The 72,089-nt window shown below is 30.7% G+C and overlaps 1 protein-coding gene across 1 annotated transcript; it reads left to right on the top strand.

The window, feature by feature from the left end:
* The first annotated feature begins 55,055 nt into the window (after positions 1-55,055).
* LOC114181348 (xyloglucan endotransglucosylase/hydrolase protein A) lies at positions 55,056-56,626 on the top strand. Its single transcript, XM_028067773.2, has 4 exons — positions 55,056-55,285; positions 55,369-55,469; positions 55,573-55,766; positions 55,967-56,626. Exons 1-4 carry the CDS (start codon positions 55,099-55,101, stop codon positions 56,364-56,366), a joined length of 882 nt encoding a protein of 293 aa, XP_027923574.1. The 5' UTR covers positions 55,056-55,098; the 3' UTR covers positions 56,367-56,626.
* Positions 56,627-72,089: the final 15,463 nt, after the last annotated feature.

Here is a 72,089-nt window from a genome sequence, read left to right as displayed (position 1 = left end):
ACTCTTTTTAATTTGGTGTTTTGAACAACTGTTTTTTATAGCTTTAAGTGTAATAATGACACTTAAAGCATGATTTTATTAATCTGAATTTTATCATTGGAATAGATTATTTAAATTTCTTTAATAATTCGTTCATGTTTCAGAGAAAAAACAAATCAAGTGGATTGATGTCAAGTCTACACAACAAGAAAAACTGATATTACCGATGGATATTATTGACGGTCCAAATTTATCAGTAATGGTCAAAATTCATCACTAAACCAGAATTACCGACGGTCAAAAATCTATCGATAAAATTCTTGTCGATAAAATTTTACCGACATAAATCATGTTCCATCGATAATTATCGACGAAAAAATTTGTCGATAAAATCTGTTAATCATTACTGACGGAAAAATCCATCGGTTAATTCGTCGGTAATTACCTACCGAAAAATCTGTTGGTAATTATATCGGTAATTATCGACTGAAAAATCTGTCAGTAATTATCGAACGAAAAATTCGTTGATAACTATCAAAAAATTCGTCGGTAAAAAAATATAAATTATCAACAGATTTTTATATCGATAAATGAAATTTGTATTTCTGACAGATTTTTCTGTCAGTAATTAAAATATGAATTCATCGGTGAAATCAGTTAGTAATTCAAATTTATCGACTACAACAAATCTGTATGTAAAATTTCATCGGTAATTCCATTATTTTTTGTAGTGTCTTGTTGCTTCATATATAGATGGTTGTGAAGATGTTGCTAATGAGTATGAGTTAATGAGCCATGAAAGAGATTTTGAACTTTGTAATCGAATGGGTGCTGGTGCATTCTATTTGAAGAAATTGTTAAAATTGCCATGAACTCTACAGTGTTTTGGATTTGTTAGTTTTTAATGTTAGTGATATTGTACGAGGATATAATGACTTTATAAAAATTTTCATTACCATATGATTAAATGAATTTATGTGGACATTTATATCATTTTAATTTTTTTTAATGTTAAGAATTTAAATAATATATTATGTTTAATTTTTAATACTATTATATTTAAAATACTTTTATATTTTATTAATTTATATATTATTTAACTTTTTTAAAAAAATATTTATGTATTGGATGAAATAATTATTTTATTTTTAAAATATAAATTTAAAATTAAAATTAAATTTATAAAAAGTTAAGTTTCATTAAAAATGGATTTAGAAATGGATCTAGATTTTTAGTTGATCCAAATATTTGGATCTAGATTTTAGAATATCCAAATTGTTTTTTTCACAAAAAAGTGGATCTGGATTAAAATTTGATCCATATATTTAGATTCAAATTGGATATGGATCAGATATCTAAATATCCGATCTATGCCCACCTCTATGTGCTAACATTGGATAAAAGGAATTGTAATTAAAATTAATAAATGGTTTTCTCATTCAATAATTAAAAGAAAATCTTGATCATCTTTGACAAAAATAATACTCATCACTCAAACAATATCTATCCAAAAATCTAAAAAAAAACATTTCAACCATAAAAATTTAGCTAAAACACATCAAAAATAGGCTTACTAACATTAACTAAGAAATTTGTGACTAACATTGACTAAGGGATAACCTTGACCAACAATAATGAAAAAACAACGACACCAATGTCAACAAAAAATAACTCCTTTCTAATGCTACCCGCAAATTCCTAACTTATATCATTTGAAAAATAATTTCACTACATGCTATGAAAGAACCTAGTTAACATCGACCGAAAACTAACCTTGTTAATGATAGCCAAGGAAGCTCCCACTTATATCAACCAAGAAATAACATAGACCTATATTAGAAAAATAACTCTAGTTGATGTTGGCAAAATGAGTTATGGTTGACGTCAACGAAAAGTAAGCTTAGTTAACATTTTTCAAAATAAATTGTGTTTAACCCCAATTATGAAGTATTCTTAATGTTGAGAAAGAAAATCCTAACTAACCTTAGTTGAGAAGTAGTAATAGCTTGACAAAAATATAATTTAAACCACATCAAGTATGAAATAACCATGTCTTCAACTTAAAAGGAATTCATATCACCTTTAATTAGAAAAAACATAGGGAGTTGACAATCTCTCTCGAATCAAATCAATAATGACCTATCTAAGTCAAACTAAGAAGAAAGTACAAAGAAAAAAGATCTAAAGTAAGATAGAAACGAGAGAATGCGAATAATTTCAAATTCTTAACTACATTTTAAGAAAATTTTGAAATTATCTAATTTAAAGTAATCAAATTACTATTCTAAAATTTCAATTTTTAAAAGTTTTTCATTTAAATACTATATTATTTTTATTAGATATTTCTTTAATTTTTTCTTTAATACCTATTTTTAGAGAACTGTACATTTCAATTATTCTACCCTTATTAGAAACTATTTCAAACCAGGCTTTCTAACATAATATGGGTCTGAGAACTCTGCCACTTCATTAGAGTCGTATGATGAGTTGTTGTTGTTGTAAGCATCTACCATTACACCTACGTGAGCTTCTTCAATTTCAGAGTCAGATGAGTACATGTCTTCCATTGTAGCCATGACATTTTTGTTTGCTTTTTTTCATTTCTTTCTCTTTTTCTCTTTAGTTCAAGACATTATATTTTGTAATGTGTAGGTTTTTTACATTCGTAGAAAATAAATATAAACCCTCTCTAGGTTACACAAATATAAACCTCTCCAGGTACACGAGTACAAACCACTCTAGGTTATACCGAGTATCAACCTCCCCAAGCATCTTTCTTAATCTCTCGTGAAATAAAGAAATCTCAATAACAATGGATAATCGAAAAACACTCTCATAGTAGGAGTGTACAATACAACTCACAAGTTACAACAGTGAAGGATATACAATTTGTAAGCTCTCAACCCAATATAGTAATCACTAATGATATGACAATTTCTCAACATTTTGATCTTTTGCAAATAGCTTCATTGTTCTTTCATAATTTTTCTCGTAAGGCTTTGCATGCTTTATATAGTTGTTGCAATTGATAGTCATTGAGAATTCAAGACATTTGTTCATTGCAATCTTCTTCATATGTTATGACTTAATAAGTTCTTTAATTTTATTTTTAGCTTGAACCTTTAATGTCATTCTTCATTAATTCAATTCTAAATCAACTTATGCTCTACAAGATATCTTTTTTACTTTTATTATTGAGCTCAAGCTTGATTTGAATTTTGCGCTTTCTTCAACGTTCACAATTCTTGTTAAGGAAACTTTGTGCAACTTGATTTTGCATTTGAATCATTAGAGCAATAATACTATTCAATAAATCAAAACATTCACTGATCAGTCATATAACATATTTCCTTAGTGCTCATATTGCTTGACTGTTTGATTTTAAAAACTTGCTATTAACACCAAATAATTAATTCTTTGTTTCTACACATAGATCAATATATAAATTTGCATGATTAGTCAAAGATAATAAGACTATTAAAGCACTTTACAATTATTTTAACTGTTAAGGTCGTCTAACACCTTTGTCTTTTAATAGCTTAAGTTGTCTTGGGTCGTCTAACCCTTTGAGTCGTCTAACACCTTTGTTGACTAACACTTTGTATTTTTTAATGACTTATATTGTCTAGAGACTTCGGTCATCTAATGCTTTAAACCTAGTGAACACAAGATTTATATTTCTCCAACATACTGACTCATCTACTATTTAGACTCCTCTAATTCTAAGACTTTGTGTTCACATACACTAGACTTCCAACTTACATCAACATGCAATTCATTTGAAGATTAACAATTGAGAAAACACATTTGTAAGTACTGACCACATATATTGTCATTCAAACTACGTTGATCAAATATTCAACCTCACTATATTTGTTAAACATTCTCTTTTAGTCGTCTAACACATCTTCACTTCTAACTAGAGACTTAATTGTTTGGTAGAGTGATTGTCACTTTATCATCAAAACCTCATTGGTTACTAGGGTTGGCTTATTTCAACAATCTCCCCCTTTTTGATAATGACAAAACCAAACATTATATATTAGAGCAAATAATTAATCAATCCTATTATCATATCAAAATAGAATAGACCAAATTATGTCAAATTATCAATGGAGAAATTTATATCAAAGGTAAACAAAATCTCAATTATTTGAGTATAAACAAGAGATCATTATATTAGAGCAAATAAACACGAGATCATCACACAACAAAATATTAAAACCAATCAAATCATTATTCAAATTAAATGCAAAATGTGCCAAATAAATTGTTCTAATGAAATAAACCAAAGTTGACAGAAAATAAAGAAACCTTTTAAGATTTCAAAATTTAAAAAACCAAAACCACTAAAACTTAAAACTTAAAAAACAAGGACTGAAAAAATGTCATTTTATTCTTCTATTCATTTATTCCTTTGCTTCTCCCTTTTTTGTCAACATAAAAAGGAGATTGAAGGTGAAAGGTGTCATTATTGCTATAGGGAAGGCTTGGGTGAAGAAATGGGTATAATGGTAAAGGATAACAAACCTCACGAAACATTATTTTTTCATTATTGTTGACATGTGATAGGTTGCATGTTTAACTTGTTGATGAGTCATTATTTTCTCTTATTCTGTTGCCTTTTTGTGTTCGCCTTTATGGATGTTTAGTGCTTAATTGTCTATCTTTAGTGCATTTTCGTCCAGTGGGAGTAAATTGGATAAGATAATTAATTTTGTAACCTAGGATTGGTGGATTTTCATTAGAATCAAGGAATAAATACGTTTTGAAATCTGTTTAATTAAATTTTGCAATTACATTTTGTTAATTTTGTGTTTGAATTTGAATCTACCAAACCAACCCCCCACCCCCTTGTGTTGAATTGTATCTGGAAAGCTTGGGTTGAAAACAATGATCACTGGGAGACGACCTTGGGTTAACTCTTGACTACTACATTTATATGTTTTATTTGGTTGGATACGACGTCGATCACTTGTTCATGTTGTCTAGCTTCATATGAGTTGAGCACTAGAATAAGATTTTTTTCTTTCCTGATTTATGGTCATATCAAGCATTTTTTTCATGATAGATATCATTCTGGCAATTATTGGTGTGTCTGCCTTAGGTACTGATGAGTGCGTATTTTTACCCTCATTTAATGTTTAATTATGGGTATTTAATTGAATTAGTGTGCTTAAATATTGATTTAATTGGGATTTCCTATAATTGGGTTTATTGAGCATGAGATACAAAAACATGTTAAAAATAGCTTTTTAGTTGCATAAATGTTCTTTGGATATTTTGAGGTGTGTTAGTGCAGCTGCAGCTAAGTTGAGCTCATGAAGGTGTGGAAATAAATTGATTAAAGCTTCATGACAACTTAATCCAAGAATAAGAAATTATCAAAAGCACAAAATTTCAAGCCAAGCATTGCATGAAGACGGCAAGAAAAACTTGAAAAAGTGAGGAAGTTTGGCTAAACCGAGAAGAGAGGAACAAAAAAATTGGACCCTGCGGTTTTCTTTATCTTTATGATAGAAGATAATTTGGGAAAAATATATCTTTAGATATTTTATTTGATATTTTTAAATAATTATCTTATTTAATTATATCATAAAATATTAAAAGATATTAACTACCAATCTTTTTAAATATGACAAGATCTTCTGGAATATTTTTAGATCCATAACAAACAAATATATCTTGAAGATATTGGATTATTTAGAAGATAATTTGAGGAGATTGCAAAGGGTTGATTTGGAATATTAATACAAATATTAATTGGTGATAATTTATCATATATCTTTAAGTAATTAATTAATTTAATTATATTAGATATTGATATTATCAACCAATTATATTTGTCAAATAGTCTATATCTCTCCAAGTATTTTTAAATATTTATATTTATCTTTATTTCAAAAGATATTTGAGAGATTTTAGCAACAGAAAAGCTCAGCCCAATTCCTATATAAAGAGACCAAGGGAGAAGTAGAAAACAAGCTCGGCACGTCGGAATTTAGGAACCCTTAGGGGGACCTAATTTCTTTCTTCTCTCCATTCTTCTATTTTTATTTTGTATTCCATGGATTGCTAAACTTCTTGGGTTGATTCCATTGTAATTTCATTATGGATTTTGAGGTTAGAATGAAATAATTTCTTTGTTCTTTTTTATTATTGTTGAGGTTTTAATTCATCTATGTCTTTTATCTTTGAATCACATAAAAAGTAATGATTTTAAATCTATATGCATGTTGATCATATGAGTTCAAGGGTTTTTAAATTTAATTGAAACTTTACTTTGATTTTATTTAAAAACTTTCATGTGATTGAATGAGTTTTTACCAATAATTGAGACTTTACTTTGATTAAAGGTATTTACTCTAACTAAAATTAATTGAGACTTTACTTTGATTAATTAAGCTTTTTATTTGATGAGGAGATAAAAGACTAGACATGATTAGGCATAGTAAATTTGATTGAGACTGTACTTTGGTTGAATTTACTATGCATAATCTAAAAGTTCTCACTTTTAATTGAGACTATACTTTGGTTAAAAGTGAGAACGCCAACAAATTAATTGAGACTTTACATTGATTAATTTGTAAATCTATAATAATAATTAATCGAGCAATAATCTTTAGATAACCGATGATGAATCTATTTTGAAAAAATAATGGAATCAATCTATTTTCTTTACTATTGTTTATATCTTATTTTATCTTTTTATCTTTATCCCTCCTATTTTTATAATTTTATTTGACTAACACTTGTATAGTTTTATAAGAACTAATTTGTTAAAAATCAATTCCGTGTTCGTTAGGAGACGACTTTGGGTTACTTTACCTTTACTATTTTGTTGACTACTTTCTTAACAATACTGAAGTTGTTATAGATAAGTAGTATTAATTTGATCGTGTCAACGACAGCGTTATCAAACAAACCCCCCACCCCCCTTGTGTTGAATTGTATCTGGAAAGCTTGGGTTGAAAACAATGATCACTGCTAGACGACCTTGGGTTAACTCTTGACTACTACATTTATATGTTTTATTTGGTTGGATACGACGTCGATCACTTGTTCATGTTGTCTAGCTTCATATGAGTTGAGCACTAGAATAAGATTTTTTTCTTTCCTGATTTATGGTCATATCAAGCATTTTTTTCATGATAGATATCATTCTGGCAATTATTGGTGTGTCTGCCTTAGGTACATTTTGTATGACTAGTTTGTTGAGAAACTCCAGTGAATACAAAATCTATTTTAGTGGGGACTTGGGTTTGTCGATCAATGACACGAAGGATGGAGAGGTATCTTCACTTGAAGATGAAGTAGGTGGTGGCTTTCCACGTGTAAGACACTTTTGAGGTACATTACGTTTGACATAAGGACAATATTAGAAAATTTCCTCTTGTGAGAGGGGAAAACATTTTTATTAGATCTCAATTTTGCAAGATGATTCTAGGTTAAAAGGAAACGAGATGAGGGTTGTGGTTGTGGATGGACCAATGATAGGAACATATAGGTGTTGGTCAGATTTGGAAAAGATGTAGCATAGACATTTTAAGAAAAAATTTATAATTTGCAGCACTTAGTTTTCAAATCTTTGAAAAATGGGAAATAAGTGAAACTTTTGAAAATAAAATCATAATATTTTTAAAAGAAATAGATTTTCATAATCAAAAATATTTTCACAATTGATTTTCAAAATGAGGAAATATGGTATAAGAATTTTTTAAAAACGAAGCGGTAATTCTGAATTGAATAACTATTCAGTATCAATCATAATCTAATATGCATTTTATCTTAGTGTAGTGCGTGAAGTTATGAGAATGCCAATAAAAATCATTCAACCAATAAATGTGCATGTGAGCATATGCAACTTATATTTATCTAATACCTAAATTAATATTATGCATTTATATGCATCTATCAGACCAAATGCATCTGATATGCTAATATGTGTCTAACATGCTAAATGCGTCTAATTCACTAAGATGTGTCTAATAGACTAAGATGTTACTAATGCTCACTACATTGTATTAGTCAATCATTCATAAGAGTCATGCCTAGAAGGGTTTCAGATGATGAAATTGTTCTTCAATAAAAGGTTTTGTAAATATATCTACTAAATGATCATATGTTGAGACAAACTTTAAGTCAATAATCCCCTTTTGTACATAATCCCTAATGAAATGATGTTTAATTTGAATGTGTTTTGCTTAAGAATGCAAGACAAAATTCTTAGCTAAATTTGTAGCCACTAGTGCTTTTTCTTTCTACATTGCTTCTTGCATAGTCAGCATCATAGTATCCTTAAAATGTATGATTTTCTTGCTTTTTGTAGCAGAGACCAAGATTAGTACTACTTTTAAAATACCTAATCATTCCTTTGACAACACTTAAATGTACATCTCTTGGGTCTGACTGAAAATGACCACATAGACAAACCTTAAACATGATGTAAAGCCTAGATGTAGTGAGATATAACAATGCACCAATCATCCGCTTGTATGTAGTGTGATCTATTGATTTAGAATCCTTTTCTAATCCTAAGGATGTATTAGGATGCGTTGGAGTTTTCATCTCCTTTGCATCTTCCAAGTTAAACTTCTCAGGGAGTTTTGTACCATACTTGGTTTGATGAATGTATATATAATCCTTAGCTTGTTTTAATTACAAACCAAGGATAAAATATAACTCCCCGATCATACTCATCTTGAACTCACTTTTCATAAGCTTTGAGAACTCCTCACATATATTACCTTATTATACCCATCCCTAGTCCTTATGATCACCTATGTGCTTTCATAGCTTGGTTTCATTCCAACTATCATGCTTACAATTGTTTGGGCTTAATTTTACACACAATGTAAAGACATCAAAGGAAGGAATAATAGGAACATTAATAAAACAAACAGACGTTTTCTAAGGCAAAGAAAGTGAAACGAAAAGAGGAAATGAACGAACCCTAGGACTTGCGATAAGTAGTTAAGGACATTCAAATTCATAAGAAATAGAGCCAAACTAAACCCAAAAAACTACATTTATAATCCAACCTCATAAAAAATCAAAACCAAAACAAAATCGGAAACAATAAACCATCCTAGCAATCAATTAATGCAACCAAAAACAAATTCGAAACAAAACAAGTAAAAATATTACCTAAAAAAAGCTCAAACCTCCAAAATTGTGAAAAGCGTTTGAGATCCAAAAAGACCAGTGTCACGGTCGCACCTATTGCTACTACGAAAATGGTTTGCAAAATTAGGTTTCGAATACAAAAATAGCATTCTTAAAGAATCGGAGAAAGTACAGTGATGGATTACGACTTACGAATTCAAAAAATTGACCTAGGATTACACATTATACCTAGGAATGATGGATTGCGTAGCGATGCCCTTGATTATGGCACGTGAACCAAGGCAAGGTGAGTGGCGGAAGACATAGTCATCGACGGAAAGCACAATGAGTTGAGCTTGTTGCATGAAAAAATCAAACTGACTTTAATCGTGAGTGAGCTAAGACTTAGACTAATTTTTACAATTCTAGGTTAAAGTCAACTTTTAAAATCTTCATTTAAATTTCATTTCCCACCGCAAATATCCATTCTACCTATGAAAACTAGAAATGGCAAATAAACCCGTGCCCGTGGGTATCACCCGAACCCGTCCCCGTTTTGACGGGGAATCCCCGCTTTGACTGGGTATGGGTATGGGTATGGGTAATACCCGAAATTTTCAACTGGGGATGGGGATGGGGATGGGGATATATATATACCCGCCCAAATACCCGTCCCCGCTTAAATTACTAAACTATTTATAATTTATTAAATAATCTAAAAAATATATATAAATAAATAATATATTTACACATAAAATATAATATAATATAATATAGTATATATACATATAAATAAAATATACTTTTATATATATATATATATATATATATATATATATATATATATATATTTACACATATACATGTAATATAATATAATATAATATAATATAATATACATATAATATATATACATAATAATATAATATAATATATATAATATATACGTATAAAACAAATTAATCATTTAACTAGTGAGATCTTTTATAAACAAATTTATAACATTACAAATTTATAAAAATTTAAAAGAAATATATATATATATATATATATATATATATATATATATATAAAAGCATAAAATATCTACGCATATACATATAATATATATACATAATAATATAATATATATTATTATATTTATATTATTATATAATATAATATAATATATACTTAAAATAAATATATATCTATAAAAATATATATATATATATATATATATATATAAACATAAGATATCCACACATATAATATATATACATAGTAATAATAATATAATATATAATATAATATAATATATATAAATAATTATATATATATATATATATATATAAACATAAGATATCCACACATATAATATATATATATATATACATAGTAATATAATATATAATATAATATAATATAATATAATATATATATATATATAACATATTTCTCATTCTTTTTGTTTTTTGTTATACACTTTGTTTACTCTCTCAATTGTCTGGTTTGTTTTTCAAGATTTAATTTTGAAGGTAATTTTTCTTCTTCTTATTACATAATTTTTACTCTCTGTACATGGTTATGTTCAAATAGGTGTTCCTCAATTTCATTCTATGAAATAATTTTTAGGTTACACATTTGATTATCTTTATTTATTTATTTATTTTCATGAAAATGTTTGACTCTTATTTTGTAGCTCTTCTTTTTGTTACTTTGGTTATACACTTTTTTACTCTCTTTTAATTGTTTGGCTTGTTCTTTAAGGTTTAAGCAGATCTTCAAGGTACTTTTCCTTTTATCATAATCTTAATTATACATTTTTTTTTTCGTTATGTTATGTTCAAATGGATATTCTCAAATTTGGGTCACACATTTAATTATCTTTACTCCTTTATGATAATTTTATTTATTATTTATTTTTTGTTTCATGATAATGTTTAATTCTCAATTTTAAGTGCTCAATTGCATAAATCCTTAATTTAATTCAAGATCAAAAGATGAAGAATCTATGTTTAAATTTGAATTATTATTAATTTAATTTTGTTATTTGTGCTATTTCGTTTAAGTGGTATAATATAAATTTTTAATAGTATAAAAAATATTTGAAATATTTTTAAACTTGATTATTGGTTTTCCTTTTATATTTTGTTAAAAAAGAAATTAACCTTTTTACTTTGTTTGATTTTTTTTTGTTACGTATGTTAGTTTCTAGAGAAAATGAGCACAGGAGATCAAGATTTGCAGGTACCAAGTCCACCACAGTGTTCACAACAACCAACTCCCTTTCAAAGTTCCAATAATGACAGTCAATCTCCATTGAATCCATCTACTCAAATTTATTAATATTTTTTGTTAGTATTTTTTGTGAATTCTCATCTAATATTCTACATTTGGTGTTTGTAGGTGTTAAAAAATTAAAAGGAAAAGATGTTCTCATGAGTGAAAATGAATCTGATGAAGAAGGTACATTATATTCTAGTAATTAAAATTTTCAATTTCAATTATTATATCATATCTAATTTTTCATTTTTTTTCTATGTGTAGGTGGATCGAATGCAAATGAAACCACTGATCATTTGTAAAATTAATAAATATTTTGGTTATTATAAAATTTTAGTAATGTGTAATTTTTTAGCTTTTATATAATTATTTGAATTTTATTTAGTTGTTATTTGATACTTTAATTTGAGATTTATACTATTATAATATTTTTCTTAATATTTGACATCATGAAAATCAAAAAGAGTATGTTATTTTAATATTGAATATTTTGATAGTATCATGATTCCGTTGGTGTGATTTTTAAATTTTTTTTATAAAAAATATTTAATTGATATATGGAACAATAAAAAAATGGGTATGGGTATGGGTATAAGAAAATACCCGTTACCCGGTGGGGATGGGGATGGGTCAAAAGTTGTATACCCGTTGGGTTTGGGGATGGGAATGGGGATGAATTTTTATTATGGGGATAGGGATGGGATCATGATACCCGTACCCGCCCCGCCCCGTTGCCATCCCTAATGAAAACATATCTATAGGAAATGGCGAGTGTGAAATACCTTATTTACCCACAAATGAAAATTTGTTGAAAATGATGCATGGGAAATAACTTGCTTACCCATGAAGAAATATCCATGGGAAATACACTTTTTACCCACGAAAAAAAAATTGGGAAATAATGCATGGATAATAAAACTTTTTCTTATAGTGATTCATTTGCAACACCAAAAATGGTGTCATTTACATATATTTACACAAGTATAATCTTTCCTAAAAAATGTGGTGTCTATGTGACCTCTCGTAAATCCATTCTTAGTTAGGAAAAAACGCAATCTCTCATACCAAGCTTTAGAAGTTTGTTTTGGACAATGTAAAGCTTTATTAAGCTTATAAACATGATATGGATGTTTTGAATCCTCAAAACAAGGGGGTTGTTCTACATATACCTCTTCCTTGACGAATCCATTTAAGAATGCACTATTTACATCCATTTGGTTTAATTTTATATTACTATATGCAACAAATGAAAGTAATATGCGAATAACTTCTAGTCTAGCAATAAGAACATAGTATTGTTAATACCTTCCTATTGAGAACAAGTTTTAGCTACCAGTCTAGCTTTGTTTCTCAAACCTTTACCTTGCTCATCAAGCTGTTCTATATATACCCATTTTTCTTTATTGCTACTTTTGTTTTGGGGGAGGACTCACCAGTGTCCAGACATCATTCTTTCCAAATTGATCTAGCTTCTCCCTCATTGGTTGTATTTACCTTTCATCTTTTAAGGCTTCATCTACATTTCTTGGCTCAATCCAATATATCATTACTTCATGGTCTTTAAGCTTTGCTCTTGTTATGACTCCTTTATGGGGATCACCTAACATCCTTGGTTGGATGATATTTCTTTATATTTGAAGAGGGTTTTTTTTTTCTTCAGTAGGAGCGTCTGGTGCTTCTGATGAGTCATTTTCTGCATTATCATCCTCCTTGTCTAGTGAGGGTTCATCTACTAGGGAAGCATCTAATGCAGGATTATCTTTATATGAGTATGTCACCTTTTTCTTTTTAACCTGCATGTCTAAACCATAACAGTCTTCTAGGTCTGATAATTTCTTATCAGGCTTATAATCGTTAAATATAAAATGTATGGCTTATTCTATAATAGACGTAGAATCAAACTTTACTAAATTATCTTTTGTATTCAATATAAAGCATTGTATACTAAAAGGATGAAAATATGACATATTGAGTTTTCTATTTTTCCATAATTCATAATAAGTCTTTTGACTAAAGGTCTTATATAAACTCTACTTTGTATTTTTCCTTTTAAAATTCTCCAACATGATCATTCCTTACATAAACAATAGTTAGAGCTTTTTCATTTTGAACTTGTTTTATAAATTTACCAAAGACTTTATAAGATTCATCCTTGAGTCTTAAGAACTTAACCCATGTCCATCTAGTGTAATCATCTACAATTACAAGGCCATACATTTTATCGCTTAGAGATTCGGTTCTTATTGGAGCAAATAGATATATATGAATCAACTCAAGAGGTCTTTGTGTTGAACACCATTTATACTTTTGAAAGAGATTTTAACTTGTTTGCCTTTGACACATGATTCACGCAGTAGATTATCCTTGAATGAAAAATCTAGCAATCCTCTTTAAAGACCTTGTTTATTCAACTTTCAGAGCAATCTCAACCTTATATGACCACACTTCTTGTGCTATAGTTAGTGATCTTCCTATGTGGTCATGAGACGAGACACCTTTTGAGCTATCAAATCATTATATCAATCTTATACAAATTTCCTTGCCTCTTTGAAATGAAAAGATGTGTGTCACCATATTTATTTATGATACATTTATTTTTATCAAAGACTACTTCACAACCATTGTGACATAATTGACTTATGCTGAATAGATTGTGATTCAACCCATCAACTAATAAAACATTACTAATGTACAACGAAGGTTTAAGGCTTACCCGACCAATTCCTATGATTGTACAATGTTGATCTCTTCCAAATATGACCTTTCCTCCTTTCTTCAATTGTAGGTCTAGGAATATATATATATATATATATACCTTTCTCTTGTCATATGTCGCGAGCATCAACAATCCAGGTACCATGATAAAGGGTTAGCTCTTCTATAGGTCCTTGGGGGTTAGCTCTTGTATAAAATACTCTACCTTTATCAAAACTAGTCCTAGTTTATGCATTATTTTCATATCCAAATTTGGTTTTTTCATTTGCCTTCCTAGAGCTTTTAAGAAGCATATTAAAGGATTTTTCATTTGACCTAGTTTGTGCTAGAAGTTTCCTTATTATAACATTTTCTACTTCAACCCTTTTCTATTTTAGTATTATTTTTTCTACTAGTTGTTTGCTTATATTCTCTTGGGTTAGAACTAATTCCTTTTTAAGTTCCTTTTTTGCGATATCCTGTTCTTCTAGCCTATTTTCTAGTTCTAACTTTTCTGTGCTTAATATGTCATTTACAACTTTTAATTTCTCATTCATTTCATTTGTTGTGCATAATCTATTTTTCTAGCGTTTTCTACTTTTCTTAGTGTTTTTCTTTAATGTTTTGTACTTTTAATGTTTTCTCTAATAATTTTTTGTACATTATTAGAGACATATTCATAATATGCTTGTATAATAGAGTCAAGTTCAAACAAATCTACATTTTCTTCATCAAATTCGTTTAATGTATCATTGTGTGCCATGAATCCAATGTGTGTTTCCTCATCCTCTAAATAAGAAGAATCCATGTCTTCTTTGATGGCCATGAGATTTTTGTTCTACTTTTTATCTTTAGCACATTCTTATCTGTAGTGTCCTAGTTTCTTGCATTCATAGTACATAACTTTCTCTTTGTCCTTGGCTTTGAATCACATGCTTTTGTCATATCCAAGATTCTTTAGGTTTCACTTGAATTTTCTTGTTAGAAGATTTAATTCATTATCTCCTTCAGAATCTAACTCATCTGATTCTTCATCATATGTCTCCACAAGTCTGGAAGATATGTTCCTTTTACCTTTCTACTTAGTTTTGAAAGTAATGTTTGTAACATCCCATCCAGATATTACGGATTTTAAATAATAAAATAAAACATAATAATAATACCTCATTTAATTTAGTTCATTTCCCAAAAAAAAAACGAAAAATTTAAAACATTTATTTCATCATAAAAATACCTCAAATCCATAATTTATAAAAACTCGAAATACAAAAGTTAATTCCAATAATCCAAATGATTACAAAATTCTTAAAATTCATAAAATCATAAAACTCCAAGGAATAATTTCCCCACTCTCCGGCTCTATGCCTCACCAGATCTACCTACAACATCATCTACCCACGTCTAATGCAATACACGATCATCACCAAATACAAGCAGATAGGGTGAGCTAACAGTATTTAAAACACATATAATATTCACATATATTAACACAATTACATCAAAGGAACATTATCCTTTGATTCTACATCGCATGGCCACCACCATGTCATCCATGATCTACGTCTCTAGATGAATACCTCAAGATATCTTGTTGCCTCACCTACAAGCCACAACTTGTAGAACACGTGCGGGAAACTAGCTACAGACCATAATATGTAACACTAGGTGGAGTTCTCAATACGAACATAGTTCGTAATGTCCCAAGACTATCAAACTCGTCAGCCACATACTAAGGTGGGCAATATATCTGGACCCATCCGTACGAGCCACAACTCGCACACTCACACTGGCAACACTCGCCAACCCGAGCCATAACTCAAGAGTTCCTTGTGTTCATCCTCCATCTCGAACCATAACTCAAGAGATGTCTCTAAGCCACAACTCAAGGAATGCCACGTGCTTAACCTCTATCCCGAGCCACAACTCAATGGATACGTTCTGAGCCACAACTCAAGGAACACCAGCAAGCCGACCTTCGAGGTATCACCAAAGCTTTGTAGATCACGCATGTCCACAACAATCAAAACACAATTTCTGACTCTGCAATATCACATGGTGCTGCTCTTGAGCCACTAGGCAAAATTTGCTTCCAGGCCGCCTGGCGGGGACACGTGCCGCCAGGTGCCAAACGCCTCTGATGCCTTTCTCTATAGGTCTCGCTTGGCGGGACAACCCTCACCGCCAGGTGCCACTCGCTTCCAAGCCCACTATGATCGTAGTTATCGCCTGGTGAGTTACCTACTACCGTCAGGCGCTACATCAATACACGTGCATTACTAGTTTCGGCACAACAACATTGTTGGTATCCTCAATTCAGACATCACACATACAGTAACTTTTACTGAGTTACTCACAACTTATCATTCATTCATTATTCCCACAATCCTCAAATTGTCACCAATATTCCTATTTCTGTATATATTCAACAATCCTAAACCACCCCCATTTAAAATTTACTTAAGGTCAACCTTGCACATCCATTATATGCCACAATCAGTTCATAGTACTTTTAACCCTAAATTCTTAATATAAACCTGGTTTGTCATTACAAATCTGATGTCTCCTTATTTCACACTGAGCCACATTGATTACTCTTGTATCTAATTAGGCACTCAATCACAACGCCTAAGTCTTTTTTCCACAGCTAACCTCTATCATGATTCTAGTTTGGGCACTAACTATAATGTACTACAAATCCCTGTTCCCCATTCCCAATTCCACCCTCAAATGAAATAATACTACAAATTCATACCAATCCCACCACAAATTTTTCCAAAATTTTATTTCCACATCAACCGGACGTCAAACACCCAACACCAAAACTATACCTCACAGCCACACAAAGCCACTCACATTGCGCTGACGCTTGGCGACTCAATTGGTACCGCCAGGTAGTGCATAGCAATTTGGGAAAATTCTCAGCAACTCCAGCACCTCCAAAACCCAACACAATTTCCCTAATCCATTTCTTTATCTATTTTCCAAGACACAACCACCAATCATGCTGCCAAGGAGTTTTAATACTACACTAATTATGTAATTACAGTCTTCTTAAGGCAATTCGTGCATCAATCATCTCTTACTTCAAAAGCCCCAAAGATTCCAAACCCTAAAATCTATCCATACCAATTTTTATTCCAATTAATTCAATTCACCCTGTCATTCAACCATTTATGGTACTTCACCAGTACATCATCATGTATAAATTCATCCTCTCCAATCAAAATAGCCTAGAATACCCAAAAACATCAAAATCGAGCCAAAATTGGCTCGCATCGCCTGGCGTCGTTCATCAAAACCCAAAAAAATTGGGTTGATCAGCTTGGGTCACCTGGTGCACAACGCTCACCGCTAGGCGGTTCCTCCTAGGAACCCAAAAAACCCAAGAAAATAGCATGAGTCGCCTGGCGGCTTTGAAGGCCCGCCAGGCGATTTCTGGAAAATTTCCAGAAATTGCGAATTCAAGTAGAATCAGGCAAGGATCAATCATACAATTATACATACATCATGCAAAAATTGAATAGGTGATAGTTTCTTCTTAACCAACAATAACTTCCCTTTGCTCTTCACAGTTCAGCTCCTACGTGCACTCACTAACTCTCTTAATGGTGGGTAAATGACTAAAAATGAAAATTAGTTTAATGGTGATGGTAATGGTCATTCAAGGATCATTATGAGTAGTTTTTCTGCCCCTCTTAACTGCCCCTTTGTCAGCTTACCAATAAAAAAATATCTATAAATACGTTCACACTTACCAATATAAAACGATCCATAATAATTGTTCCTGTAGAGAACAAATAAGATGAGTTAGGCACAAGTGTCACCTTACCATGTAGTCCGCTATCTCTTCAAATGGTCTCTCCCTGGTCGATACATGTCAGCTTGAACCCAGGAGGGGTTACCTGCAGAAGAGTCTTTGAAGCTCAAGTAAGTCAAAGCTCTCAGAGAGTCAAATTAGTGATTAATGAATGTGTACCTTTAATTCGTGGGGTCCATGTGTATTTATAGAGTATTAATGATGTTCGTTGACCTAATGGGATGGGCCTTGGTTTGGGCCCTAGCCTGGGTTATGAGTGGGCCTGGGCCCTAACCTAGGCCCCTCAAGGTCTATCGAACGCGGGGACCTCCATCTTAATAAGTCTTCGAGGGCGGTCTGATCCGTTTATTTCTTGGTTTATCAGATGTCGTCCTTGGCCGTGTACTATCCGTGTTGGCCATTTTGTTGTTACTTTAGCCTTTGTTCATTTAAATTCGAGACCATGGCGGCCCAGGTCGTGTACTTGGGTTGTCTTTGGCATGTTAGTGAGGTTTATCATTTATATGGTTAAGTCGACCAGGTCCGGTATAAGTTAGATTTACTCGGCCTAGGCTGAATATTTGGCTGCCTTGATGTATTTCTTATTTATTTGATTGAGTTCGGTTAGGTGTGGTACAATAACTATTTACAAATATAGTCTTATAAAATCCATAAAATAATCTAGAGTTGTCAAAATGGATTGGAACCCGCGAGCCAACCCGGCTCACCACGGGTTCGGACCGAGTTGGGTTGAAATTTTTTTACAAATTTCAATACGGGTTGATTTTTGACCCAGCTCACCTAGGTTGAACTCATGGTGAGCCGGGTTGGTGAGCCGAGTTGGTGAGTCAACCTGCAAATAAAGGGTTACACAAGTAATTTTTATTAAGTTGGGCTTTATATTTGGGTCATGTTAGGTTCTTTTTTTTTAGCCAACATAGATAATTTGTATTTTTGTGATTTTGGTTTGTATTTGGATTTTATTAAAGTTTATTTAGCTTTAATTAGAATTATAATCTGGTTTTGACTTAACAAAAATAAAAAAATTGTATTTTTTTTAATTAAGTGGGCCCGTGAGCCAACCCGTTTAATCCACCAACCCGCGGTGGGCCGGGTCGGGTTGAAATTTTTTTGGCTCGCTAATAAATGAGCCGGGTTGGGTTGGCTCACTAAATGATCAACTTGTGGTAGGTCGAGCCAGGTCGGGCCGAGTTACCTATTTTGACAGCTCTAAAATAATCTCAATCAAAACCCCATGTTGGCCTCACTCCGGCTCTTAGTATCCACGTGCTCACCTGCATCAACATCTGCTCCCATGTAACTAGTTACATGATCATTGCCAAACACACACAAATGGGGCGAGCTCAAATAAAAATATAACACAATTTATAATACAATAACAACTTCAAATTTATGACCCTTATTAGAATCCTAACCTCTCAACCCCACTTCCATATCCTCATCTAGTCACATCTTGATTCTACACCCTTTGATGATTACATTGATCGATCTTTGCTGCCACGAGTGTTTACTCGCCACTCCAACTTCAGGCAACCACCTAATAGTCCACACGCGGGAATAAATTTGTCACAGCCACAATCCGCAACACCAAGTGGAGTTTCTCAATACGAACTGCAGTCCGTATTTGTCCCAAGACTACAAAACTCGTCAGATAACACCAAGGAGGGAAATCTTCTGAAACCCATTCGTACGAGCCACGATCTCGCACACTCATCTGGACTTCCAAAACCACCAGGCTACAACCTCGAGTGGCCACGTGTTACCCCAGTACAAGTTGCACTCATAACTAGGCCCCAAACAAAGCATCACATCAAGACATCCATCAAAAGTTATGTAGAACCCTCAACGCAATCCAAATCTGCACATGGAATCGTGTGGCGCCTCCACCGCATCGTTGGGCGAAATTGAGCTCTCGACCATCTGGCAAGCATCCCCCACCACCAGGCACCAAGCGCCTTCCAGTGCTCATGTCAGCCCAATTCCGCTTGGCGGAACCATCCCTTCCATCAGGCGCCACACGAGTCCAGTGGCCTCTGCCACTATTTTGGGTCCCTACCTCTTGGTGGCTTGTCCCACGTCGCCAGGTGTCATTCCAGTAGCGCAATTCTACTAGTTTTTAGAACTTTGGAACATGTTCTAATGAACCTCAAACACGTAACACACAATTCCTATTATCAATCAACTCATCCAGACATAATCATTTGGCTGAATCACAATCCATATATCAATTACCAACACTTCACAAATGAGAATCATGCATTTCCTCAATTAGTTATGAATTCACCCTAGACTTATTCTTTTACCAAATGTAGCATACTTCACTGATTTTCAACCAACATTACAATTTACATTTCATGACAGTTGTCGCAACCGGAATCGCGACAGGAAGGCGAACCGAAAAAGAAAACGGGTTTAAAAAAGAGATTTGGAGTCGCCACCATAGTTATTCTGGAAAACTATGGAAAACCATAAAAGTAAAACAAGTCTGCGAAAAACCAGATTTTGGATCCGGGAGTCGGTTACGCGTAGGGAAGGTGTTAACACCCTACCGCGCCCGCCCGAGGGCGGTACCTTTAATTAAAAATGCAAAATTCAATTAGCCAAATCAATGACACGCAAAATTCAATATACATGACTACATTTTATTCATTCTCAAGCACAACACAGGAGCATCAGTTTCATCTCAAACATTCAAGTACTCAGATGGAAAACTTACTTCTTGCAGTCCCTATTGTCAAACGAAAGTTCCCTGATCAAATGGCTCTCTTATGTTGTTTTTACGCTCTGTAATGCAATCTCTCCCCCCTCAGCATGAATCTCCCCTCTTTATTATGTAACTATCTCCTTTGTTCTGTTCACTTTTCTCTGCATCTTCCAATCTCGAAATTTGGGATAAGGCTGAGAACAGATGTTGCTTCCTGCTCCTTCAGCCATCATAACCATGTTACAAATCATTCCCAATACCAAACCATGATAGCATAGCAGGCATGGGTCTGATAACAGAGAGACTTTACGTTACCTCTTTCTTTCCCTTTTTCCTTTTCTTTTTTTTCTTTTTGTTGTTTTTTTTTTGTTTCATTTTTTTTTACATTTTTTATATACATATTATTTGAAAAAGGAATAAAACAAAATAAATAAAAAGTAAACAAAATATGATTAAAATCAAAATTAAAAACAAAAAATAAAAATAAGAATAAAAATAAGAATAAAATAAAATAAAAATAAAATAAAAGCAAAATAAGATGAAATGACAAATCAAAATAAAAGTAAAATAAGATAAGGAAAAAAAATAAAAAAAAGGTATTACCCGGACAAAATTGGGTGTTGACAACAGTAACCAGTGGGCCATGAACCACATCACAATTAAGGCAAAACGATGATTTTACATGCATATAATCCCAATCATCGCCTTTTCATAATTTAATTTCATATCACATGTGCATGTTTCTTTCCATACCTTTTGTCCAACTAGTCCTATATAAAATGTGTTGACATGAGAAGCCAAGGTGGTTTGCTTCTTGAAGATTTCATGAAGATTGAATGAAGCTCTTTTGAACTATCTTGAAGCCATTACCATTGGAATGAAGCCTACATTGATGAAGGAAATGAGATTTGATGATATCCATGGTGATCAAGGTTGGAACATGTGCTCTCCATGTAGTTACATCAATTAGAAAGTGTATTTGTAGTTTGTAATTCATGTTGTAGACCTTATAGCATTAATTAGATGTAGTTTGGTCTTTATTGTGTTTTTAATCTGTTGAATGGTTTTTCAACAGGTTAAAATGTCTCTTTTAGTCTGTTGACTGGTTTTTCAACAAGTTAAAAGGTTGGCTACAATAGTCTTAAACTGCAACAAATTCAATCAGTTGATTTAGTTTTTAATCGACTGATTTCACTTAAGTCAAGTGAAATCAATCGATTGATTTGATAATCAACCTATTGAATTTTGTAACAGTTTGACTATAAAAGCTGTGATTTTCGAAAGAGATGATAGTTAATCATTTTAGAGCACGATTTGGTTCTGGAAACTTGTGGAAACTCTCTCCTTCGTGATCATAGGTGTTGCAGCTGTTGAAGATTGATCTTGGATCAATTCTTGGAGCTTTTGGCTTGGTTTGAAGCTTGGAGAAAGTGGTTTGTGGTAGGCTAGGTTGTGCTACCACCAAGGTTTGATCTTTCTCAAGCTTTATGTGTGTGCTTGGTGGTTTTCCAGGTCTGCAAGAGGGTTCTAACTGTGCTGATGTGATTCTTGTGTGATTCAAGAGTCTTTTGTGGTGTTTTTGCATATTTTGGAAGTGTAAGGGTGGATACTTTGTAAAACTTTTGAAATAGTGCAAAGTCAAGCTAAGGTTGCCCTGACAAACTGGATGTAGCTCAGGTTTGAGTGAACCAGTATAAAAATTTGTGGTGTCCTCTCTTCTCTAACATTTCTCTCTTGCATTTTCATTTTAAAGTTTTAAGAACTTGTGCTTTAATCATCTTTTTCATGTTCTTGCATGATTTCATGGCATCTGCAACATTAAGCATGTTTGTATGATCATTTGGAACTGGTCTTGATCATTCTTGAGCATTGTTTCTGTTTTAAAATTTAAATTCGCATTTCTGCACTTTTCCCAGTATTTCAGTCGACTGTTTTTCAGTTTCAATCGATTGATTATACCATAACAAAATCTGTTTAGTAAAATCAATCTGTTAACTCTGTTTTTGATTGATTGAAGGTGTATAGTTAAGTACTGTTTGCATCCTAACTTAGTGATCTATTTGATTCAATTAAAGGTGGTTTTTAGCTTGCAAAGATAGCCTAAATTTTTAACTAGCCAATTCAACCCCCCTTCTTTGTTTTTCAACCATTTCAAAACTAACAAAATGCTCCCACATTAAATGTCATAAATGCTCCCATTACCCACATTTATTAAATAATTATTTATTTAATTATTTAAATTCATCGGGTCTTACACAGACCCTTGGGTGATTTCCATTACTCCATATGAACCATGGAAGAATAAATAACTCAAGATTTCTTATTTTCACCCTTTTGGAATTCAATTTTTTATTTTATATACAAAAGATAGTTTAGGGACATTTAATTATAGATGTGATGAAGGAATGGCTACTCAAAGACATCTAAGGCATATAGATTATAAAACTCTAAATTGTCTAGTATAAAAGAAGCCATACATGTAAGGTTTAATGACTATAATCCTCATAAGAAATTATCAAAGGTAGAAGACTCTCTTGGTTTTGACATGCAGGTCCCAAAAATACAAAACGGCATACACATCTATAGACGATATACTACCAGACGAAACATAGGATAACATGTTGGAAGATAGCCAAGGCAATGTCAAACACTCCACAAGAAGAAAGAGAACCAAGTTACATGAAGAAATATCACCTACTAACGTTACATGAAGAAATAACACCATGATAACTCAAGTTGAACCCAAAAGCATAAATGAAGCTCTAGATGGGTTCAAGCAATAAAAGAAGAGATGGATAAATTTGATAAGAATTAAGTTTGAACATTGATATGTCCTTTTGAAAAGAAGACAATCATAGGAACTAAATGGCTATATAGGAGCAAGCTACATGAACAAGGTAAGGTTGTGAGAAACAAAGCTATACTAGTAGCCAAAGGGTACTAAGAGCAAAAATGTATAAACTATATTGAAACCTATGCATTTGTTGCACATTTAGAAGATATTCGCATATTACTATCATTTATTGAATATAATAGTATTAAGTTATATTAAATGGATGTTAAAAGTGCAGTTTTAAATGGTTTTATTAAAGAAGTTTACGTAGAACAACCTCCTAATTTTGAGAATGTTATAAATCCTCATTTTGTTTACAAACTTAACAAAGCCTTATTTGCGCTAAAACAAGCTCATAAAGCTTGGTATGAAAGGTTGAGTATTTTCTTAACTAAAAATGGTTTTCCTGCAAGACAGCCACACATTACTCTATTTAGAAAAGATTAATCAAATGATTTCATATTAGTACAAATATATGTAGATGAGATTATTTTTTGTGCAATGAAAAGTGAATTTGAGATGAGTATGATGAGTGACCTCAAATTTTTCCTTGGATAACAAATTAAACAAGCTAGGGATCAGATATTTATCCATCGGACGAAGTATGTAAAACAACTTCTAAAGAAGTTTAATTTTGAAGATGAAAAAGAGATGAGAACCCTTATGCATTCAAACACATATCTAGGATTGTAGCAAGAGTCAAACGTTGTAGACATTAAAAAAATATTGGTAAATGATTAGATCATTGTTATATCTTACAATGTCTAGACATCAAATCATGTTCAGTGTCTGCTTGTTTGCAAGATTCCAATCAAACCTAAGGAAAGTTCATTAAGTGTTGTTAAACATATTTATAGATATTTAGAAAACATTACTATTTTTTGTCTATGCTACGAGAAAAAAGAATGTGTATCTTTACAGGGATATTGTAATGTTGACTATGCTAAAGAGAACATAGAAAGAAAGAGCACTAGTGAAGGATGTAACTTCGTTAGGAAACCAAATCTTATGGTTAGGTAAGAAGCAATGAACACTAGCATTATCAACGGTTGAAGCGGAAGACATTTTAGCTACAAATTGTTTCTCACAAATCCTATGTTACAAAAGTCGATTGGAAGACTACAACGTCCATGAGAGTAACATCTCTATCTTTCATGACAATGGCATTCTTATTAATCTAACAAAAAATTCAATTTTACATTCTAGAACCAAATATATTGAAATTAAACATCATTTTATAAGAAGATATTTTCAAAAGGTATAATTAATTTAAAGTTTGTATCGATAAATGATCAATTAGCTTATGCGTTTATAAACCTCTTATAAAATAGCAATTTAGTAATTTAAAAATCTTATCATGCGTCACTTTTATTAATGAGTGATTAATTCACAATATGTAAAGCATTAGACGCACATGGGCACATTAAACATACATATACTTGATTGATTTGCATATTATCTAAAATACGCAAAATTTTGGAAAATATATATAAATATCTCTATAATATATTAATAAGTCCTTTTAAATTACTATATAAAAATCATTTTTACATTAAATCTTTTTAAAATATCGACTTTAAAATATTTTTGAAAGTTACATTCTATATTTATCAAAATCTACTAAAAAATAAAACAAGATGTTTACTAAATTATTTTGAATCCCCATTGTGTTTCCTTATATTTAAAACTTACTTCTCAAAATATAATTTCATAAAATCATATGGCAATTTCAAAAGTTTCTATTCCCAAATGAAAAAAAAAAGTATCGTTGTAATTATCAAATGTTTCTTTTTATGTTTGAGTTGTGGACATTTTACCTTAATTATTTGATTTATCTATCTATTTATTCAAACTCCTATTAAACCTTTGTGTCACATTCAACTCAAGTCAAACCCCATTTTCCAATCTTTCTGAAAATCTATACGACAATAAAGGTATGTTCCCAAAGATTATTTCCGAATTTTGGGTCCTTTTGTATTTCGGAGTTCTTTTGTAGTCAATTTTGTAAGAATATATAGGTTCGTTGATCTTTTTTGCAAAACAGGATCAAGTCGTTAGGATACAAGACATTACAGGTGAAGTCGTCCTGTATTCTATCGGTTTCCTTTTCTTTTTTTTTTTTTAAAAGTAAAGTCGGCTTAATAGATGCCGATTTCAATTCTATATAAAAAGTGAAGTCGTCAGGTTGAATGACGACTTCATCAATTTGGTACTTTGTAGTGTTTATTTAGTGTTTATTTTTTTGTATAATTTTTTATTTGTGTTCAACTTTGTAGGGAGGCTGAACCAGTTTCAAAGGGCATGTGCAAAACTACATAAGCACTGTATGGTATATGTTAAATTTATTGAAAAATGTCAACAAAACTACAGTTTATCTGAATAGGTGCATTTATTCAATTGGATTGGACAGTGATGATTACTTTAGCAACTATTTCTTGCCTCAACTCTATTGCAACACACTCAATATTTATATTTTTTAATGTTTGATTAAAATTATATTTGAGAAAAAAAAACTAAAGTGAAGTCGTTATTCAACCTAACGACTTCACTTTTTACATTATACTGAAACCGGCCTCCATCAGGCCAACTTTGCTTTATGCAAAAAAACGAAATCGACAGGATACATGACGACTTCAGCTGAAATGTCGTCTTGTATTCTAACGACTTGACCCTGTTTTGCAAGAAAAAATTCAATGAACCTATTTTTACAAATTTGACTACAAAAAGACCCTAAAATACAAAAAAGCCATAATTTTGACTATTCATTCAATTTTATGCGCAAGAAATAGACCACCACTAGAATATCACCACCTACGAAGAACATTATGGCATCAAATTCCTTCCTAACACCATCCACGTCTTCAAACCCATCTATTACGACCAATAATCCACCAATTGAAACTCAAAGAGTTACTCACATTATCAATAAAATGGAAGACATAGTCACCTAGATATAGAAAAAATGTCTATCCTAATTCACAACCTGATGTCTCTCTTTCTTTTTGTTCTTCTTTTTTATGGATGAAAAATATCAAGAGAAAATAAAATGAAAAACAAATTTTCTTATCTTAAAACATTGTGAACAATGTTTGTTATTTTTGGTTTTTGATTTTTTTCGTTTACGATTTCTATGTTTTGGTTTTTCAATTTATTCATACATTGATTGTTGAAATATCATATGGTAGTTTATAATTGTTTTGATTGAAATTCTTATTACATATTTTGTTGTGATATTAATTTTAGTTATTCATTCTGATATTATAAACATCTTATTTATTTCCTTTGCGACTTGCTTGGTTATATATTATGTGATTACTTACTTTGATATTTATATCATTTGATTGCATAATATTTATTTTCTCTGAAGATTCACTGTATTACACTCTAATTTGTTTTTCATTAGATGAAAGTGTTTTGACGATAACAAAACATATCACCAGACGAAATAGTAAAGACGCAATGATATATCATAGACGATATGTGATACAATGTTAAAATACACTAACTAGACGATACACATAAAGTCCTTTAACATTGTTTTTGCAAAGGAGATAACTCATTAGACAATATAAATATTTGTTCTATATTGTGTTTTGTCTAATGTATGTTTTTGTAATAGAAGTGTTCTCTTGAAACTAATCAGACAATAAAATGTCATGAGGAGGCCCTTGGAATTCGTGGCTGGAGATCACGTGTTCTTGAGGGTGATCCGAACCACTGGTGTGGAAAGGGCTCTCTGCTCGAGGAAACTTTCTCCTAAGTTCCTTGGCCCTTATCAGATCTCGATGAGGATTGGTCCGGTGGCTTACGAGATTGCTTTTCCTTCGCAGTTGGCAAATCTCAATCTGGTGTTCCACGTCTCGCAGTTGAGGAAGTACGTCTTTGACCCATCTCATGTGCTGGAAGCCGAGGATGTACGGATCAGGGAGGATCTCACAATGGAAGTACCACCGTTGCTTTAGAGGATAGTCAAGTTGAGGAACGTCGGGGAAAACCAGTTAGTCTAGTCAAAGTCATCTAGGACTAGAGAACAAGTGACTCTACCTGCGAATTGGAGGAGGACATGAGGAAGTCACATCCGCATCTGTTTTCCTGGTAAGTCTTCATTTTCGAGGGCAAAAATTTTTGTTGTAGGGGAGAATGTAAGGTCCACTTATTTTTCAACCCTCATGTTTTAGGGCCTATTCCCATCTGTTGGGCCTAAGGGCTAGCCCATAGGGTGTCCAAGACCCCAAACTGCCCTAACCATCTCATTCCACTCATTTTTTAGAAAAACAACTTTTCCCCCTCTCTTAGAGGTGCAACCACCTTCTGCTAGGGTTTGGACTTTGGCTCTATTCACGTTACTTCAACCATTTTTCTGCCCACCTCTTGAATCTATCCCTAGAGCTGTTGTACTGCGTTGTTTGGTGTCGAAGTCTTTTGTTAGCTCACTCTAAGTAAGGAAAGCTACAACTCCTTTTTCTTTGAAATACAGTGTACTTATTTTCGTTTTGGAATGAGTATGTTTGATTGATGTGACGCTACTTTTTTTTCTAGACTGCACACTATTTGTAAAATGAAGGTTCCTACTTCGTTAATCGTTGGATCGAGCTGCAATTTTAACAGCTGATCCTTAACACATAATTCTTGAATTTAACTAGTGAGATCTTGAATTGGAGCTCTGTAGTGAGAGTCGTTGGTATCGCAAGGTCAGTGTAGTTTAGTTATTGACAACACTGTACATTTTTTGTAAAATGAAGGTTCCTACTTCGTTAACCGTTGGATTCAGCTGATATTTTAACACTTTATCCTTAACACATAGTTCTTAACTTTGATCGGTTGGATCTTGAGTCAGAGCTCTATAGTGAGAGTAGTTTTTATCGCAAGATCACTGTAGTTTGGTTGTTGACAGCATTGACCTTTGTTACTTGTTTGGTGCATAACTTTCTTTATTGTTATTCAATTAAGTTGGTTCTTGTTTCATTTGGTTCTTGATTCAATCATATTTAATTTGAATATAAATATAAAATCTTTGGTGCTTTACACAAGCTGCAATTTTATTTCTAAAATCCCAAAATCGTTTGCATAATGTGTTGTTAAGTTGGATTGGATAAAAATTATAAGAATTAGTTATTTTCCAAGAGAGAAATATGTTGTATGATTTTAATATGTGTCTTCAAATTCTTGTGTGAGAATATAGGAAATTCCATAGGGGATATCCCATTGGTCAGGACGAAATTCCATGACCCCTGTTAATGAGAGCTCATGGTGGTGCCTCATACTTAGGACGTAATTCCACGAAGTTCGTTGATGAATATCACCCTAAGAGGCTTTTCATAGCATTGGCCCATGCCTAGGCCATTCTTTTATTTTCTTTTATTTTTCTTTTAAATAAATAAAAGTTGTCTAATTGGGTTGGTTTACTAATTGTAGCCAAACTATTCAAATTGAAGCATTTGATGAAGTGTGGAATGGAATGTGTTGGACCAGCTACGTAGCAGCATTTTAATTGGGCCGCCAATTACTTCATACATCATGCACCAATGTTTCCCGCACCACCCGTCCTGCTGCAGCCTGTTTTGATATCATCACCTTCGTTGGGCCCGAGCCCAATTCTTCAAACCTCACGCGTGGTTTATTTTTTATCTGCACCTCCACCACGCTGATAACACCCTCACACTTGACAACATCACCTCTTTTTTGGGCCGTCTCTTTGCATCATTCTGTAGCCCAAACTTGAAGACCGTTCCACGCCACCTCTTCCCGAGTGTACCCCAAAGGCAGAAAGAGATTCTCTTCAAGCATGCCAACCCTCAGTTTTCTCTACTAGGGTTAACGACACACGAGCCTCACGCCTTCGCACCAGTTCAAACTAGGGTTCATTGCCTCCTTCACGCTCCTACCGTTGGAGTCGCGTTCACTAGCCAAATTTTACCAAACGAGGAACACGACCCCTAGCCGTTAGGGTTAACGACCTTCCATTCACCCATTTTTCTGTTAGGGCTCTTGTACACGGCAGTGCCGTTAGTTCCTTCTTCTCTTCCACTTTCTTTCACGGTTGCCTTACCTATATAAAGGCAAACCATGCTTTGTATCGGTAGCTTTGATGAATAAGAGTGATAATTTTCCCCTTTCGTCTCAGCTCAACCCTAACCCTAGATTAGGCTATTAATCTCGTCAGGTTACCAATTCCGTGAGAGTTCCCCACTGGACTCCGTCTTCCGCTGCAATTTGGTGGATTTCCACCGAACGTTTGAAGATTGACGACCTTGCGAGAAGTTTCCACCAAAGATTCGCTGAGGTTCGCTCATCATTCGTGGTGATGCCTCATTATATAATTTAGTAGGATTCAAGGTAAGGATAGCATCCTAACACTCTAAAGATTCAGTTAGTCTCTCGTAGAGCGTACTGACTTAAGTGGTGAGAGTAGCAGGAGGCCTTAGATCTTTTAAGGCTAATTTTGTGAGTGGTAAGGTGAAACCCATTGGCAATTGGCTTTGTAGAGCAGTAGAGGTCACCGCAAGTGCAAGCATCTAGTGAATCCAACTAATTATATGTATCCGGATAAGTCGTGTCTCGAGTCTTAGTGTATTGTTTATGAGTCATCACATGATTGGTTGATGTATGTATGTTGTACTATGAAAATGTATGCAAATGTATGATAAAATCACTTTCTACTCTAGCTTACCCTTTCTGCTTGTTGTATGTTTTGTGTGTGGTCTTCTCTTTTTGCAATGATCATCAATTTATTGATGAGAGCATATGCGAGAACTCCTCGTGATCAACAGGGTAATGGAGATTCCGCTGCATAGCTCATCTTGGATCGGACCCCACTTTTTCCGAATTTACCTTAGGGTTGTATTCCATGTATTCCTTTGCCCTTGGGGCACTTACTTTGCTACTGTTAAACTTCGTACTCTGTTTTGTATTGGCATCGTGGTGTGCCTCCGTACTTCACTTTATTACCTTGGTTATTTGTAAGGAGTGACGTTAATACTCCAAGACTTTGCTCTTTATATTACATTGTGTGATATTTCATTTAATTAAGTTTGAGTTTATTTATTAAATAGAACGTTACATATATGAAAATATTTTATGTGATTGACAATTAATTTGATCTTGAGTAATATTAGCAATAATTACAACACTAGCCAACTATTTAATAATATGTTACACAAGTTTTCTTTAATATGAAAATTTTGAGCGTTAGAGAGAAGGTAAAAAACTTAAAGGATTTCAAATCAAGCTCTCTCTCTTATTTAATAAAGGAAAGAAAATTATTAAAAATCTGAAAAATAGTAACTCGAAGACTAGAAATTCAAAATGAAGAAATTATCAAGTCATTCCATATAAAGGAGAATCACGAGATGTTGATCAAGTCAAGCAAATTCAAATTCCTTAACAATTAAGAAAACATTGTGTTTTCCATTTTTTGTCCAAAACATTTATCAACGTATTTTATAAAATCATCAAGAAAAATACCTCACATAAAATTTGGTAAGAATTCTTACAAAAATGGTTTTCAAAATTGTTTTTAAAGTTTTATTAAAATCTCTTCCTCCTTTCTGAGGTAGCCTATTATTTCAATTTGTATCAGAATTAACCTCTCGAAAGAAATTCTTTATAAAACTACAGTAGTAGATCACTACAAGAAAACTTCTAAATAATGACCAATTTTAGTGATCGATAATTATTAGTAGCTATAGCCAATTTAGATACCAATTTACAAAACTAAAAATTATTGGTTACCAAAATAGTTACTATTATAATAATAAAAACTATAATTGGTCATTAAATTGGTCTTTAAAATTAGCTACCGTGGTTTTGTTACTGTAACGCCCCATTTAATTTAATAAACGAAATTAAAAGAAGCATCACACTAAAACAATATCTCAGTGCAGTCTCGGAGCTTAAACACCACTCTTAACAATCCAAGGCACACCACGATGTCCAAAAAGAAACAAGTTACACAGTTTACTGGAAACATATAGAAATCTAAAGACTGACAAGTACACGGGCCATAGCCCTAAAGAAAAGCCCAAGAAGGACAAGAAGTCCACCCATGCAGATTATGCAACGGAATCATCTCTCCTCTGTTGACCACGAATACCTCTCGCATCTGCTCCCATCAATAAATTGATGATCATCGCAATAGTAGAAGAACAACATACAGAGCAATCAAACAAGCAAAGGGTAAGCTAGAGCCAAAAAGATTTTTATCATGCAATCAGATATACCCTCACAGTCCAATATACATATATCAACCAAGCATGTTATGACCTTTCAATCAATACACTAAGACTCGACTCGACTCATCCGGATACATATAACCTGGTCGGATTCAGCGGGTGCTTGCACTTGTGGTGGATACCTCTGCTCACCCCCGAGCTACTCACCCCCGAGCTACTCACCCCCGAGCTATGTGTTACAAGTGTTACAATGAATCAATCCCCCACACACAAGGTTAGCCCTTAATGAGTTTCAAGCCTCCTACTACTCCCACCACAAGAGTCAGTCCGCTCTAAGTGAGACTAGCTGACTCCTTAGAGTGTCAGGATGCAATCCTTACCTTGAATCCTGACCAAGTTATATAGATGGGGCACCACCATGGACACCCACTAACAGGGGCCATGGAATTACGTCCCGACCACTGAAGCGCGACCCTAAGAATCTCACCTAGAGATCCTAAGGAATTACGCACTGACACGGACCAATCATACTCAATAAATCAAAAAGGATTTAACATGCATATACATTTATATATTATACCAACTCTTTATATTTCACCTCTTTCATTTTCCCAATAAATCCATACCCATCTGTTATTCTCAAACCATAGTTGTGAATTCCATCTCATGCCAATACCATGCCACTTTAATACCAACCATCTCATTTGTTCCTCATGCCAAGATTACACAATCACAACAATCCAATTTGTAACCACAACTTATCTCATGCATCTCATTTCGCAAGCCTTATACATTATATAGAGTATAACATAAACCAAACATTTCATTTAGCCAAACTAAGAAAACAGCGCAACCCGCAACGAATCTCGCTCAAGCTAGGAGCCCTTGCTCAGGCGAGAGGAGTGCCCTCGCTTAGGCGGTGGACTCTTGCTTAGGCGAGATCGTGACAAGGACGCTGGGAGGCTTTCGCATGGCTCGCTTAGGCGAGCTCTTCTCGCCTGAGCGAGACAACCCCTCGCCCAAAGGTGGGGTTCCTCACCTAGGCTAAAACAGGAGCAACATGCCAAGGCTCTCATGCGTGCTCGCTTGGGAGAGCGTCTCTCGCTTGAGCGAGATGGTGCCTCGCTCAAAATAAGAGCTTTCGCCTGAGCGGGAGCTCGAGTGCAGCCCTGACCTGTTCCTATAAGTCTCGCCTAGGCGAGACAGGCTCGCTTAGGCGAGAGTGTTGGACCTCACCACTGTTTCTCCCTGCCACAAACATATTTTCATGCCCAAACAAAGATACCAACCATCTCATGCATTCACAGCAGCATACAACCTCAATCAATCACGAAACAACACAAAATAACAGACTTCACACCAAATAAACAGGAGGTTTCTAGCTTCCCTTACCTGGAATAAGCTAGTACAGTACTCCGACACCAACCACGGAACACAGCAACTCTAGGAAGAGACTTAGAACTGGAAAATAGTGGAACAAATCTTGAGATTGGTTTCACTATGAAAACTCCAATTGAGACAACTCGAGATTACACTAAGAAAGGAAGAATATGAGTTGATGGGCAACTTACGTTGAGTAAAACGAACTTCGAGCGAACTTGTACGAGACGGGAAAGCAAACCCTAGCAGAGTGACGGTTGTAGCTCTTAGAACAAAGGGGTAGATTCTGAAAATGAGTAAGAGGATTAGGGTTAGGGCAGACTTAGGGTCTGTTTTCCCTTTGGGCCAGCCCTTAGGCCCAACTCACATGGGGCAGCCCTTTTAATTTAAGGCAGAAGAAGCATAAGAAATTTAGTGGGCCTTATAGTTACCAAAGAAAATTGGTTGCTAAAAATTAGCTACCTAGATTTTGACTACCAAAATGAATTAGTCTCTAATTAATTAGTGACCAATTATAATTTTTTATTTATATAGTGATTATCTTAGTAACCAATAACTTTTAATTTTGTAAATTGGTATTTAAATTGGTCATTAAAATAACTAACTATTTTTGTTTCTAAAACTAGTTTCTAATTGAAGATTTTTTTTTAGGAAATCATAAGTTCACATGAAAAATAAAGATAAATATATAAATACAACTACTTATTTGCCTCATCATATTTTTCAATGAATGCATTCAAAAATAATCATAGTTAAAGTCAATCCGAAAATGAGTACCCTATGCTCCTTGAAGATTGAAGTTTCATATATCATTCCACAAAGATTTATTTATTTCTTAATAATTTGAATAGTCACTTGAAGAGGAATTACATTCCAATACTTACTTTGAAACTGTTAAAGAAAAATTTATTAACATCTATTTATTTTGATTAATTATTATTAAAACAACAAAGTAAAAAGTTTGTTTATGTTTCGTTTGTCAGATTAAAGCTTCTTTTTAAAGTATCAAATCATATAAGATCCAAATATTTTACTTGTTAGATTATATAACACCTTGTTATATTTATTTCATATGATTAGTATTTTTAAAAATTTATATAACTTCTCGCATAAAATTATTTCTAAAACAACCACAATGAAGTGCCGACGAAATAAAGTGAGAGTGTGATTATGAGAAGAGTTGTTCTCCTCGTAAGATGTAGTCATATATTGTAACATAATAATTATTTATTGTACGTTTTACATGCAAAAACAAATTGAGAGGTACATGATCAATGTCTTGCATGATCTGTTCTTTCTTCTGTGTTGACTTCTTTTCCTTCATTATTTTTAAATCAAACAGTTTTACAAATTGTTATAAAATGAAGCTAATAAAAGAGAAAACGAGAGAAAGAATACAAAATGAGAGAATAGGAAGCAATTTTCTGTGTATTATTACCAATAAGAAGAGTTCTATTTATAGATTCAACATGTAATCCATGAAGGAAACAAATAAATTATTAGTTAATACAAATATTTACATTAAGAGTAATGAATCATATAAGTATCAATCATATCAATCATGTGAGTAAATGTATCAAATCAATGGACAATCATTAATTCATAACACTGAGTGTCCATTGATAAGAGAATGTGTCTCGTTAAAACCTTACTAGGAAAAATCCTTTGGGATAAAATAAAACCTAGTGAAGGAAAAAGAGTACAACATTTTGTATTCTTTAATACAATATTGTTCATCACATATTTTATTTCTCTCCCTCATGTAAACTTACATCATTAAGGTGATGGAGTCCGAACTTGTGAATCATTTGCTCAAAAGTTCTTCTTGGCAAATGTTTTATAAATAGACCTACTAGATTTTCACATGAATGAATTTTTGGATATCTATATCATCCTTTCAATTGAACAATACATTATTGTCTTCATATATGGTTTTTGATTCCATATTTGTCGGGGATAGCCACAAGTTTCTTGCACATGTTGAATTATAGACCTTAACCAAACATATTCACAAATTTCCTCGTAATTTTGTATGATTAGACGATGTTGCTACTATGGTTTGTTTCATATACCATCATGAAACCATTGTGCTACCTCATGTGGACAAACATCTTGTTTGTGATCAACCATTGTGACATTGTGAGAATATGTAAAATAGCATGCATATACATAACCCATTAGGTTTGATTCTGAATCATTTGGATGGAATAAGCTCATATCCATAGTACCCTTAAGGTAACAAAGTATATGTTTTACTCCAAACCATTTTCTTCTTGTAGTTGAAGAACTATATCTTGCTTAACAAATTTACAGCAAATGCAATATCCAGTAGAGTATAATTAGCAAGATACATTAGTGTTTCTATGATACTAAGATATGGTGCTTCTAAACTAAGAAGATATTCATCATTTTCTTGAGGTCTAAGAAGAGCATTTATCAACATCTAACGACCTCACATCTATTACAGTGCATAATGGATGTGACTTGTCAATTTAGAACATTTTTACGCACCTTAATTATATAAGCCTCATAATGTATAAAAAAACACTTTTGTTTAAATAATCAATTTGTAATCTCAAACACAAAATTTGTTTTTTCAAAATCCTTCATCTCAAATTATTTCTTTAAGCAATCAATTGCCTTTGTGAGCTCATTAGGAGTTCCAACAATGTTTATGTCATTTACATAAACAATAATTATGACAAATTCATTTTTGGATCTTTTCATATAAATACAAGAACAAATAGGATCATTTCTATATCCTTCATAAGTACTCAATAAGATGGTTATGCCACACATGTCCTAATTGTTTTAATCAATAAAAGGGCTTGTTTAATTTTATTGAATAACCCTCTTTAGATTTTGCCTTGTAAGGCAAATAAAATCCTTTAGGGATTTTCATATAAATATGATTCTCAAGAGAACTGTACAAATAGGTTGTAACATCATCCATTAGATGTAAATGCAAACATTGTTGTGTAAATAGGATAATCAAATATTGCAATGTTGTTGCATCCAATACCAGAGAATATGTCTTTTCACAAATCAATATCAGGTTTTGTGAAAAACCTTTAGCAACCAATTATGCTTTGTATCTAACAATTTCATCATTCTTAATTTGATTTTTTCACAAAAATCCATATGTACCCAACGAGATTCACACCTTCAGGTATGCGAACTATAGGTCCAAAAACCTTTCGTTTAGTAAGCAAATCTAATTATGCTTCTTTGCATATTTTCATTTTGGCCAATCACTTTTTATCGACAATCTTCAATGATCATTGGTTATTGATCCTCATTATCATTCATAACATTCATCACTATATTATATGTAAAAGTTTTGTCAATGTTGACTTTATTTTGGTTCCATATTATATGATTCATGACATAATTTATTGAGATATCATCATTTTCAACAAATCTAGGTACCTGAGGTTCTTTTGGAACCGAATCATTAATTATGTCAAATGAATCTTTTGGGATTTCCACCTTTTCGATAAAGTCATCTTGCATTTGAGCTCCCTTTCTCATTCAAGACTTTTTATCTTTAGAACCAATAGGCCTACCACGCTTCAAACGTGTCTTTGGAACTAACAGGCCTATCACACTTCAGGCATGTTATGAACTAATATCAAATATACTCGGAGCATTAGTAGTTGATATTAGTTACCTTTTTCTGTCAGTAAAACATAAGGTAATTGATTGACTAATTTTGAAAATGAATTATCCTTTGAACTTCTAGTTCACATTCTTTTGTACGAGGATCAAGATGAGATAATGATAATTCATTCACACCAATACCTTTTTCCAATTGTTTTCTTTCTCCCCCTAATGTTGGAAAAACGTATTCATCAAAGTGACAGTCGAAGAGTCAAACTGTAAATAAGTTTCTTATTCGTAGTTCAAGATATTTTATGATTGAGGGAGAATCATATCCAACATATATTCTCAATTGTCTGTGAGGGCCCACCATAGTCCCTTTTGGTGGGGAAACATACACATCATACCCAAAAATTCTCACATGAGAATATTAAGTCATTAACCAAAAGCCAAATGCATAATAGAGTATTTGTGATAACTTGTTGGTTTGATGTGAATTAATAATGTAACATGCAAAATTGCATATCCCCAAATAGCCATTGGAAGATTAGCTCTCATAAATAATGATGTTGCAACCAATTTTAGATGTTTTAGTAATGATTTCGCAAGTCTAAATTGAGTATGAACACGTGTTACTGGATGCTCAACTTCAATTCCAATTGATATACAATACTCATAAAAAGCATGATATGTAATTTCACCAGTATTATCAAAACAGATTTTCTTAATCAGATAATCTGGGATGTGAGCTCTTAACTAGACTAATAACTTTGCAAATACTTGATTATGAGTTAATAATAAACAAATATGTGACCATCTAGTCAATGCATCAATTAAAACCATGAAATATATAAATGATTCACATGGTGGTGTATTGGACCATAAATATCACCATGTATTCATTCTGAAAATGAGATTGACTCATTTCTAATTTTTTTGGTGATGATCTTTTTATCAACTTTTGGGAATGTATAGTATATGAGAACTCATTGGTTTGAAGAAGTCTTTTGACTCTTAAGTGGGTGTCCACATGAGTTTTTCAACTATTTTTCGCATCATGATATATCCAAGATGACCCAATCGATCATGTCAAACAAGAAATTCATTTCTATTTGTAAGCTTCTATTAGACTTAGGAGAATAAATGCAATCTTGTACCTCTTGGTAGAAGTATAATAGCTCTTCCAGAGCCTTCAATTATATTTGTAGTACCAAAAATAATACTAACATTGACTTCTCGCATTACCAAACGAGAGAAAAATTTATTACTCTTGAGAGTTGTATGAGTTGTTACACTATCAATAAGACATATATCCTCATCATTGGTGCTAGTGTTAACATTCATTCTTCATATAAATATAAATATCAATATGAGAAAATCCATTTTTACAAGCAAAGTGTATTTTTATATTATTCTCATAATTTGTAAGATGCTTTGGTGTACGACAAGTACAACTCAAATGGTCTTTACCATCGTAATGATAATATAAGCTTTCATCTTATTTATCAATATTTTATCATTTTTCTTTTCCCTTTTTCACATTATTATGTCACTTCTGGTGACAAAATGTGTCTTTGAAATTTCCTTTATAATCATGTCCATAATCAATATCACGATCATGAAAATAAAAATCAAATATTGTTGCATTCACTTCTAGGAATGAAGTAGAACCAATTGGACATGTTTCATGATTTTCTATCAAAAGCTCACTACTTTTTTCAGTCATACAAAGGCAAATAAATTCATAATATTTATTGCTGCATTCACTTCTGGGATGGAGCAGAACCTGTTGGGCTGATCTCATGATTTTTCATCAAAAGCTTTATTGTTTTGTTCAGTCATACAAAGGCATGAAATAAATTCATAATATTTGTGAGATCCTTTTTTTTCACAATATTGCAATATTGTTGTTGCAGGAGCAAATTACTGCTTAGATGCTTTATTTATTTCTTTAATGGTATCACTAAGACCCATTGCATCTAAATGTATTTCAACATTTAAAATCCAATACAAAAAATCCATTACAAGAAATTCTTCCTTATAAAGGGTCACAAAATCAAAATTTGCAAATTTCACGTGTTTAGAACTAGCATATAAAATAATAATAATAATCCATCATAATGATAAATAATAATAATAATAATAATAAATACTAATAATAATAATAAGACAGATGAAAATTGATAAAGTCAAACAATTCTTATCACAAAAATAAGAATATAAGATAAAATTGTACATGAATAGAGGATTAGAAAGAGTCTGGATTGAGACACGCAGAACATTGTCCTCAAAGAGAAAAAACTTCCACTAGCCTTTAGTTGGTTGGAACATCGTGATAACGTGTTATAAAATGAAACTAATAAGAGAGAGAAGGAGAGGAAGAATAGAGAATGAGATAATATGGAACAACTTTCTATGTATTATTATTGTTAAGAAGAGTCTTATTTATAGATACAACATGTAATCCATAAAAGAAACAAATCAACTAGTTAATACAAATATTTACATAAATTGTAATGAATATTATGAGTATCAATCATATAAGTAAATGTATAAAATCAATGGATAATTATTGATAATGTATTTTTTTTATCTAATTATTTTCTCTCTCTTTCTACTCCTATAAAACAAAGAGTTAGGTTTATTTCTATTATCATGATATGCATTAAACAAATCTTGGAGTAGTTGACAATGCATCCTAACTTCTTTCATTCTGGATTTGATTCCTGATTTAGTTTTTCCCCACAAGAGGGTCATATCAGAGAAGCCCTACACCCCCACGATGATGAACGAAAGAGGCCATGGTTGGTCCTTCAATTTCAATAACAACTAATAATGCCTCTAATTATTGCTCAACTCCATTGCAGAATACACATAAACATGGCTTATCTCACACCAAATCATGTGATCCTGTTGTGTACGTTTCACCTACTTGCTGCAATTCCTGAACAACTGAGTCACATTTTTGTATCCAACTATCATGCACCCACATGCAATGCTTTTTCACTCTTAATTTTGTTTCTATGAGACCTTAGATATTCATCTGTCAGGTTTTCAAATACCATGCACATGGACAATTAGGGCTCTACTCATGCAACACAACAAGGACTTGTTACATGCTGGCGATGAGTAATGTTAAGTACAATTCTTCGATTCACCAATGAATTTTGTACGAGTTCTATTTCATTACATAAGAAATTAAGAATCTGGTTATGGGGTAATCAATGTTATGACTTTTGTGGGTGTGGTAGGTCCACTTATTTAATTACCTCGAACATATAAACTTCCTTTGAAACACTAATCAATATTTCCTATCCTTTTTTCGAACTGGAGGTAAGAATATTAATCAACAATGTTTGTGGGAAAACATCAGTTAAAATGTTTAACTCTTGACTAAAAAGTTTACTTTAACATGTCGAAAAGTCCGAGATCTCTTAAAAATTAAGACTACAAATAGTGTAGGATACTCTTGTTCTTCTTAACCTTTTGGTTATACTAATCAAAATGGCTCCCCAATTTGGCTAATCATATGTCATGAAATTCTAAGTTTCACAATCTATCTATGTGGAGATTTTAAATATGTAGCAAAAGTGTTTTTTTCCTGAAAAGTTCCATCAACTTTGCTTTTATACGTACATACATACATATATATATATATATATATATATATATATATATATATATATATATATATATATATATATATATATATATATATATCAAAACAATAAAGCACACAACAGTTTAAATATACTGTGTTTAAAATTTAGAATCGTGTTTTATATATTAGATTTAAAAAAATATATATTTCTTTTCAAATTTAAAATAATATGATTTAAAATAAATATAATTTTTCAAACATCAAAGACATAAATTTAAATACTAAAATTAAATTTATCCTAAATAAAAATGAGTAAAGGTAAAACTTTATGATATACATGTAAAGGAATTATTTGGCAGATTCAATGACCTTTAAATAAATAGATAAATTTGAAACAAGTCAAAATAAAAGTCTAAAGATGAAAGAAAAAAAGGAACATGGTGGGTTGGATTAGACCACATGAAACCGTACACAGCTGAAATCAGGAAAGTGGGTCTATAAACGTCATATAAATTTCAAATATTATTATTCTTTTTTAATATATATATATATATATATATATATATATATATATATAAACAAACAAACAAAATATAGTCTAAGTATAACAATCACTACTAGAATTTCTCATTGTTTCAAATATGTAAAAAAAAATTACAAACTATTTTTTTTAAGAATTTTAATTGATAAATAATTCCTTCATGAATAATTATTTTCTACAAAATTATAAAATTTACAAGTATTTTTTATAAAAAAAAATTTGAAAAGTGTTTTATACAAAATATTTTGCAAAAACAATTTGTAGAAATTTTTGTAAATTTTTTTCATAACAAAATTTGTAAGCATTTCATATGAAAAAGAAATAAAAAAAAATTAATAGGATAATTGAGTTTTAGTAGTGAACTTTAGTTCCATCAATCTTATTTAAACTGGATTAATTGTTTAGTTGAGATAATCAAACACATGTTTTATGTTTTTTTATAATAATTGTCACTTGTGTTTAGAGATATGAATTTGACCTATAGTCAATTGGTTAATCGTAACTTACTTTGGAGTAAGTTCTTTTTTTATATAATCATTAAATAAGTTGACAAAAAAAAAATCTCAATTCCCAAAATCTTATCTTAAATAGGTTAGGATCAAGGTCAAAGTAGGTTTGGACTAAAGTTCTAGTAGAGTTGACCAAAATCGAAGGTTAAATTGAGTCAGCCTAGACTAAAGTTTGAGTCGAGTCGAACTTAGTGAGTCGAGTTGATCAAATCGAAGGTCATGATAAGTTGGCTTGAGTCAAAGGTCAAGTTGGGTCAACCCAGATAAAGGTAAAGAGAGGTTGACCATGATTGAAGGTTGAAACGGGCTAATCCAGACCCAAAGTCAAAACCGACTTATCTGGGTTAAAGGTCATGATGGACTATCCCAAATTGAAAGTCAAGACAAGTTGACCAGGTTGAAGGTCCATATGAGTTGGGCCAAGCAAAAGGTGGAGAATGTCATCTCAAGCAGAAGGTCGAGATGGATCGGTCCGACTAAAGGTTGAGATAAGTCAGCCCTTCAACTTGGACACAAAAGTTAAATTTGTCTTTATCTAGATTTTGATACATTTTGGCCCTCAATGATTAAAAATAAATAGATGTATTCTTTTTAACCCAATTACGTTAAACTTTTTTTATGTATCAAACGCGTTTCATTCTAGCATTTGAGTTGTTTATACCATTTACACGTTCCTGCTTGAATGTCAGTTGAGAAACACATTTGACATATAAAAAGGAATTAACATAATTAGGTTAAAAGGACTATATTTATTTATTTTTAAAGTTTGGGATCAAAATGTATCAAAGTTTGAAACAATACCAATTCCAATTTTATATCAAAGTTCAAGGATTAAAAACATATTTAACCAAATAAATAATTATCTATTTACTTTGTAGACTTATTTTAAACATTTCAATTGATAATGACATAATTTATTTTGTAAGTAATTTTAAAAAATATTTCTAAATAAAAATAAATACTTTTATCTTTGTGTGATTACTTAATTTTCCTATTTTAAAAATAAATATGTTTAGGAACCAAATCATATCTACTTTTTAAATGAATACTTAAAAAAATATTTTAAAAATACTTATTTTAAGTTTAAAAAACTATATATCAATAGTAGGCATGTCAAAAAAATTCGTACCCACGGGTATCCGCGAATAAAATCCGCAACGGGTAGGAAACGAATATTAAAAATGCATACCCGCTACCTGCGGGTACGGGTATTTTTTATATTTGTATGTTAACGGGGCAGGTACAGGTATCATAGTATTTGTACCCATGGATACCCGTACCCGCTAAACTTTAATTAACAAAAATATCCTCATATATATATATATATATATATATATATATATATATATATATATTAGTAAAAAACATTCTGACCTAATTTTTTTTAAGTTACACATCTTGTCTTCTGTTTTCATTCTTCCAACTTCAAGTATTGGTACGTTGTCTTCTTCCAAGGATACCCCTTGGCATTCTTCTTCCAAGGACACCCCTTGGCATTATTCTCTTTCCTTTCTTTGAAATTGGGCATATACATCAAATCTTATATAGACAATGACGTTTATGGTATGTTTGTTGTCAAATGATGAAATCAAAATAAGAATATTTGGCACGTGGTCATTAAGGTTTATTATTTGTTTATTTTGTTTATTTTTCAGGAATCAATATGAGAAAGTGAGCTTGTTGGTCAAAGCACTAATTAAAGAACTTCCATTGTGTTGAACATCATTTTATATTTACTTTTATAATTATTTGGACTTGTATGAACTTGAGTTTATTTGAACTTTATTTAAAATTTATGACACTGATATATTTTATTTTATTTTATTTAAATTTATAATTAAATATTTGTCTTTTAAATAATTTTGTAAATACCCGTAGGTACCCGTGGATACCCGCGGATATAAAAGAAATTGGCAGATATCCGCATAATGGATACCCGACGGATATGAATACGGGTATGGGACGAATATTTATCCAGCGGGTAGGATACGGGAGAGCTACTACTCGTACCCTATCTTCCTCGTTGACATTTATAGAAACATTGTTATTCTCTAATTAATATGTTAATTTTAAATTCTTTTGTCAATTGAAGAAATGGCACCTTTTGTTAAGATGTTGAGATTTCTAATATATAAAATTGGCTTAACTTTTGTAAAGAAAGATATATGTAGTTTTTACTTAAACAATTTTATTTAAGTAATTTTTTTATAAATTATAAAAAGAAAATCTAAATATATGGTGCAACTGTATAATTTAAAAGATTCATGTAACGTAATTTACACATTGACTGATAGCGCAATGATTTGTTTTTTGTTTGATATATTAGAGTGAATATGATTTAAAACAAAATTAAATTTGCTAAGAGTAGATGTGAATTAAGTCAGATAAAGTATAAATATGCTATTATTTAAATAAAAAAATTATAAATAGAAAAAGTTAATTATTTAAATTTTATTTTACAAAAATTATCATTTTTAATATTGATGGTGAGCAGAACGCTTATTTTTAGTAAATTTTTATTTATGTTTTCTTTTGTTTATTTTTGTGGAAAATGTTGCATGTCTCATGGCTTTGCATATGGGGTTTTTGGAGCAAAGGTAAATATTTGTTAATCCAAAAGCAAATGGTATGTTTTGATTGTTGATAACAGTATTTTATCTTTAGGTTTAACCTTCTTCTAAGAGTTGTGAAGTTTGAAGTTTTAGTTTGGATAGGCAAATTTAGAAAATAAGGGAAGTTGTTTAAGTTTTAACAGAATCTCATCAAAGTAGAAGATCTAAATATTTTGTGGCAATAATTGTATTTAATATGACATGATATATTTGATGTGTATTATAGACTTATATGTATAGAAATATAAAGATATATGAGTGTCATAGTTTTTTTATATATAGATTTTGACTTTCGGTGTTCAGAAGATCGTTGAAAGATGCTAATTTATGTTATTTAATTATTGGTGGATGGAAGAGTTATTCAAATTAATAATAAAATTTGTTTTGTATAAAATTCCAAACTTGTTTGAATTTTAGTTTTATTTCTTTCAAATAGATGTTGATGTGAATAGATAAATTTTGTTTGATTAAATAGGTAAAAATAATTAGATAAAAAATTATTCTTTTGAAAATTAGTTTAATATGCCGAAAATTGAAGTGTTAAAAGTTGATTTCTTTAGAGAAGTGTTTTCTTTTTATGCTGAATAATAATAATCAGGTTGCACTGAATTTTTTATTCAAACGAGACAATTTTTTGCTCAAAATGAAAAATTGATGGTAAATTAAGCTTGTTTTTAACTACCTTATGTTCAAGTTATTAGTCATTCTCGCTTAAGTAACCATATAGGGATTTTGAATGTGCTCTCCACTTAACTTTTCCTTGAAAAAAATTAGATTATGAAAACTGAATTTGTTTTCAACACGATTTTTCTTAAGTGAGGGTCGGTTATGTCAACGGGGCGGATAGGGTATGGGCAGTAATTCCCTCGTACCCTATCTGCTAGATAAATATTTACTCCGTACTTGTACCTATATCCATCGGATATCCAATATTGTGCGGGTATTCACCTATTTTTTTCATATCCATGGCCATGGGTATCCACGGGTACCTGCGGGTATTTGCACAATTTTTTAAAAAACAAATATTTAATCATAAATTCAAATAAAATAAAATAAAATACATCACTGTCATAAATTTTAAATAAAGTTCAAATAAACTCAAGTTGATACAAGTCCAAATAATTGTAAAAGTAAATATAAAATGACGTTCAACACAATGGAAATTCTTTAATTAGTGCTTTGATCAACAAACTCACTTCTTCCGATTGGTTCCTGAAAAATAAAGAAAATAAGCAAATAATAAACTTCAATTGCCACATGCCAAGTATTCTTATTTTGGTTCCATCATTTGACAACAAGCATATCATAAACGTCATTGTCTATATAAGATTTGGTGTATATGTCCAATTTCAAATAAAGAAAAGATAAGGATGTCAAGGGGTGTAAGTTTAGCGGGTAAGGGTATCTACGGGTACTATACTATGATACTGTACCCGTCCCGTTAACATGCGGGTATCAAAAATACTCGTACCCACGGGTAGCGGATATCCATTTTTAATATTCGTTTTCTACCCGTTGCGGGTTTTATCCGCGGATACCCGCAGATACGGATTTTTTTTACATCCCTAGGGTCGGTTTGTTCAAATTAAATTCTTTTACTCGAATTAAAAAAAAAACAAAAGATTGATTTCATAAATATTTTAAAATGTATGTATTTGTGTACGTAAAGGCTTATTCCTGTAATCTTTATAATTTTACAATTGTATAGAAAATATTGAGCTAATATTGAGCTGTATCATTTTCTTTGATTTTAGTTAACAAATTTATTCATATATATATATATATATATATATATATATATATATATATATATATATTTTGTAGTTGTGAGTGTTTTATTGGGAAATATAAATTTTGGATGATAAGGGGTGAAATCTTATTTGAATTAAAATATATATGAACAAGATTATATGAGTGTACTATAGTGGTCAAGTTGGCTGCTACTCTGCAGCAGTTTCTAACTTGAGACATTAGTACAGTTTTGACTTTCTAACTCAGCCTTTATGCCTCGGTTATAGAGCAAACGAGACATATAAACACGCGGTGGCAATTTTGAAAATTATGCATCTTTTTATGCTTCGGTTATTATAATACCCGAGGCAGAAATCCACATTCTGCTTCGGTTCACACAGACCCAAGGCCTAATGCCTGCTAGAATTTTCAAATCTCCCACAATTTTTAAATTTTCATTTGAACGAAAAAGTTCTACCTCGGTTGTCCAATACCCGAGGCGTATACTTCTTAGCTGCTTCGTTTGATTTGCACTGAGGCATAAGAGTTAGGTCAAATAAATAAAAAAATCCTCTTCAAAATCAAACCCAACACACATAAAAGCAGGATAAGAATCGTTCTCGCATTCATGGTTCCTGGTGACGAGGTGCCTGCGACGCTGATGATGGTTTTCAGTGGTGGTTCGCACGCGTCTCCGATGAGCATCATGACCGTCGTGACGGCCTGGTTTCGCGACGCCGTCAAACCCTTTTTCCTCTGCTGGTTTTGGGTTTTTCTGCAGGTTCTGTTTTTGGCTGCGGTCGCCTGCGTCGATGGTGGTTCCTTTAGCGGTGCGCGATTCACGATGGCTTCGTCAAAGGTTTTCGTCTCCATCGTCATAGCGGTGTCGATATGTTACGCGTAGGGTTTCGAGTCAGTGACGATCTGGTTCTAGGTTTTCCTGCAGGTTCTAGTTTTGGTTGCGGTGGCCTGCGTCGATGGTGGCTCCTCCAGCGGTGCGCGATTCGCGATGGCTTCGTCAAAGGTTTTCATCTCCATCGCCACAGCAGTGCCGATCTGTTACGGATAGGGGTTTCAAGTCAGCAACGATCTGGTTCTACGACTTAGGACTCACGTTTTGGGTCCTCAGGCTCGATCAGGTCCGGTGATGGTTCGTCACGATGGTGGCAGGACTGGTTTTTCTTGCCATTGGCAGTGACAGCCTTGGGTCGCTGCTGCCATTTCCAGTGAGACCCAACCACACCATCTCATTTCACCATTTTAGGGTTTTTGAAGAAGCGATTTTAGATTGGTCCTGTTTTGTGTTTTCTCTGAGTTTCTCTTTTATGCGAAATCGAACAAAGCTTGTGTTGAGTGATGGTGACAAAGCCTTCGATTAGAGCGTTATTTGATGACGAGGTTCCAATGGTGAGGGTTGATGTTTGTGGTGTTTGCTTTTGAAATGGTAATGGGAAAAAAGATTTCGAAATGGCCACTGCATTGCTTTGGGTGTGTGGGTGTTTTAATTTTTTTATTTATTTTTAATGCCTACATTAGGCCTCAGTTATTCTAGAACCGAGACAGTAATGATTAAATATGTCTCAGGTGTGAACCGAGGCAGAAAAGTAACCTTTTTTATCTCGGCAATATATGCCTCGAGTCTTAAACCGAGGTCAAAGATTTAAAATAACCGCGGCAAAAATTCTCTCTTACACTAGTTAGGTAACTTTATCACAATAGACAGATTAGCTGTCATCCTAAAAGGTCGTTAACCGGAACTAACCACTAGGTTTAAAGGAACACCATACACAAACCATAATTGAGTACATGATGGTATACTAAGTAGATACTTTAAATAAACATGAAATCAAATAAAATACATAACGATGTGGTCAATCAACTAGGTGGATTCGCTAATCACCTATACCAACTAACCATAACAATACAAATACTGCCTACTCTAACTTAGAGAAAAGACAATTGAAACCATTTTGAAAGTACGGTGGGCCTGAAGTTTGGGCCCAACTAAATCCACACCAAACCCAATAAAGATTGGGCTATTGTAAAACATAATCAAAACCCAACCTGGTTCGAACCAAGGTAAAAACAAGATTAAACCCCTATAAATAAGAGTAGACCACAGCAATTAAGAGTTACACATTTCAGTAGTGCATAATTTGAAGTTTAACTTTGAGAGCATTTGCTGACTTGATTATTTGAGTCCTTTCTACAGGTAACCCTCCAATGATCCATCAAATGTCGAATGACGAGGACGTGACAACTAGGACCGAAGGGCGTCCATCCAAGAAACTCAAAGATTGGGATAAGATAAGGTTTCAGTCCCGTAATGATCTAATATTGTCCATGCAGGAACAATGAGCAATCACATGTAATGTGCAAATAGAATTATTTCTGGGGAGAAAACATTATATTCAAATCTTAGTTGTGTATTGAATTTAAAATTTTGTATGAGATATATTTACTTTATTGATTTTAGACTCACATAGAAGAATATATTAGGTGGTGAGGTTCATATAAATTAGTTTGTGATGTAAAAATGAATTGTCTCTAATAGGTCATAATGATTCATTCTTTCACATGAGTGAATGTGTTCTTATATTGTAGCTTTGTTGTAGAGACAATATATTGAATATAATATGACATGTATAAATCTTTAAGTATAATTAATTCCACATATATATCTTTCAAAAGTAAAATCAAGTATTTGCGATATTGATGTGAGATAAAAATGAATTGAATATTGTTAGGAAAAAAAAAGTCCAATGGTCCATGTTTTGATTATGTGTTGACAACCAACAAAGTCTATAATATGATCATTATTCATTTGTAAAACGAAAGGTTTTTGTTCACAACAAATCTTGAATATGCAAGTGTTTCTTTGAGAGAAGATAAAATATTCTATAATCTTTCTATGCATTTCGTCACTATTTTTCTGCTTGGATGATATGCACATAATATTAAGCTAACAATGTACTTAAAAAAAAATACTCTTATGCTTATTTTATGTGGTAAAGAATGTTTGTTTTCCTTTGTTTGCCAAGAAGTTCAAAAAAAATCTTTTCACATCAACAATTGATTGGTAAATGAGCTATATGTCTTATATGGTTTAGTGTTTTACACAATTTTAAGTAACGACATTCTGACCTAATAAGTTTTAAGAGCTATTAGGATGTTGCTTTAAGAGATAATAACATTTAATGCATGCATGGAAAACATGTTATTGAATTAAGCGCTTACTACTGGATCCAAAGTTATAACCATTAGTCAGAGCGTAACTATTTCTACTTAAGATCATAACAACCTAAACACCATTATTCAATTGAGACTCTATCCACCTAGCCTCCGCCATATGACAATTGATGTATCTTGCAACTCATTTAATGTCTCCTTTACATCCAATTTTCTCATATGCAAGGAAGATGTTCTTGTGAGCTGAAGTTGATCAACAATCTACAAAAGGGTTTGCAACAACTCTTATATAAAGCTACCTTTTAAGAAGAAGCGCAATATGATTAATTTGGAAAAAAGTGTTGAAACTCTATTCACATATTTTTGTGTCCTAAAAACTTTGAAAGAAAAATGTTTTATTTATTAGCAAAATAAAAAGTGTTTTAAACCTTATAAACAATGAAAGACACTACCCTCCCTGATGAACAAAATCCATGATTTTTTAGATCTCACCTTAGATAAACTATCTCTTAGCTAGGAGTGACTGCTTGTTAAACAATATTTAGTGAGTTAGCCAAAAGTGACTATGTTGCAAAATAATACTCGAGTTTTAAGTCATAAGTAAGTATTGAAATAATACTTGATGGATTAGCCAAGAATGGCTACATTTTGAAACAATACTTGTACGGTTAGTCAAAAATGGTTATGAGTTAAAACAATACTTGTGTTGTAACGTATAGTGTGAGTTTGTATAGGAAAATTTAATCTATTGATTAAGAATTGAATATAATTTATGTTATTAGACAAACCAATATAAAAATGATTGAGTATTTTCCTTCTTTTTTTACCCTGTTATATTTCATGTTATTATATTTGAACTAATGTAAGGAGAAATTTTTGAATGTACTGTTTGAAAATCTTTGTCAATTTGTCTGAGTATATATTGTCAAAAATTTGACCAAAATTTTCTAAATCACAATTAACCTTCTCTTCTTGTGTTTTAATTGTAGAAATATATGTATATAGTTTTGATATATGTATATAGTTTTGATATATGCATGTATGTAAAACTTTAAAATACTAACTTACCCAATTTTGTATAATTGTGTTCTATTTTCAACAGTAGTGATGATATTACATGAGAGAACACACCATGTTTTAAGGGTGAAATCTCAACCAAAAGAAATTGAAGAGATAAAAAGAGAATTTTATTTTTTATTTTTTTTCTCCTTAGGATATAAATATTCTACAGAGAAAAAAGTTTATTTTAAAGAAATTTTGAAATGTAATATAAATATTATATATGTATTTATATTATCTTTTGATATGATTGATGGTTGTTAGTAGGATATTACATTTTTAAGGAAAGGTGTTAAACTCTTAAATGTTGAATTTTAATGTAAAAATAATAGGAAACTGATGGAACTGAGAAAAAGAAAACAGTGATATAGTAGGTGGTTTATGAAAGAAAATGGGAGGATTAAAATGAAGATAAAATAAAAATGTGATTTTAATTATTTATTGAAAATAAAATAAAAGATAAAGTATATACATATAGCATAGGTATTTTCAAAATATGTTCATAATTATGGTACTTTCATATTTTTACTCGTTCATTATTTATGGTTTTTGTTTATTTCTTTATTCAAAGTTTTGTATCTAAATTACTATTAATTTCGACTTCATGTGTGCAACTTTCAACATACAAAGAAACGAAAATTTTCTATAGTTTCTATCTTTTAAGGATTCCACCTCATTTTTCTAGAACCAAGCAATGTAATAACTATATTTCTGTATAAAACCTAATAACCATTAATGTTATTAAAATAAAAGGCCAAAAAATAAATTGGATTTTCAAGCTAATACTTCGTTGGCCTTCTGCTTTATCCAGCCTTGCACAAAATGGTCCCAGGTTTCCAGTGAGCTATAAATACACGCATGTTATAGAACAATAATTGCATTTATTGATAGAAAATAATATTAAATATTGGCATCTTATATTATTTTTTTAAATCAAATAAGTATCTTCTTCTAATAAACATTTCGATTCAAATTCATAATTAAAAATAAATTGAGCATACATTTCAGTTACATTTGAGCATGCATGTATTAATTGATTTTACCCTCTACTTTAAATGTTTGTTATATACATCATGATGTTAATGGATACTTAAAATGTTTATATAAGCATGTTCGTTTTCATTTTGAGAAAAAGGATGTTGTATTTAACAGAAGTGACGATAATGTTATAAAAGTGATATATTATGATGTATAAATTCTACTGAAAATTGATACCTTTATTTAATGTGTGACTATATTTCAAGTAAAAATGTTTCAGGAAATTGTTAAACAGAAGTTATATTTACGGTGATTATCGTAATAACTTAATCATATATGGTTTGGATTTATGCATGTACTTTTTTATGATATTTAGATTTTGGTTACTCGAGGTTTTGTGGAAGAAATTTGTGTTTTTTCTGAATTTTATTACCATAGTTTTTTAGATATTTCACATTATAAAACTTGCAAAATAAGTAATCAAAAGTAAAATAAATAAATTATATTTTGATTATGTTAAATGCGAGGCACAAAATTAAAAGAAATTATTTTAATGTACTTCTTGTTTAAAATATTCACAGAAAATCTTATCCAATAAAAGCTTTGTTCTCTGACAACCTATTATTGCATGTTTCGAGATTTATTTTATTTTATTTTAACTATATTAGTTTAATGGGCGCGAAGTGGTGAACTTATCAATTTGACTAGAGTTTTTATTAACGGGTACTTTTCCAATATAATTTCATATAAAAACACTACGAAATATTAACTATAGATATTTTTCAATAAATTTAATTTAAAAAAGAAGAAGTTGTATCCGTATTTGTTAGATATTCTACCCTGACTCGTCGGAAGAATGATCCATACAACACAATCTTTTTCGGATTTTCCTTATATAAACAATTTTATTAAATCAAGTTGGAGATCTTCCTTATAGCCAAATCATAATATATAATGGAACGTAAATTGATTTTTCGAGGTTAAATTTAAATTTTATTTTGTTAAAGTAATATTATAATTATCTAATCTTTATTTTAATTTTACTAAAAAAAATTAATGTTTATTATTTTCGATTTTGTACATTATAACAGTGATATTAATTGACATCAAAGGTAAAAGTCGACATCAATTCACATTGATTTTCCTTAGCGCCATTTTAAAAAGGAATTAGATAGTTTTTAACGTCTATTAGTATAATAACATATGTTAAATAACATTCAATTATTTAAACAAATTTGCTGAGTATCTTGAGATAAGATTAAATTATAATATATAAGTAAGTTAAATATTATTTTTTTTGAAGTAATTTAGTGGGATTAAGTTTGAAATAAGCTTTATATCTTAATATGGTATTAGAACTATGAAAGTTTATTTTAAGAAAGGTATAAACTTCATTACTTTAATATGGTATCAAAGTCATATGAATCTATTATATTCAAAATTTAAGTTTATCATGTCATCCAATATTGGTCTCTCTCAATTTTCACATAAAAATATGTTTTAACCGAGATTTGACTCTATCTATAATGCCATATCATATCAAGATTATAATATCAAGATTTTTCGATTACCAAAGATTTAACTTTGTATGATGTCATATACTATTAGAATTACAATATCAGGATTTTTCGATTACCATAATCAATATTTTCAAAAAATGTATCAAAGATCTTATTATTTAAGATAAAATCAAATTATATTATATAAAATATTTGTTGGGTATTAGGTTCCCTTCCTACTCAAAACATGAGAAGTTCATGTCTCACTTAACCTAGTGGAGAGGGAGCTAAAAAATAAGAGAGTGATGGAAAAATGAGAGTTAGAATCCCCTGAGAACCCTAACACATTGAGGGAGTGGGAAGGGAAAAATCTGTTTACATTTTTCGCTGATCTGTCACCGTAAAATTGACATTACGGATTCATTCACTGTTGGATCGTGTTGAAAATTTTACAGCAGGTTCTAAACACATTTTTCTTCATTCTGACCGGTTATATCGTCGATATGAGGTCTGAGTTGTGAGAAATTGATTTCACACTACAATCGTGAATTTTAGGGTTTTCTTGTCTTTCTCTATTTGAAAGCTTTGTTGTTTTGCTATTTGGTTGGGTGTTAACACTAATTTATGCAGTTGATTTAGACTCATTTGTACTATTATTAATCATAATAGAGCTATTTTTTTGGTATAAACGACTCGTGGTTTTTACTCTTTGTTTACTTTGAAGAATTTTCTTCGTTATAAATCTTGTGTCTTTATTCATGATTATAATGATTTATTATTGTTGTTATTTGATAGTTTCTCTTCGTAAATTCTTGTTAGAACAAATTATATTCACTGATTAGCTGGTAAATTAGTTTTGTGGTTGTTTTTCCTATCAATACCAATCTCACCTTCTTAGATTATTTTCTTAGATTATTCATAAATATATAACTAAATTTAAAATGCTCAAATCTATTAAAAATCCCACATGAATTAATAATAAAACAAAACTATAATATAAAAATAGATATAAATTTTATATTTATAAACAATTTTATGACATTAAATTGAGCTTAAAGTTCCTCTATTAATAATAATATTATAAGACAAATTACCCTGTTAAAATATAGAAAAGAATATATTTTTAGAAACTTTGAAATATTATATTGTTGGATGACCTTGGATAATTAGAAAGGACATATTATATATATGGCACGTATGTGACCTAAAGAGTGACCACGCAGGGACCCATTGCACTTAAAATGACTGACAAATGCTACTCCCAATCCCACCTTATTCTCTGTTCCATTTTTTTTATTTCTTTTTCACTTCAAAACTCTTTTCTTGATGGAAATAGTAATAACTACGATACCCTGGTTTCTTCTTGGTAGCTCTTGGTTACTACTATCTTCATCTTCTCCACTTTCAGCAATACAATTCCAAAACAGAATATACTACCACCCTTCTGCTATTTCATCAAAGTGGCTTGCAAATTTGCTTTCTTTCCGACATACACTTCAATATGGAAAATTAAAAAAAAAAAAAAAAAAAACACTTTGAGAACCTTTTCAAACGTATTAAGTAGGATTTTCACGGTAGAATTTTGATTCGATTTTTAGTTAAAAATACATACAAAACAAATTTGAAAGTTATATTCTATTGAATTTAGTTTTAACAGAGAAAAAATTCAACCAAATTAAATCAATATTTTTAGATTTATTTATGATGGTTTTATAGCTTTTAATTCGTAATTTCTATGTTTTTTTATTTTTTAGATATATAATTAATTTTTCTATTTCCTACATTTTAAAAAATATTTACACAACATGTATTAAACTTAATTACAGAGACACGAAACTGGGAGATTGAGTTCTATGGTTATTGGTTGCGCAGAAGAAAAAGAAAATAAGATTAAATTAATTTAATTTTTTGGTAAAAGTAAAAAAGTAAAAATAATTTAAAAATTGTGAAATTTATCCCACTATATTTTACTTGCATGTATTCATTTTGCTATTTCTTATTTCTTTATTCTGTTTTTTCAAATACATCTCATTTTATTTTTATATCTTTATTTTTGTTTCTCTTATCTTAATTGAACAAAGCATTAATCTGGATATTTCCATTATTCGATTTCGGTTCACGTCTTGCATTTAATTGTTTTTCCATGTTTAATACTTCAATTAATTTGTTATGTTTTCACGTCTCTTTATTCAACTCCCTTTTACACTATTTTTACATTTCAACATCATATTCCTCCAATACTATAATTCTTAAGATATATGTGAATATTAGTATCTAATGAGGCATACATAAGGTGTAAATTTTCATAGAGAAAAAAATAAAACGAGTTTTCAAAAAAACCAAAAACTAAATATAAAATATAGAAAAGTTACTTAAAATTTTGTTAGTTAACATGTACAAATAACTTCACCCTCTCATAAAAGAAAAGAAGTGTTAGAAGCATAATAAAACAGTGATAGAACCTTTTTATAATTTCACAGATTTCACCCTAACTTTCTCATGAACCGAGAGATTTTACGTTTATGAGAAAAAAATTCTCTTTGCTTCATGTCAACAACCTAATCACTAGAAAAGCTAATCAGAATTCTGTCTTCTAGTCCTACTGTTCAAACACTTTTAGGCCAAAGAAAATTGAAACACAAAAAGCCAGTTCTCAAATACAATGAATGAACATTATTAATTATAATTCAGTTAAAAGTCATTGATGAGAAAATAGCATTGAAGGTTAGCTATAAGCGTGTTATAGGTGCAGGCAGGGTAATGGTGCCTATATATACCCTTTGGAATGCACAAGGACATGTCACACAGCACAAGTTGAAACACAAAGAAAAATGGGTTCTTCTTTGTGGACTTGTCTGATTCTGTTATCACTACTAGCTTCTGCTTCTTTCGCTGCAAACCCAAGAACACCAATTGATGTGCCATTTGGCAGAAACTATGTGCCTACTTGGGCCTTTGATCACATCAAATACCTCAATGGAGGTTCTGAGATTCAGCTTCATCTCGATAAGTACACTGGTATGCATATGATATGCAGTGAATGCAGCTTGGTTATCAAATTTTTCATTATAGTTTAATTATACTCATGCAATTTTGAACAGGTACTGGCTTCCAGTCCAAAGGGTCATACTTGTTTGGTCACTTCAGCATGTACATAAAATTGGTTCCTGGTGATTCTGCTGGCACAGTCACTGCTTTCTATGTAAGAAAAAAAAAAGTTTGTTTACTTTTTTGTTATGATTATGAGTTTCTGCACCAGTGTTTTTGTTGAGTAATAACCTTTTTCTGTGATTGGAACTATTCAGTTATCATCCACAAACGCAGAACATGATGAAATAGACTTTGAGTTCTTGGGAAACAGAACTGGGCAACCATACATTTTACAAACAAATGTGTTCACCGGTGGCAAAGGTGATAGAGAGCAGAGAGTTTATCTCTGGTTTGACCCTACAACTCAATACCACAGATATTCAGTGCTATGGAACATGTATCAGATTGTGTAAGTAGTCACTGAATTAGTAACAATTTCACCTTCCCTTTATCATGTGCCCACAACATGTTTGATATAAAGGGTAAACAATTTTTGGCCCTAAATTTGATCACTGATTTTTTTTTCTTTTCTGTCTGATATATCAAAGAGAATATACAATCATTATTTGTGATCTTTATTACTAAAAGAGAGGCAAATGGGGTGTGCAGATTCTATGTAGATGACTATCCAATAAGGGTGTTCAAGAACAGCAATGACTTGGGAGTGAAGTTCCCGTTCAATCAACCAATGAAGATATACAACAGTTTGTGGAATGCAGATGACTGGGCCACAAGGGGTGGTTTGGAGAAAACAGATTGGTCGAAAGCCCCATTCATAGCCTCTTACAAGGGCTTCCACATTGATGGGTGTGAGGCCTCAGTAAATGCCAAGTTCTGTGACACACAAGGCAAGAGGTGGTGGGATCAACCAGAGTTTCGTGATCTTGATGCTGCTCAGTGGCAAAAACTGGCTTGGGTACGCAACAAATACACCATCTACAACTACTGCACCGATCGTAAACGCTACCCTCAAGTCCCTCCAGAGTGCACCAGAGACCGTGACATTTAATCATTTTAACCTATACTTTAAGGCCCTCATTATTTTCAATATCCATAATGTTCCCACCTAAGTGCTGATACAGATTTCATTTGAGCTTGGTATTGCTTCTTGTATTGTTGATAATCATATCATCATTTATTGCTTCTACTGTTTGGGCTGTGTATGTACCTAAAGATATGGCACTGTGCCTTAATTTGTATCTGTAATGTAATGTAATTCTGTTTCACTCTGAATCAATATACCACTGTTACTACTGGGTTATACTGGTTTATAGGGGTGCTATTATTATTCTTGGTTTGTCATTTTTGTTGTGTACTTTCTCTGGTGAATGAGTTGGAATGCATTTGTTTGTATCCTTATCCTCGTTATTCGGTCCCAAATTGAAAAGACACCGACAAGGGTAGTCAATGGGAGGAAATAAAAAGTGGAAGTGGTGGTGAAGAAGGGTGATTCTGAAACATAGACAAAAACATTGAACAAGTGGCTCCACTGAACAACATTTCTGCATGTGACAGTAGGGAGGTTGCAGTGGATAATCACGAATTGGGAACTGTGTTTTGGATTTGATTTTAACGTTTTTATTATTTTCTTCTTTGTTTTTATAGAAATATAAATTATTTTAATCTAATATTGGATAACATAATATAATTTATAAAATAACTTTAATATAAAAGATTCTAATGTGAAGAATATTAATTTAATGATTATTAGAATATAAATATATTAAATTTATTTTGATTATTTTAAAGTTATTAAAATTAATTTATTTTTCTATTACTAAGAGTATTTTGATATTTTAATAAATAGTTTTAAAATATTAGAATTTATATAAGAGTTTCTTTTATGAAAAGGAGAAAAATTACACAAAGGAAAAAAAATGACTTTGACGGGAAATGATTTTGATATGAAAAGACTTTATATCAGATAAATTTTATATCATCAAGAAAGTTATTACGAAAAGTAATGCTTTTGAATTGTATTAATAATATAATTTTTGAAAATCATATAATATTGGAGTTTGGCTAGTTGTTTTCTTGGTTCATGAGACCATTTATTATGAAATATTTTAAAAAAATTATTTTAAAAATAGGATATTCATTATGATTCTTAATGACGAAAAGGATTAATATATAGCACTTTGAGACCAAATAAAATATATCAATTAATCAGGTGAAATAGATATGTTGAAAGTGAGATTTATATATAGATTATCTAATAATGTCATAATAATGATGATTTAATCACACTAAAAAGTACCATCAAGAAAACTTTTCATATATTTTAGAATTTGAATTTTCATTGAATTCCACATAATGTATGACAAGTCCTTTAAATTTTAATGATGATTTGTATTAAGAATAGTAGGGGAAGATTGGTGGTGATGGTGATAGTGTTGTTGATCAGTTACTTCCACCTTCATTGAACTTTCCTTATTATTAGGTAAAGTCAACTTATAGTTGATTGTAAGATAAAAAAAAAAAAAAATCACGTGTCTTGAATTTGATTGTATTTTTTAACATGTAAAATAATTTTATTTGGATTTACCGTTAAATTTTCTACAGTTACTGTTGCTGGGAAGGTAAGGATTCTTCAGTTAGAGAGATCTTTTTAAAATATTGATTACACTTTCTATATATAGTTTATTATATGCATAAATTTTAAATTTGAGGATAAAAAATAACAAAATTATATAATATAAATTTTTGCATTATAATTATTGATTTAATAATAATTTTGGTTTTTTAGTTTTAAACTATTCATATTTTAAGATTTCTGAATTATTTTATATAATTTTGATTCCTAATTCTTATTGTCTGTAACTTTATTTAAGTTTCAATTTTAAAGATTCGTCCTTTCTTTTAATATTTTTACTGATTTAACTTTAATTTTGAATGTTTTTATTTTTTATTGACTTAATTTTAATTTTGAAAATTTCTTTAGTTATATTTTTATTGACTTAATTTTTAATATTAAATTTTTTTATATTTTTAGTATTTTAAAAATATTTCTTAAAATATTTGAAATTAGTGTCACATGACGCGAGGTCGAACCAACACTAAAATATACAAATAAAATTATAATTATTTTTATTTCTTAATCTCTTATATTTTTTATATATCTTTAGAAGAAAAAAATTGATAGGTGTTACACGATGTGAGCGACTAACTAAAAAAAATAATTTCTTCATTTTTCTTAAATTTTTTATTATACTTTTTTTTATCTTTTATTTTTTAGTATTAAAATTATTTTTAATCATCATTTTCATTCTTTTAGGTGGGTTTGTGAAGAGATAGAGTTAAACTAAAACAAAGACAAAGATAGAATAAAAACAATGAGGAGGCGCATAGTTAATAAAATGCATGGTGTAATGAGTAATTAATGTGTCGTGGATGTAGTATTGATGAGATAGATTAATGACTGGGGGAGAATGATGAAGATTGGGGCATATTATTATGCTTCTATACGTGATGAGAAGTGTTAAAACAACATTTGAACTTAAAACATAGTATGAGAAGTAACAACAGACCAATAATTCAACACATTATAGTGAGTGATAATGTTGTTTTCTACCTTTTTAATGGTGTTTAGTTTTGTGAATAAAATTAACTTCTCCATAACTTTTACTTGTTTAATCCTCAAGTTTATCTTGTTTTTGTAGTGTTTCGTATATAGTTGTTTTATGTTTTATTTACTTCTAATGTCTATTATGAGTGTGTGAAATAAAATAATAGAAATAAATTATGGTGGAGGAAAACAAGTTGAAACTCAAGAAAGCATGATCGGACAAGAAAGATTGATTTTTAGACAAATACATATGTTGAGGGCATCGAAATCAAGCCCAACACTACAAACATGGAGAAAGGACTCACCTATAGGTATATACTGCCTTGGACCACCTCCAAAAGGTCAAAAAACATCCATTGAGCGCCAGGTTGGCTCGCTAGGCGAGCTAGTTTCTCGGTAGGCGAAAATGACAACCCAGAACTACAGTAATTGAGTCACCAGGCGAAAATATGGCTTGCCCAGCGAGTTACATGTATGAGAGCGTCGATTTTAGGCCTCGCTGGGCGAGAACGAAGCCGCTAGGCGAGAATATCGACCCCAATACGTGCATATGGTTACTTAATCATGTTTCTACGAGAGTTTTAGGGGATTCCTCATTTTTCACGAATAGAAACACCTTGGGTGCTAGGGAGAGGATTTTGGAGGCAGCTAGGGGTGTTGGGAAACTCTCCCTTCTCCTTCCTGGGTTTCTTTTTTCATCCATGAAGGTTTTACCCCTTTTGAGTTTGAGAGGATGATGGGCTACGAAGTTGGACATGGAGATGCGAATGGGAGGTGCAATTGGAGCATGGAGCAGTATTCAAGAACCTTAGGAGAGGGATTCTTTCTACTTTATGGTTTTAATTTCTTCTCTATTCTTCAATTTTGTAAAATCCTAGGTTCTCTACCATGGAGAACAATTTCTATTTGTTGAGATTAGATATAAAACATTAAATTCTTGTATAAAATTGTGTTGTTAATATATATATATATATATATATATGCTTTTCCAAATCAAGTTAGTATTTGATTTTATGCTTAATGCTTGATGTGGATTGTTTGCATACTTGGTTTGTGATCCTTGAGGTGTTGGGAAACATCTTTAGAATCTAGAATTGAAATTAAATACCTAATGGATGATTGTATCTAGGAATAGAACTTGGTTCATTAGTAATCTTAGATTCTTGAAACTAATGAATGATTTCACTTGTTGAGGATTCAAGGGATTGAAACTTGATGGGTGATCATAGGCTCTAGGAATAAGATTTGAGTATTCTTATGAATTGATTTTAACATGAGTATGGAATTGGGATAATTTAGAATGCATGAGAATGAAGTGGTTGAAATCTAATCTTGACAAATTGTAAATACTCTACGTTAATTTTCTTATTGCACACCAAGTGTTTGACAAAAATACAAAAAGAGTTTCTTAGTGTTTTTGTGAACTTAGTGTTTAATTGAGTCGTCAATTGCGAGAGTTGTCATGCGTTGCACAAGTCCCTTGGAAGAGAACGATAAAATACTTATTACTTGCTATGTGCGACTGATGCACTTGCCATGTTGATTTTTCAACTAGTAGTGAGGAACTTACCTGTAGCGGGACTTGCTCAAGAACCCACTTCACTAACAACCTTTTCCTCCTAGTCGCGTTAAAGTGAAAAAAAAAATGACAATATGATTAGGAATTATGATCGAGAAAAGAGAGCAGTATCTAGAATCCTCTTCTTTTTTTTCTTTTCATATGATATATCACCTATTTATACACCTCATCTCAATCCAAATGTAATCTTACCCTTCATTACAATGAAAATAAAAAAGGAAAGAATTTTTTGTGATGACAATATATTATGGGAATCAAATCATACCAAAATCATTGAACAAAATCAAACGTGATCAGGAACATTGATTCTAATTATTAGAAGAGATATTGTTTCTAATTATTGGAATCATATCATTATCCTCTCTATCTAGAAATAGAGGTGGCAGAGCAAAGAGTAGGGTGAGAATATAAAATATTGGGCTACTATTAGTTGCAAGAAATGGTGGTGTGGGTGGATAAAATATATTAGGTTGGAAATATGAGGTGTACAAGGAAAACACAAATTGAGGATTGAAATTTCAAAAAAAGATTGGGCCTAATCAACAAAAAAATTTCTTTATTTCTTTTTTTAATTTTTTAATTTTTTAATTTTTAATTTTAATTTTTAATTTTAATTTTAATTTTTAATTTTTAATTTTTAATTTTTAATTTTTAATTTTTAATTTTATTTTATTTCATAAGAGATTTTTATTAAGCCGGACGAAATTAAGTGTTGACACATTTATTCTCTCTTCTGGATGATAAAAGAGGTGGAGTACTTTCCTAATTCCTCAAATTTGGAAGCATATTCTGCTAGTGTCATGTTTCCCTATTTTAATTGCATAAACTTCATTTCCTTTGCTCTCCTCATATCAATTGGAAAATATTTTTCCAAAAATCTAGCTTTAAAAACTTCCGAAGTGATAATTATTATATTCCTCTCAAGTAATCTCATATTACTATCCCACCAATATTTCGCTTCTCCAATCAACATGAATGCAACATAATTCACTTTTTTGGTTGTTAGCACAATTCATTACTCAGAATATTTTCTCCATCTCCTTAATCCATATCTCAACCTTTTCAAGTTCATATGCTCCAGAAAATTGTGGAGGTTTGTTTCTCCTAAACTCAGTTAGACCTTGTGACTTAGGGGTTCCTCAAGTCTTTGATTTCTTAAAAGTGTAGCATCTATGTCTCTAATAGCTAGAATTGCTTTAGTCAATTCATTATTCCTTCTGTTATTTGCCATCCAAAAAAGTTTTAGTTAGTACAAAAGAAAGCTTATGATGAATACATTTCATAGATCTCACATGGACCATTAATCTGATACCACCTAAATGTGATATCCATTATTAATTTCACCCTTATGAATATTATCCTTATATTTTCATAAAACATGAATATATTTTTAATAACAAGATTATTTATATGCTATTATTTTACAATATTCCACTAATATTCTTTACCATATATTTTACAATACTTTTATTTTATACTAGGAGGAGAAGAAATATTATTTATTTACAACATCCTTCCCCATCTACTAATACTCTCCAAGCGACGGGTGAAAATAAATTAATAAGAGGATTGATCTGAACAGTGGGTGGCATGTAAAAGGTAACCACTATTGGTCATTCTAAAAGGATTGGGCATCTAGGGCATTCACAAATGTGAGGGTCAAAAGGACTTTCCTTTGAAAAGTAACAAAGTTATTAACCACGTTATCAGCTGGTTGCTTGAAAAGTGACTACAATATCAACTGTGAATAGATTCGGGACATTTGGTACTGCCATTTTTAATATAAGATTTTCAAATTTTGATTTTTCATGTACAAACAATAAAATAAGGAAGTGAGAACAATTACCATTAAATTACTCATTTGAATCCGCAAAGTAGAACCTCCACTTTCAAATAAATTTATCTTAAAGAAACTATAATAAACACATCAAAACCATCATAAAAAAAATCTAATTGTCTTTATTTAAAAACTAGATAATATTAATATTCTATAAACATAATTAAAAAGTCATATAAAAAAAATTACATCTTAAGAAAAACTTGACGGCTTAGTGAGTCATGCAAAAAAGAAAAAAAAAAAAAACCTTGATCAAGAATATAAGTTAAAAAGAAGGTGTTTAACCTAGAAATGTTTAAAAGGATGGGGTTAGAAACATTCCACTCAAATAAAAAAAAAAGTGAAAATAGTTTATAAATAGACTTATAAGTGGTAAAAGCCTCCTCCCCTTATCACTTTAATCTTTAGCTCTCCTTTCCTCCCGCCCTATAAGCTTTCTCTCTCTTTATCTGTTTCCTTTTTTTTTTCCTTTTTTTTTTTTTCGTTTACATTCACTCACTCTGCTTTTATATAATAGATCTTTGTATGCACTAATTTTTAGTTCTTACTGTGTTAGTTTGGTTAGTCATATATTTCCTTTTGAAATTTATATCCTTTATTACCGTGCAGGCACATGAAGGAAAAAAAATTGTGTTGCAAATAAAAAAGACTGGTGCAGGCATGAGAGAGAAAAAGAAAGAAGTTTGGTGCAGGTTGTTTTGTATATATATTCTATTTCATAATTATATCATTGAAAGAGATAATTTTGGTACAGTTTTTTTCTAAGTAATATTTCTTGTAAAAAGAAAATTAATATATTAAATAAATCAATAATAATTATTTCTTACAAAATAATACTTCTTGAAAGAAAAAAGAAATTAATTAATAATAACCATCTCTAAATAATATTTCTTTCAAAAGAAAATAATATTGTCATAATTGTTTTTTTTCACAGTAAACGTTTTAAGATAATGTGTGTATGCGTATTTTCAATTTTATTTTGTTATAAGAAATTAAAAATACTAATGAAATTATTGTAACATTCAATTAAATAAACTTATTATTAATAATTTTCTTATATTATGTTATTATATAGTATCTGCATATTATATATATATATATATATATATATATATATATTGTAATTATGTATATATAGTATATCTTAATAAATCATTTATCAAAAGACATATTTTGTAATAATATAGTTATCTTTCAATATTTTTATAATTTTGATTTTTTATAATGGTTAAGATGCATGCTTAATGATTAAAATAAACAAATATATAAATTTCAAATATTATAATAAATTAATACCTTAATAAAACTTAAGAAACTATTATTTATATTATGTTATGAAATAAAGTGAATAACATAGAGAATGACGACAGATAATAGAGAAGAGAAAAAACAAGAGAGAATAGAGAATGAGAGAATAGGGAGCAACTCATCTGTCTATTATTATTGATATGAAGAGTCCTATTTATAGATACAATATGTAATTCATAAAGGAAACAAATCAACTTAGTTAATACAAATATTTACCATAAAGAGTAATGAATCATATGAGTAAATGTATCAAATCAATGGACAATCATTAATTCATAACACTCCCCCTTGAGTGTCCATTGATAAAGAATGTGCCTCGTTAAAACCTTACTAGGAAAAATCCATTGGGATAAAAAACCTAGTGAAGGAAAAAGAGTACAACATTATGTATTCTTTAATACAATATTGTTCATCACATATTCTATTCCTCCCCCTAATGTAAACTTACATAATTAAGGTGACAGAGTCCGAATTTGTGAGTCATTTGCTCAAAAGTTTTTCTTGGCAAAAACTTTACAAATAGACTTGTCATATTTTCAGATGAATGAATTTTTGGATATCTATATCATCCTTTCAATTGAACAATACACTATTGTCTTTATATATGGTTGTTGATTCCATCTTTCTCGGGGATAGTCACAAGTTTCTTGCACATGTTGAATTATAAACCTTAACCAAACATATTCACAACTTTCCTCGTAATTTTGTATGATTAGACAATGTTGCTACTATGGTTTGTTTAATATACCTTCATGAAACCATTGTGCTATGAACAAACATCTTGTTTGTGATCAACCATTGTGACATTGTAAGAATATGTAAAATAACATGCATATCCATAACCCATTGGTCTGAATCTGAATCATTTGGATGGAATAAGCTCATATTCGTAGTACCCTTAAAGTAACGAAGTATATATTTTACTCCAAACCATTTTCTTCTTGTAGTTGAAGAACTATATCTTGCTTAACAAATTTATAGCAAATGCAATATTAGATCGAGTATAATTCGCAAGATACATTAGTCTTTCTATGACACTAAGATATGGTGCTTCTAGACCAAGAAGATCTTCATCATTTTCTTGAGGTCTAAGAAGAGTCTTTATCAACATCTAACGACCTCACAACTATTGGAGTGCATAATGGACATGACTTGTCCATTTAGAACATTTTAAGCACCTTAGTCATATAAGCCTCTTGATGTATAAAAATACTTTTATTTAAATACTCAATTTCTAATTTCAAACAAGACTTTGCCCTTCAAAGATCATTCATCTCAAATTCTTTCAATTGCCTTGTGAGCTCATTAGTAGTTTCAACGATGTTTATGTCATTTACATAAACAATAATTATGAAAAAATGATTTTCTAATATTTTCATATAAATACAAGGACAAAAAGGATCATTTCCATATCCTTATTTTAATAAGAACTCAATAAGATGGTTATACCACACACATCCTTGCTTTAATCAATAAAAGAGCATGTTCAATTTTATTGAATAACCCTTTTTAGAATTTGTCTTGTTGGGCAAATAAAATCCTTCAGGGATTTTCATATAAATATGATTCTCAAAAGAACCGTACGAATAGGTTGTAACATCATCCATTAGATGTAAATGCAAACCTTGTTGTGCAACTAGGATAATCGAATATTGCAATGTTGTTGCATCCAATACTAGTGAACATGTTTTTTCACTAATCAATACAAGGTTTTGTGAATAACCTTGAGCAACCAATTATGCTTTGTATCTAACAATTTCATCATTTTTAATTTGATTTTTGCGCAAAAATCCATATGTACCCAATGGGTTTCACAACTTCAGGAGTGCGAACTATACGTCCAAAAACCTTTCGTTTAGCAAACAAATATAATTATGCTTCTTTGCATATTTTCATTTTGGCCAATCTTTTCTTTGCCGACAATCTTCAATGATCATTGCTTATTGATCCTCATTGTCATTCATAGCATTCATCGCTATGTTATAAGTAAAAGTTTCGTCAATGTTAACTTCATTTTGGTTCCATATTATATGATTCATGACATAATTTATTGAGATCTCATCATTTTCAACCATTTCAGGTACCTGAGGTTCTTCTGGAACCGAACCATTAATTATGTCAAATGAATCTTTTGGGATTTCAACCTTTTCGATTAGGTTATTTTGCATATTAGCCCCCTTTCTCATTCAAGAGTTTTTATCTTTGGAACCAATAGGTCTACCACGCTTCAAACGTGTTCATATGAGTTTTTCAATCCTTTTTTTTTCGCATCATAATAAATGATCATGTCAAACAAGGCAATCATTTTGATTTGTAAACTTCTGGTTTACCATGACATGCATTTAAATTGTACTAATAAACTTGTAGTACAAACTATAAGAGAATGTTGATAATTTCTCCAATACTCTTTCTTTTTCAACTCAATCATAGAGATATAAAGATATTTCATATCTTTTTCATTGTTTGTCTCAATATAATATCCATTCAGACAAATATCATTGAAACTTAATAAGTTTCTATTCAACTTCTTGGTAGAAGTATAGTAGCTCTTTTAGAGTCTTCAAATATATTTGTAGTACTATAAATAATACTAACATCGATGTCTCACATTATCAAACAAGAGAAAAATTTATTACTCTTGAGAATTGTATAAGTTGTTGCACTATCAATAAGACGCATATCTTTTGGTACTAGTGCAAAACATTCGTTTTTCATATAAACGTAAATATCAATATGAGATTTTTTTTTTCAACACTCTCATAATCAATTAGGTGATCAATGCTTTCATTTGCTTTAGCAAAGAAAATAACAATATTAAGATGAGTAGCATCCATATGGCCATAATCAGAATCACCATCTTCATAAGCAAAGTGTGTTTCTATGTTCTTCTCATTATTTGTAAGATGCTCTGGTGTACAATAAGTACAATTCAAATGGCCTTTACCATCGTAATGATAATATATACCTTCATCTTTTTGTCAATATTTTCACATTTTCCTTTTCCTTTTATCAAAAGCTCATTGCTTTGTTCAGCCATACAAAGGCATGAAAGAAATTCATAATATTGATTGCTGCATTCACTTCTGGGAATGGAGCATATTAGGCGGATCTCATGATTTTTCATCAAAAGCTTTATTGCTTTGTCCAGCCAGCCATACATAGGCATGAAATAAATTCACAATATTTGTGAAATCTCTTTTCACAATATTTTTGTCATTGCTTAGATGCTTTATTTCTTTATTTAATGGTATCCCAATATCCATTGCATCTAAATATATTTCAACAGTTAAAATCCAATATAAGGAATTCTTCCTATCAAGGGTCACAAATCCAAATTTTGCAACATTTCGTGTGTTTAGAACTAGCACATAAAATAATTATATTAATAATAATAATAATAATCACCGTCAAAATAAAAATAAAAATAATAAGACGAAGATGAAAATTGATAAAGTTAAATAATTCTTATCACAAGAGGAAGAATATAAGGTAAAATTATAATTTGAGAAAGGATTAGAAAGAGCCTGGATTGAGACACGCATAACACTGTCGTTATAGAGAAAAAGCTTTCACTAGTCCTCAATTGGTTGGAGCATCGTGCTGATAACGTGTTATGAAATAAAGTGAATAACATAGAGAATGACGACAGATAATAGAGAAGAGAAAAAACAAGAGAGAATAGAGAATGAGAGAATAGGGAGCAACTCATCTGTCTATTATTATTGATAGGAAGAGTCCTATTTATAGATACAATATGTAATCCATAAAGGAAACAAATCAACTTAGTTAATACAAATATTTACCATAAAGAGTAATGAATCATATGAGTAAATGTATCAAATCATTAATTCATAACATATTATGTTTAAATTAAGGTTTGATATTTTTAAATAAATTATTATAAAAGTTTGCATTTACTTATAATAAAAGTTTAAATGGTGTTGTGATATATTTATAAATTGATAACTAGAATGTCTTAAATATTTGGAGTTGAATAACAATACAATATTAAATAAAAATGAATAGAATTAGTATGTTATTACATATAAAACAAATTTAGATATTGCATAAATTTGTTGTTACTCTATTTGGCCATGTTAGGTTATCCTATTTTGGAGGCAAAATTAAGCAGAGTGGACCATGCTTTGACTCCTATCTCTGCCTCCACAACTTTTTTGACTTTTATAGAAAAAGATGAAAAAAATAAAGTTTCTAAACATAGGATCTCCAAATACAAGTGTGTATATGTGATTTTTGTTAATCTTATCTCTCTCTGTCGGCGCATTATAACGTTGATTTTTCACGATAATTGCTTTGTGGTTATTTTTCTGTTCTTTTTTATTGTTATGACGTAATTTCGTTATGAAATTATAATAAGGTACGAGTTTAAAAAAAAAATTAAGTTTAAATTAGTCATATTGGTATGATTTTAAAGGAAAAAGTCGTATTATATTAAAACAACTTCTACAGATAAATTAAAATCGTGTCATAGAACGATTTTATAATAAAATAAACTCAAATTGTATTATGACGTGATTATTTCAATTATATAATGAAATAAATTAAAGTTGTGTCATATTTTAATAATTTTAATAATTTTAATAATTCATTAATAAAATAAATTAAAATTGTAATGTGTTGTGGATATTTTAATTTTGTTATCAAATGACTAAAGTTATTTTAGAACTGAAGTTGTCACAGCGTTATACGACTAACTTTTCTTAAGAAGTTGCCATGACTTAACACAATTTCAATTTATCCACATGAAACTGCTTCAATATGATACAATATCTTCGTTTTAAAGTTATACCAAATTAACATGACTTATCCAAAATCATTTTTTTAAACTTACACCATTTTTTTATTTTCATAATGAAATGACATCAAAATGGTTAAAAAAAAAAATCCTATTTTTGCTGTAATTGTACGAGTGAAGCAGATTTTACTTTTGCAATTTCGATATTCATCTCTTAATAATTTTCTCTCTCTTATACTTATATTGAATAATAAAAAGGTAAGAAATAAAAAAATAGTAAAAGTAGTAATATTATAAATACTAAAAATTTATTTATTTATTATTATTTTATTCCATTTGATAAAAAATAAAACTAAAAAAATGACATAATTAATTGTTTTCACTATATAAATACCTTTGTAATTATTTTAAATGTGAACAACCTTTTAAAGAAAAAATTACTAGATAGAATATATGTGAATATAATTATGTTATTCAGAATTAATTATTTTTTAATATAATTTGTTATGTTGATTTTTCGCATGTTTCTTTTCATTTTGTATGAAGAAATCTACTGTGGCTCTCTCTTCTTTAATTCTTGTATTTTCCACGCTAATAAGTTAAACCAAACAACCTGTACCGAAAACAAACGCAAGCTTAATCTTTAATTAACATTGTTAATGTACTTTTTATAACTTTTCTATTAATGATTTTAACCTCTACTACTAATTAATATTAATTGATAGCATACTAGTTATGTATTATAACTGCTAGTGTCTGATTAAATAAGGTGTAAGATGTAATGTGTCGTTTAATTAAGTTATACAACTAGACAACACTATAAAATAACTTTCTCACTTTTTTTAACTGTTTCTATCTCAAGTGCTTACCACCAAATGTTCTCGTTTCAAATATAATTATTATTATAACTTATTTTCTAAATTTAATTATCAAAGGAATTAGTTTATTTTATAAATTGGTCATTAAAATCTAAACTTTGATTGTTTAATGAACAAACTACAAAACTAATCGGTATGAAAGAATACAATTCTTAATCAACAATTGAAAAACTTTAAAGATTGTAGATAGAAAACAACTTGATAAAACCGATCAATTAACATGTTTCCTTGTTTGATGTTTATTATTTCAAGAACTCAATTCGTTAGACTACTATTTAAAACTGGTGATTTAATAGAAAAGATTACTGTAGAATTAAATGCCTAATCAATAGAATTAAAGTATGAATATAATTTAATGGAAGAAACATGTTACAATTAAGAAAATAATACCTGTCCAGTTTGTCTATAGAAGATAGGAGTGACAATGAGGTCCAGTTTGTCCAATCTGACCCGTTTAGGACTGTCTTGTATTTGATCTGCAAAATATAGGTCGGCCTGGCTTATCAGGCATTGAAAATGAGGGCTGAAAAGTTTGACCCATCTCGCATAAGTTCTGGTCTACGGCCTTGTGGACTAGGCAATCTTTTTTTTTTAAGAAACTTCTTATGATAAAGCTTTTAATGTTTAACAAAATTGGAAAACAAGTTTACAAAATTAAGCACAGACTTTGGGGAAATGGACGATAAATTAATAACTCAACATTTTAATCATATCCATCTTCGTACTTTGACATATACGATGTATTCTTAAAATTTTAGCACATTCAAAAATACATAACACTTATTTTTTTTACTCATACAAAATTTGGAATGTTCATACAAAAGTTCAGAATAAAAGTAACCAATATACACAAATGTAAATTTTTGATTTGCTCGACTACAATTTATGCGGAGCGAACTTTTGCGTACCAACAGACTTAATATCTTAGTCGATCCCAATTTTTTTTGGAACGAGCCTGTACATCTGTGCGCCGAACCAAGTCTACGTTAGAAAGAGTACCAAAGCATTTTCCATCAAACAATGGACACATAATTTTAATTTTTGGTGAAGCAGAGTTGTGGACTTTAAACAAACAAGAGCGTTGAATAAAAAATATTTGTCAGGTTCTATAATATGTTTGATTAATTTTAAATACGATTTAAAGTTGATGTGTGATTTTATGCATGAAGAGCCTCTCATTCAATTAATGGCTATTGCTTTCTGCACACTCACAGTTACTAAATGTACTCCACCATAATAGTCTCAATTACGTTTAACGTAGAAGTATTCCGAAAAACTCGTTATATGCTTCAAAAAGTTTGGTCTGACAATTATTTGTTCCAAAAAATTTGCTTCAAAGTTTTTATTCAAATATCTTGTTTTGAAAATTATGAAAGCTTTTAAGAACATATATTTCTGAGTGGATGCGCCAAAAAAATTGTTGGATATAAGAAGTAAAAATCTCGATCAATTACTGATGATAAAAATATTTGTGTTTACGAATATCTGTGATTAAAATTCACGACAGATAGTTGATACCATCAGTGGCGGATCTTGGCCAAAATTTATGGGGGAGCCAAAATAATATACTTAATTTATATATTTAACATTTTTGTCATTAATTCAGTGAAAATTAATACATAATTTAATATAACTATCATTATAACAGAAAATACATATATCTAAATGATATTGTCATTCATTTTTTCATATTCTTGAACTTATCAAATAATTGAATCATAACTACATTTTTTAGCTATTTTTTGTTCAATGTAAATAACCATATTATCTGCAAAATATTCATTTTCCATTTTACTAATATGCACATATCAATTCAAAAGTCATCACAAGCTTTCATTTGATCATTGTTATGCATATGCGAAGAACAATCTTATTGTCTTGTTTTCATCTTCACTTCTTTTCTATCAATTTTAAAAAATAAATTTATTATTTTATTTATTTTTATTAATATACCTATTTATAAAACAAGTTTAAGACTAAAAAATAATTTATTATAATCTAATCAAAAATTGAGAGACATAAATTACTAAAAGAAATTATGATAATCAAGTTACAATTAAAAATACTCAATAAAAAATCACATAATACATTATTTGCTCTTCTATATTCATAAAAAAATGAATATACAAAAGGGTAATAAGATAAAAAAATAGGGCTAAATATTAAACAAGTATTGCACTATTAAGTGATTTTTTTTCCCTTTAAGAATAAGAAAATATATGAAAAAGATGAGGACAAAAATAATGAGTTTATGTTTAACTTTTTTTTTCTCAATAACAAAAGAAATCAGGTAAGAGCAAGAGATGAGTACAACACATGAAAAAACACAAAAAACAATGTGAAGAAAAATAAAAATTATCTTAACAAATTTTTTCTTTATTATATTTAATTTTATATTGTACTATTTATTAACATTAAATATTATACTTTATAAAAGAAATAAAAAATATCTAATTTGATTTTTATTAATTTTTGGTGGATTACTACCTAATGTAAAATGATATACATTGTAAGCCCCTTTTTCCAGTTTATAATTCATTGGGCCTGGCCTTTTCGTAGGCCCAAGGCCAGTCCAACTGTAGGACCCCAATACCCTACCCAGCTTTCTCATTGTCACTTGTCTCCTTTTCAGAAACAGTTTCCTTCTCCCCCCTCTTGTCTCCTGCAAGGTGTTCTGCTAGGGCACAAAGTTTGTCCGCCTCCGAGCTAGCAAAACCCATTCTATTTCCAGGTAAGCTGAGCTTTAGAGCTTCTGGTCCGTTCCTTCCCCTTTTCTCACTGTTTAAGCATGTTGGTCAAGTTAGGGTTA

This window comes from Vigna unguiculata, chromosome 4 (genome assembly GCF_037176805.1).
Source record: "Vigna unguiculata cultivar grain cowpea cultivar isolate G323 ecotype 2 chromosome 4, ASM3717680v1, whole genome shotgun sequence".
In the NCBI taxonomy this organism is placed as follows: domain Eukaryota; kingdom Viridiplantae; phylum Streptophyta; class Magnoliopsida; order Fabales; family Fabaceae; genus Vigna; species Vigna unguiculata.
This window is presented reverse-complemented; position numbering and strand designations above follow the sequence as displayed.

What these genes read in the sequence shown, in the direction of transcription:
- LOC114181348 (XM_028067773.2), top strand. Translation starts at nt 55,099, where the DNA reads ATGGGTTCTTCTTTGTGGACTTGTCTGATTCTGTTATCACTACTAGCT. An exon ending in TCATCTCGATAAGTACACTG is followed by an intron (nt 55,286 to 55,368) that starts GTATGCATATGA and finishes AATTTTGAACAG; the next exon opens with GTACTGGCTTCCAGTCCAAA. An exon ending in GCACAGTCACTGCTTTCTAT is followed by an intron (nt 55,470 to 55,572) that starts GTAAGAAAAAAA and finishes GGAACTATTCAG; the next exon opens with TTATCATCCACAAACGCAGA.